General features: G+C 44.1%; 1 protein-coding gene across 1 annotated transcript; it reads right to left on the bottom strand.

Annotated features, from left to right (window-relative positions):
• Window positions 1-17,102: 17,102 nt before the first annotated feature.
• SLC15A5 (solute carrier family 15 member 5) lies at window positions 17,103-66,947 on the bottom strand. The gene is made up of 9 exons (XM_063134425.1): window positions 66,578-66,947; window positions 63,043-63,265; window positions 49,208-49,377; window positions 43,521-43,741; window positions 39,343-39,529; window positions 29,966-30,148; window positions 28,698-28,829; window positions 19,351-19,459; window positions 17,103-17,250 (listed from the first exon to the last, which is right to left on the bottom strand). Exons 1-9 carry the CDS (start codon window positions 66,945-66,947, stop codon window positions 17,103-17,105), a joined length of 1,743 nt encoding a protein of 580 aa, XP_062990495.1.
• Between the last annotated feature and the right edge of the window lie 5,142 nt (window positions 66,948-72,089).

The raw sequence follows: 72,089 nt of genomic DNA, 5'->3' as shown, positions 1-72,089 counted from the left end.
TCATCAGGTACTGCCATCATGAAATAGTACAGTAGAAATTCCATCATTTGGATGAGTTTATGGAGATAGATAGCCACACACACACACACACGTCTGTTTCAAAGCATTATGCTGTCCCTAGACAGGAACATGGGAAATGAATATTAAAATAACAAAGTATCTTCAAGCACTGAATTGCCAGTGCTCTCTCTCTCTCTCTCTCTCTCTCTCTCTCTCCCTCTCTCTCTCTCCCTCTGCGTGTAAAATAATACTTCCTTTCTTCAAACAGATGATTGTAGAGGGCGGCACTGACCATCGCTCCCTTATACAGAGCAAGAGGGGGCCTTCTCCCGCCCTGGAAACCGTTTCGCGTTCATTTGTGGAACACCATTCAAAAGGGCAATCCACAGGCTAGTAGCGTGTTTCCTCATCCAGAGATATTCACTTATTCATTCTCCATCACTCGCCACTTGATGTATGCCATCACTTGCCAACAATGCACTTTTGCTGTTTAAATAAGCCAAACAGGTCAGCCCGGAAGCAATAGAACAAAAGCCTCAGTTCCTTTCTCCCCGTATTATTTTGTTTCCAACCTGTGGCAAGTTGCCCTGGTTCCAGTAGGGCTGGCAATCCAAATTTTAACACTGGCCAGCGTGCTCATTGGCATTACAAATGCTTCTTTGCAACTTCCGCTTGCGCCTGGAGCACTCATTGGGTGGCCCTCCTGGGAAACAATGTGTGAACCAATAATTCACACAACGGCCGTGTTGGGTTATAAATTGGCCACAACCCTTTACTTTTCCTCCATAGAATTAGCCAAACCATTCCTCTGGTCTCAGCCCCTGCTAAAGGTTCTCTCCGCCCCAGTTGGAGAAACCACACGCGATAGTTTTCCCAGCGTACAAAAAGTACAAGTGCATTTTAAATAGATCTAAGTGATCCTGGCATCTCCAGCCCTTTTAAACTGTTGTTCGCTGCTACTCTTTTCTTCGCATTTCAACATTCATGAATACACCCAATCATCCTAAGCCACATAAACACATAAATTCATGAAACAGCCCCACGCTGCTCCTTTTATTTTTAGGAGAAGGTGTAAAATATTTATGATCTTCCTTGCCTATCCCGTCGCTTTCTTTTTTTTGTTCCAAAATATATATGAAAGGTGATTAAAAATTTACAGCGCTACAAAACAATACGGTTAACTTCTACATTGTCACCAACCTCTTTGTGCAGCACGATCCTAACCGCATTCACTCAGGCGTGCATCCAAGGAGTTCAGTGGGGCTTACTCTCGAGGAAGTGAATAGGATTGGAGGGCAGGGGACGCTGATTCGATTGGGGAAGCAGCAGAGGTGGGGGAAACCCTTTCCCCAATTTAAATTAAATTATTCCCCTGAAGTTGCTGTTGGCTCTGAGTGGGAATCCAGGCACGACACGGGCACAAAAAGCACAGCCATACACATTCATAGATAGATCCAGCCTGCCCAAGGGTCTCTACTTCCCTTGCTCAGCTTCGTCCATTTTCTTCTGCTGCCCCTTATGCCTGGAATGCTCTTCCAAAACATTTGAGAACTACAAGTTCAACCGCAGCTTTTAAAGCTCAGCTAAAAACTTTTCTTTTTCCTAAAGCTTTTAAAACTTGATTTTGTTCTGACTTTATACTGTTAGTTTTACCCTACCCTATGCCTGTTTACCCTACCCTGTGCCTGTTTGCTTTCTCTTCCCCTCCTTATTGTTTTATTATGGTTTTATTAGAATGTAAGCCTATGCAGCAGGGTCTTGCTATTTTATTGTTTTACTCTGTACAGCACCATGTACATTGATGGTGCTATATAAATTAATAATAATAATAATAATAATAATAATAATAATAATAATAATAATAACAACAACAACAGGATCTGCCTTGGTGCTTCTGCCCAATTGGGGGAGCCACCCCACCCTCTTCCGTACCACACCTCAGTCCTGCTGAAGGGCTAGAGAGACTGCAAGGGGGCAAGGAAGTCTGCTTCCACCAACCAAGCTGCACACACCTACATCTGGACCCCAGCATTCATATCCAGTGGTGGGTAGTGGCTCTGAAGTCAGTGGGGCAGAGAATCCGCTCTGGGTTTCAGTCAGAACCAGCCAGAATGCTAAAGGAGCTATCCAAGGTGCTTAAACTAGACTTAGGGTTCAGCATATAGGAGAGCTCATTTAGAGTTCTGGTTGATCTAATTGAAACCCAGAGCGAATTCACCACCCCAATGAAATCAGAGCCACCAGACTCAACTATTTATCGCCCTTAAAAAGCCAGAGGTGCAGTATCTCAGGCCTAGGGGCCAAATATGGCCCTCCAAGGGTTCCCCCAGAGGCTCCACTCCTTCCCCTGTCCCACCCCCTTTCCCGAAAACTCCCCTCGTTCTTTTGTGCCTTTCGTGCCATTTCCCCCTCATCCTAAAAGGTTGGAATTAGGGCTGTGCAAACCTTGGGCCTCAGATTTGAATCACGGAGGCTATTTCATGATGGATCCACCATTTTATTGCACAGCCCTATGCCTCCATAAGGAAGTAACAGCCTACGACTCCCAGCATGGGAGGGCTACACTTACTGGGGCCCAGGAACGGTGGGCACACGTGATCTCACTGCTGCCGCTGCCATGATTTGCCACTCCACGATCGTCCACTCCCTGGTGAGGTCGGCCGCTGCTGCCGCAATCCAGAATACTCCAGTGAGTAGTCATGAAATGGCCTCCGTGATTCAGATTTCCGGTGCCCGAGGCTTGAACAGCCCTAGTTGAAAAGTCTCACTTACAGCTTAGTTATTGGCAGTTCTAAGCTGAAATATTCTGGGTTGGTTTTGTTGTTGTTGTTTGCTATTTTTACTTTGGTCCCGCCCCTTTTGCCTTCTGCCCCATCCACCACTGGGATATACCTTCCTATGGAAAGGAGGTGCGGGCTTCTGTATCTTTAACACTTGTACAGAAAAGGGAATTTTAGCAGGTGTCCTTTGTATGCCTGCAGTGAAATTCCCTCTTCATCACAACAGTTAAAACTGCAGGTGCCCTGCCCACTTTTGTATCTGGTCACTCTAGTATAGCTCCTGCAGCTTTAACTGTTGTGATTAATTTCACCAGGTGCTGCATGCATACAAAGGACACCTGCTGAAATTCCCCTTTCAGTACAACTGTTAAGGACACAGGGGCCCTGTCCTCCTTTCCATACGGTCACCCTAGTACCTTCTCCACCCCCCAAGAGCTTTTCTGAAACAGAATCCGGGCCTTGAACTGAAAGAGGTCCAACGCCCTTGCAGCAGCGCCTCCACAGAGTTAGATCTGGGCCTCCAGAAATAGAACCGCACTTTGCAGGGACCATCGGAGCTAATGGTTGCTTTCAAGTAAATAATTGCACATTGCCACTTGAAATGATTTCACAAATATTTTCCCTCCAACCCATTTACAATTAAAATTCAAATAGGTTCAGGTATCATTAGCTATTTATAGAAAAGAATCTTAAATTAAATACTTTTTGTTGTTGTTGCTTTGTCAACAAGCCAGGTAACCGAAGGGTCCTTCAATCCCTTTTAATTGCTTCAAAAGAAAAACCATTTTTTAAAAAATAAAATAAAAATGTTATAATGCTCCAAGTGGATAAAATAACAAAAGTGATCGCTATTCATCTGGGCGCCATTATTGCACGCAAAAATAAGGTGCTCTCTCTGCTCCCCAAGATACTTCTTTCTAATCCCATAAAAGCATCTGTCTTTGATTTCAAGTGGAATTCCTGCTGTGCAGGTTGCAACGCAAATCCAATTTGTGTGTAACAAAACCAAATGGGTTGAAATGAACTCTGCATTCCAAGGATGTTTTTGTTTAATCATTGCCTTCCCTCGTCTTTATAATGAATGCATAATCAAGTTATACTTCAAGGGGGGAGGAATAAGGAAAGCAAAAGAAAAATGGAGTGGTGTGTGTGTTTGTGTGTGTGCAAGCCCCCCCCCTCGATATCTTAGCAGTATCTGCTACCCATAATTATTGTTGCCGTCTTCTGTTGGCAGGCAGGAAGGAAGAAACAGGAAGAAAATCAAATGCATGTGAGTTTTTTGTCATTTGGAAATATCTGATAAGAGTAGCTGCTTCTTTGAGAACGGAACACAGCATAATTACAGGAAGAGATGCCAGTGCAAGCAGCCGTATTATTGATGGTGCTATTGATGTATGATTGTGCCTCAGGCTAGGTTCTCCAGGTTTCCAGCACCCCGAGGCAGGGCATAGTGATGTCACATGACAGGGACGGATGATGATGTCATGTGCCAGGGCCTGGTGACGTCACAGCTTTCGACAAGTCTTGAAAGTAAAAAATCTGGTGAGTGAGCTGGATGTGGGACCGAGACCCAGTGTCAGAAAGGTGAAAATCTCTGCCCCCCCCTCAAATGGAAATCCGGGAGGTGTGAATAGGGTGGCCACCTCTGGATCAGCAAAAAAAGAGGAAATGCAACATCCCCAAAAAGGACGAAAGGGAACAATGATTTGGGTAAAATTCGCATAGGCTCATTTATATGTTTTTTTTTTAAAAAAAATTATTAAACTCTATTTAACAAAGCGGTTTAAAAAGTTAAAAATATATATAAAAACATACAAGTCAGACAGCGTTTCTAATAAATACACAAACACGATTTCTGTAGATGCCGAACCGAGCTTGTCTCCTTTTCTCGATTATATCAGTGGTGCAGATGTGGCATCCAACTCTGGTTTAACAAATCTTCCTCTGACCACAGTAAATTGAAGGCTCATTTATATGTACAGATGCAACTTTAGAAAGAATTACTGTAACTTAAATAGAAATACAATACATCTTATCATAGCCAGGAAGATTGTGACCAGGTAAATGATGTGCCTGCTCAGTAGGGCTGTGTGCACTGCTTCGGGCCAAACCCTGAACCTGAACCAAGGCACTCTGAAGTGCTTTGGGATGCCTCAGGGCCATGGTGAGCTGCTGCCCACCCCCCCACCAGAACTTTGGGCTGTCCTGCAGCTGCCTATCCTCAACGAAAGCCTCCATTTTAGATTAATACGGGGCCTCTGTTATTTCCTAGATCTAAGGTCTCAGACGATGGTGGCCATAAAGGGCCATTTCCAGAACACATAAAGGCCAACCCACTTTAGGTGTTCAGATCTCACTTCGGATTCAGATCCGAAGCGGATTGTCCCATGCCCAAAACACCCCGAGTCAGTGGAGCCGATTTGGGAGCTTCAAATAGGCCTCTGAAGCGAATTGGGGTGGGCGGATTCGTGCACAGCCCTACTGCTCAGGTTTTTGATGGGCAACTTCAAAGCGCTGATTTGCTCTTCCTTCTTATGGTTCTTTATCTTTAACCTGGATTCAGTGGAGGCTGGTGGCTCTGGTGTCGGTGGGGCAGTGAATGTGCCCTGGATATTAAGTCTGAATCAGTCAGCAGTCTAAAGGAGCTCTCCAAAGTGCTTCACAGAAAGTGTTTTGCAGCCTCAATCAAAGAGGACACCTGGCAACCCTTACAGTGTTTTTGGACCTAATTTCGGTTCTGCCTTCTAGACAGAAGTGGTTCTGCTATCTTCTCTTGCCTAATGCATCTATCACTGAGACTAATAAGGCACTAATCTTGCATCCCAAGAAAAAACACCCCTCCAGAGTCAACCAAAGAGGTCAGCTTCCAAAGGTGGCCTTATGATCAGAACAGATAATTTCATGTGCCAATGAGTACCAATTTGGAAGATGATGATGATGATGATGATGATGATGATGATTAAAAAGCAGTACAGACTCATTTTAATTAAGCTGTCACAGAGCCAGCAGGCAGTAACTTGTACCTACAAACTGTCCCTATATTTTTGTGAGTGTACGTATTTCACATGCCAGAAAGAAAGGGGGGAAGCTATTATTTTCTCCACTGTCTCCCTCTATATTTCTCCCAATTCCTTACCTTACGGTGGAGTTATAAATTGAAATGTGTGCCCTGCAATCTTGCCCAAAAGGTTCCATTTCGAGATTTCATGTGTAGGTGATCAAACAGGCACACTGAAAACCCAAAATAACAATGCGTGGAACTGATGATGACCTGGTGAAATGCGGAGTTCCATAATCCCGAAGAGCTCAGCTGCAATTACTTAAACCACGTGACCACTGGATGTCCTCACAGTTCTTCCAATGTAGCTTGGGTTGGATCCCAGAGATAATGGGTTGTATCCAGAATAGCGCTTATAGTTCTGCTCGTAATGGAGGATGGAGTTGGGAGGGTGCCAATTCTAGCTTTTTGAGGGCCCTTGGGCAAGACACCTCAAGGACTCCTCTCTGTTAGTGAGTCCGTCTTCTCCGCACCATTGTCACCAGCTGCTATTGCTCCTCCTTCTCTTTCTTATCAGTGGTCCCGTTTGCCTACTTGACGGGCAGAGAGCCAGGGAGCAAGTCGTTAGCGGCATCTACTGATCTTCCTTCTCACCACCACCGTGGTCTGGGCCAGAGTGACCCACTGCAGGTGAATCATTGTTCACCACTGCAGGTGAATAATCAGGCTGCAGGGGTGAAGAGGCAAGCATCTTCAAGGGCTCTTGTCAGTGAGCTCCTGTTGGGTATGGCTCCTTGGCGATGGGCGATGGTGGCCCTGGGTGGAGAGGCAATCTTTGTTATTCTTGCTTCCCCCTGCAGGTCCCTGTGCTTCCCGAAATGATCCTCCGAAGGGCTGTGAGGCGTCTGGACCAGCATGAAAATGGCTGCAGATGGGAGGGGGGCTCTATGAAGATCAGCTCCCCACCCCCTTCCTCCAGCACAGAGCCTCCACTGGATCCTGGTGCCTTTGATGAACAGAAGGGACCTTCCCATTCATGGAATGTCCAGTACTGATCCAAACCACGGTGTTTATCAAGACCTGTGAATAGTTGTCTGAATTGTGCTTGATCTACAGTGTCCTACAATGATCTGTAGATATTGGTGCTCCACGTGTTCCTTAAAGGCCCCGACTGGAGCAGAGGAAGGGAAATCATGCTTCCTCGATCCTCCACTGGGCCCCAATTGGAGCGGCTGGGGGTTGGGGTTGGGGCGAGAATTACACACTCCACCATGCTAACGGTAGCTGAGGCATTTCTTCTTTTTTTAGCCATTCATCAGTGGTACCCTAAGTACATACATATTCAAATACATATTGTTAATCTGGTCCTGTTTGAGTTCAGAACCTATATCAGTTGGGCTCTGGACACCCTGGTAGGTAGTCTAGATAAGTCCAAACAGACAAACATCACCACAGACTTAAATGTAATCTGAAATCTATCTATCTATCTATCTATCTATCTATCTATCTATCTATCTATCTATCAATCTATCTATCTACACACACACCCATATACACAAATGTATAAATACGTTTTCAATTTACAGATGTGTTCCTACTTTAAATATGTAGAGATAAGACCAAAAAAATCCCAGTATTTTCTCTGTTGAGTTACCTCTCATTATACATCATTCATATTCCATTGTTTCCGGACGAACTCTTGTGGGAGGCAAGGCTGGAAGAATGAAATCCAAAACAGATGCAGGAGGAATCTTTGGAAATCCCATGTCAAGCAACACTCTAATCTGCTTTGTGGCTACGACTTATTTTCCAGTACCATTGAAACAAAGTAATATAAAGTCAGGAAGCCAGGGGAGTCAGAAGGGAAGCGAGAAGCCATGAATGCATGCCTAGGAGCTTAATAGATGTGTCGGTCAATTTGCAAGTTCTAAAATAACTCATCCTTCTGAATCATTTTATTTGCGGACTTCCGAAATCAATCCGGCATTGGCTGTGTCTGCATTGTTATTTGATTCTCTGTCCTCCTTTCCATATGGTCACCCCAGCATTAGAGAGCCAGTGCGGTGTAGTGGCTAAGGTGTCAGACTGGGAGTCGGGAGATCCGGGTTCTAGTCCCCACTCGGCCATGGAAACCCACTGGGTGACTTTGGGCCAGTCAGAGACTCTCAGCCCAACCCACCTCACAGGGTTGTTGTTGTGAGATTAAAGTGGATAGGAGGAGGATTATGTACACCGCCTTGGGTTCCTTGGAGGAAAAAGGGTGGGATATAAATAAATAAATAAATAAATAAACAAGCACAAATGTGCATCTGCAAACAGGAACTAAATTCACATTTTGTTGTTGTTTATTTGTTCAGTCGCTTCCGACTCTTCGTGACTTCATGGACAAGCCCACGCCAGAGCTTTCTGTCGGCTGTTGCCACCCCTAGCTCCCCCAAGGTCAAGTCTGTCACCTCCAGAATATCATCCATCCATCTTGCCCTTGGTCAGCCCCTCTTCCTTTTGCCTTCCACTTTCCCTAGCATCAGCCTCTTCTCCAGGGTATCCTGTCTTCTCATTATGTGGCCAAAGTACTTCCGTTTTGCCTTTAATACCATTCCCTCAAGTGAGCAGACTGGCTTTATTTCCTGGAGTATGGACTGGTTTGATCTTCTTGCAGTCCAAGGCACTCTCAGCATTTTCCTCCAACACCACAGTTCAAAAGCATCTCTCTTCCTTCGCTCAGCTTTCCTTATGGTCCAGCTCTCGCAGTCATAGGTTACTACGAGGAATACCATTGCTTTAACTATGCAATAATACTAAAAAATGTGACCTGATCATATTTACAGGAAATTCCAGGAACTGAACCTTTGTCATGAAGAGCATGTACTGTGCCGCTGAGCTAGAGACCCGTATAGAGCACATTATTATTATTATTATTATTATTATTATTATTATTATTATTATTTACATACTTATCATTTTGTTTCATACTGAAAGCCAGTACAGAAAATGCAAGCTCTTTCCTGAATCATGCTCCCCCTCTCATCTCCTTTGTAAGCCGGATACCTTGCCCTTTCTATATGCCATGTGGATGAGAATGAAGCACAGTAATTCTGTTTCTCATGTTCTTCATCCCTTATGCAACCTCCATCCCTTATGCAAAGTGGTGAAATGCGAACTTATGGAAATAGTTCACATTTCATCACTACGGGGAATACAGTAGTGATTTTTTTTGTGATTGGATGAGAGAATTTCTGTTGTTTTATGAGCTGTGGAACATTTGAAAGGCACACCGCACAGACAGCAGAATAAGCAACTTGACAGAAATGGGTAATCATGCTAGAGCGTGGGTCTTGTATTTAGCTATTCTCTCTATTCTGTAGAATGCTGAACATGAAGTTTAATCTGGGTTCGATGAACTTTCTAAAGAAGCTGCTTCAAATCCAAGCCCTAGTCATCAAACATCCTTGACATTCTGACTCAGTACATAATTCACTTTGGTGGTGGTATTATTATTATTATTATTATTATTATTGTTGTTGTTGTTGTTGTTGTTGTTGTTGTGCATTTTAAATGCATAATCTTTCTGCCTAGTGAGCTTTGGGCATAAGTCCAGCATATAAATTAGTTAATGAAATAAGGAAATAGTGGATAAAGAGGCATACACACACATACAGCTTTGGAACAGTTAGGAGTATTCAATTGTGCTTATGAATGATCTCAGTCAGTTAGGATGACTGTATGAAAAGAAGGACAGGGCTCCTGTATCTTTAACAGTTGTATTGAAAAGTGAATTTCAGCAGGTGTCATTTGTATGCCTGCAGCACCTGGTGAAATTCCCTCTTCATCACAACAGTTAAAGCTGCAGGAGCCCTGCCCTCTTTGTGTCTGGTCATGCTAGGCAGGGCTCCTGCAGCTTTAACTGTTGTGATGAGGAGGGAATTTCACCAGGTGCTGCAGGCATACAAATGACACCTGCTGAAATCCCCTTTTCAATACAACTGTTAAAGATACAGGTGCCCTGTGTTCCTTTCCATATGGTCACCCTACAGTCAGTTAACATACTTGGGCACTATTGATATAGTATTTCACAAATTTCAGGAGGTCACAATGTTGTGAAAAAGGATGGGTTAGAGGTTAGAAGAGGAAGGGGTAAAAAGACCTCACATACTTAAGTTTGATGTCCAGATACTTGCAAGTCTTCAGGAGAGTAGGTTTTGTAGACACATTTCTAAAGCTGCAATCCTATACACACTTAACTGGACATAAGGTCCCAGTGAATTCAGTGGAACTTCTGAATAAACATGCTTAGGATCAATCTGAACATCAGTTAGTGTACCTGTTTCTATAAATTTCTCTACTCTTCACTAAATCATAGAGTTTGAAGTTTGCAGAAGTTGTTATTTAAAAGTATTTATTATCCTGAATTAGCCATTCTTTCTTCCGTGAGCAGGGAATCCACTACTAGCCCTGATAGTTGTGTACTATCTCCAGTATTCGAGGCAGTAAGCCTGTGTGCACCAGTCGTCGTCCCAATCAACGACGTGTAGATTCCCTCCAGAAAGTTCTGTGTTGGGTTGTTCAAATGCAAAGCTGTTTTCAGAGGGCGGAGAGGATTTGGAGGAAATAGGTAGAAGACTGATTCTAGCAATGCCCACACCCCATTTGTGTCATCTTTGTTTCAGTTTTATGCGTCCTGTCAAAATCTTTGCATTTCACCCCATTTTGAGAATCTCACAGGATTGAAAAATGTTCCAAAAGTAACCTAAATACTTTTCAGAGGCGCAAAGTGTAGTAAATGCATGGAGTAGCTGGGAAAAGAAAGTTGCTACTACACCTTACCCAGTTCTGTTTTTTGTTTGTTTGTTAAAGCAAAGTTTTTAAATTCACTGTTTCTTCTTTAGAACATTTAGAATAGACTTATCTTCCAGCCTCGTCCTCATTTCTTTTAATTTATCCCATCTGAATTCCATAATATTCATCCCAGTTAAACAGGTAGTGAATTTGGTCCAAAGTTTTTATAGGAGATTAGATGAAGTATTAGTGATCTACAGTAAATATATCTATCAAATTGCCCACTTTTTTTTTCGAGGGCAGCTCTATTATCCTGAAATGTATTGACAGAGCAATTTTTATCTAATAAACTCAAGGAAAGCTAGTCGGGCAGCGGAAAACATTTGGTTGCAAATTCATCTCAGCCTCCGTGTAAACAGATTGCTTCTTGGGTTGTGTTATTATTAGTGCAAGCTGGACAGATTGAGTGTGAGAATAATTTATTCCCTGTACACTTCTAATTACAGCAAAAGAGGTTCTATCAGTGACACACATGTCCATCTTGTTCTTTCTTGTCTTTCAGGCATGGCTGGTTGCAGTTAAGGAGATGGAACAGCACAAAGCATACGAGAAACACAACTCTTGTCAGAAAAGGACTGAAGTGTTACCGTTAATTATTCTGGACCATGTGCTCGTTTACAACCCATCTAACATGAGAAATTGTCTCCGAGGTGTCAAACAGCATCACTTACGTAAGTGCAGGGGAAGCAATAACAAAAACGTTTGAGTGACTGGATTTGGGTGACCTGCCAGAGACCCTTACCAGAAGCTTTGAGATTTAGCTCCCAATTTATGTCTTCAAGTTTGATGCAGAATTTAAATTGGGACGTTCTCTTGAAGCGTTTGGGGTTTTTTTAAGGGGGGAAAAATCCCCACGAGCCCGATTCATTGTGAAGAGTTGTGAGTTTTGCCTTTGCAATCATTTGCTTAAATAAAACCAAGGGACATTGCTATCCTTTCCCCTTGATTCCTCACGAAACAAAACGAACAGAAAGAACAATTATCCTTTTGTAGCAAACCACTTCCATGAACATTAAGTAAGCATATGAATGAAAAGGATGCTGAGGAGGAAACTGCAGGTGAAAATATCAACTCCGTGGAACAGCTTGCCTTCTTCAGAATGATGCATGCTTACATTTTTTAAAAGCTGTGCTACCTGTTACACTCCCCTCATGAAAAGCTTTCCAGTTCGGCCTGCTGAAACTGCTCCTTTGCTATAAGCAAGAATAGATAGATACATAGATAGATAGATAGATAGATACTACACTTCTAATAGTTACACACCACTCAGTGGGGCTTACAACTATTAAAATCATTGTTAAATATAATAACCTTTCCTTAAAAACAACAATATGAAAGAGTGCTGAAACGAAGGCCTGCTGAAATAGAAAAGTTTTTGCCACTTCAGCAGGTGTCATTTAAAGCTGCAGGAGCCCTGCCTAGCGTGACTAGATACTAAAGAGGGCAGGGCTCCTGCAGCTTTAACTGTTGCGATGAAGAGGGAATTTCACCAGGTGCTGCAGGCGTACAAATGACACCTGCTGGGGGCAGGTGGGAGGTGTTCCCTTATCCTGGAAACAAATCACTTAGGGCTTTAATGGTAACACTTTGACCCTGTTCAGATGACACGCTAAGCCACAGTGGTTAAGCATTTTGAGCTAAGCATTATATCTTAGCTTGTCATGTGAACCATTCCTAACCATGGTGGCTACATAACCATGGTTTAAACACGTTCATTAACCATTTGCTGCAAAATGGCTTAGCGTGTTGTTTGAACAGGCCTTTAAGTTGTGTCCAGAAACAGATCATTAACTAGTGCAACTGTTCCAGAGCAGTTGTGATATGATCCCGGAAGGTTCACTAACTTCCTCACTGCCACATTCTGGACCAATTGAGGTTTCTAAAGTTTAGCTGAGAGAGAGACAACCTTCCCTGTTGGCCAGGGGGAACACAAAGAAGATAAGTCATGTGAGGCATTTTCCTGTTGTGGTTATCACTGACTCTCTCACTATTTATCTTCTGTGCTCGTTCCCCTATCAACAGGGGAGATTAGCTGGGGGTCTTCTGCTGAATCCTATGGCTTTTGAGAGTTCCATCTGAGCTTTTCAACATCTATATGAAACCTTTGGGTAACGTCTACCTGTGGATTTGGAGCGAGGCGTCATCATATCCAGCTCTATTTCTTGGTAATATCTGAATTAGGTGAGACTGTGCAGATGTTGAACTATTATCTAGATGAGAGTGATAAAGAGTTCAACCTATACTCAAGGAAGTTGAACTCCCCCTGAATGACCAGGTGTGCAGTTTGGACATACTCCATGACTCAACTTTGTCGCCAAAGGCCCTAAAGGCCACAGGACCAACTTTTACCAACTTTGGTACCAAAGTGGAGGCCTTTCATGAGTAAGAAACCTCCCAGTTGGATTACTGTAATGTGTTATATGAGGGGCTGCCCTTGAAAATGATTTGGAAGCTTAAACTGGTTCAGAATGTATGTGCTGTGCTAGGATTCTAACTAGTTTATCATGATGCAGCCACATTACACCAATTCTAATTCACGTTGACTCCCCATTTGCTTTCGTACCCAATCCAAGGTGTTGGTGATCACCTTTAAAGTTCTAAATGGTGTGTGGGCCAAAAATCTGAAGGAATGCCTCCTCCCACACCATCCTGACCATGGATTGAGATCTTCAGGGAAGGTGTTTTTCTTTGCACCATCCTTAGGATAAGTGCATCTGTAAATGGGAGGGACTTCTTAGTGGTGGCGCCTCAACTATGGAAAGTCCTTCCAAGCAACATAAGATTGGCACCAATTCAGTACTGGTTTTGGCACCAGATAAGAATATGCCTGTTTGCTCAGGAATTTTAAAAAGTGTAAATTTAATAAATCTATTTTAGATTCATGGAATGATTTTTGTTTGCTGGTTTGATGTTTTTATGCCTCGGTCTAATTTTTATTGTTGTATTATATTGCTTTTATAATTTTATGTACATCACCTTGGGATCACTTTGGGGGATGAAGGATCAATATAGAAAAACTTGAAATAAATAAATAAAGAGACCCCATCTATCCTCTCCAAAAACAGCAGGCATCAGTAAAGAAAGTGTTCCTTTCAGCTAATTGGTATGACGATAAGACTACCCTGTTCTTATTTACAAAACTACAGATTTATGTCAAGCAAAGCCAATTATGCGTAATGTTTAAACTATTGCAGGTGCTGAATGACTTTGTTGCTAGGCACTGGAAATGAAAAATGCTCTTTTAACGCATCTCATTGCAATGAAGAGCATGTGCTCCATTCTCAGTGCAAACGCCACAGATGGATAGCTTAATCCCTGCCACTGAGCTTTCTCTACACTCCTTCTTTCTCCTCCTTCCCCAGTGTTCTACCTGAAACAATGCCCACGTTTTGTTCTCCCCTGTAGTACCTGGGAAATGGTTTGATTTTTAAAACCAAAATTAAAGCCACATCTTATGTCTTTCATCAGGTACGCTTAACTTGTTCAGAACATGCTTGGCCATTTGCTGTGATATAAAAGGAAGTTCGCTTTGTTTGTTGCTGTGCTGTGCAGATCGAAGAGGTTTAACATCTAGTTACTGGGTTGCAATAGTTTGATGGTGGATAATATATCTACCCTTTGGGGGAGTTTAATCACCTTGCTTTTTCTCCAGGGAACTTTAGAAACCAGACCCTATGATGGTAGCTAGAGCAGCGTAAAACAGAATTATTGGTACCTTCACCAAAGCTAAAATTGCCAGGATTCTTTGGGGAATCTGATGACGTTTTGTGATTTTTAGTAAATTCTTATCAAAACCGAACAGAAATGAAATTCTCATCCATCTCTAAGGGGGAAGGGGTTCTTCCTCCCCCCCCCCACGTGGGGTTCTGAGAAATATTTAGCAGGCAATCATGTAAAAGTCAAAGGATAAGTTAGAAATAGTGGGTGAAGTGTCAACTCACCTCTTTTTTCCTAGTGCTTCCTCTTACAGCTGTTCTCTTGCCCTCTGCTGCTTGGCAAATCATCAGAAAATTACAGGATTGGGTGCTTGGTGCCAAACCTGTAGTTCTACACTAAAGTAACTAATGTATTATTATATGCTCCATGCTGCTGCCTGGTCAGTTTCTCTGGACTTCATCAGCAGAGACTGGTGTTTCCGATATTATTGGGCGATGAATCCGCTTAGGGGTTAGATCTACACTATCGCTTTATAGCGGTATTGAAGTGCAATGATAACTGTTGGGCCACATTATGCATCCCATATACTGCTTTCATAGTGTTATTTCCGGCTTTTTCTTCCACATTATCCAAAATGCTGCAATAAATGTCACTGTGTGACCTACGAGGTAAAAATGTGCAAGAGGGACATAGCATTACCGTGATGGGATTGTAAAGATTTGATACAAGGTGTAGATCTGGTCTAGGGCTAGATTTACACTTTGTGTCAAATCATTACAAATGTGGAATAAAAACCAGAAAATAAGACTACGAAAGCGGAATGTGTCATGGGCCCCAACAGTTAGTTATCAGTGCCTGTCAATACTGCTACAAAGCAGTAGTGTAGATCTAACCTAGGTTTCAGTCAAAACTAGTTAGAACACTAAAAGGGCTATCCATGTTGCTGAATTCTAGTCCCAAAATAGGTCCAGCACCTTAGATAGCTCCTTTTGAGTTCTGAGTGAAACCCAGCGTGGATTCAATGCCCCACTGGCTTTGGAGTCAACAATCTCCACTGGTGCCAGAGCCCCTGACCCGGTGGCCTCAGCAATATTTACCTCAGTCAGGGGAAGAAGCCACCCTCCACTCCCTCCGTCTCTCTGTGGGGGTCTCCTATATCATCGAATCTTGTTCTCTCGTTGTTAGAGGGAACAATAATAATAACTTTTGTAAACCGCACAGAGAGCTTTGGCTATTGGGTGGTATAAAAATGCAATAAATAACTAAATAACATCCCTTGGTTCACAGTCTGCTGGAACAGAAGACTTGGGGGCTGTCTTGATGATGGCGCATTGGTGGTGGCGCAAGCCCTCAAAACCCAGCGGTTTCGCTCCTGCGGGGATGCGTCATGTTATCTCCACGCACAGGAGCGAGCGCGTGGTTCATATGGATCATCATGAGGGGGAGCTGCCTCCACCGCTGCCTGCTCCTCCCTGGCTGTGTCGGAGAACTTTCCCCCCAGTAAAAGGGAGACTTTTCTCCCCACTCCAGGGGCAGTGCAGGAGCATTCTGGCGGGCATTCAGCCCACCACCCTGCCCCCTGCTCCCTCCCCCTGCCTGGGCAGACCAATTGGGTGGCTATTCACCTGGCCACACCTCCACCGCAACTCCGGAGCACGGCAAGAGACAGCAATGTAAGTCTCCAACATTTTTGCTTTGGGAGCTTTGGAGGTAAGCCCTGTCATGCCTGCACGATGGCTTCTGCGTCATATAATCAACGCCACGCCACTGCGCCCACCTGGGGCTTTTATCTAGGGGTGTGCACGGACCCCCCACTCCGCTTCACTTTAAGATCCGCCATTTTCGGATCGGCCTGCTCTGCCCCACCCCCACTCCGCCTGTGCCCACTCCGCTCCGCTCGGAGCTCCGGATCCGGATCGGAGCTCCGGTCCCCCCCCATAGGGGGGGTTACCGGGCCCTGCCGCCATCGCCGCCCATGCGGCGACGGCGGCAGAGCCCGGTAAGGAGGAGGGGGGCCTTACCTGCCTCCGTCCGTGGTCCGTCGCCGTCTTCAATTGAGCCCGCGGTTCCACCAGGAAGTCTGGGCCGCAAGTGCGGCCCAGACTTCCTGCTGGAACCACGGGCTCAATTGGAGACGCTGACGGACCACGGATGGAGGCAGGTAAGGGAGAGGAGGGCGGGGGGCGTTACCGGGCCCTGCTGCCGTCGCCGCATGGGCGACAGCGACAGCAGCAGGGCCCGGTAAACCCCACTTACCTTTCCGGCGGAGCTCCGGATCGAGGCGAAGGATCCGCCTTCACCTCGATCCTCTTCGCCACGCTCCGCCGGCCCCCCAATCCTCTTCGCCTCCGCCTTAAGGGCAGGCGAAGCCCCCCGCTCTGCTACTGCTTCTCCGGTCCGATTAGAAGCGGAGCACATCCCTACTTTCATCATGTATAGGCAGCCCCCAGTACAGCAGAATTCAGGATTGTGTTTTATGATGACTTTATTAAATTCAAAATCCCTCTTTTAGAATGAGCTCACACATACATATGGTGTTATAAGCATTCCTCTTGCCCAATTAAAAGGCTCTGTCACTCATGGGGGTCTCATTAACAGTAAAGGGAGTTGAGACATATGGAACAGCTAAGGATCAGGGCCTAAGTCTGAAGAATCTTGCAGAGATTTTTTTAAAAAATATATATATCAAGGCATGAAAAAGATAAACAACAATCCATTATTGTTAAGTCAGTTCATAAACACAGAAAGGAACGTATCGTTAAAATCTGACAGACAATACTCCGATGACTGACTACACCGAGTGCTCAACCAGTCCTTTTCAGAGCAAGATTTCACAGGAGAGTCTCCACGGGGGACAAAGGGGACGGACAATCCAGGATACTGTCATAAAATTTAAGCGATTTCTCATGCTGTAAAAGCTGCTCTTGAAGAAGACTCCCCCGGAATCCTTCATCGTCGTCTTGCGGCAGATTATTGAATCTGCAAAAGAAAAATAAATTAAGCCACCTTTGCGATATAGTACAATATAATATTCAGGCTATCACCTATGTTTAATGTCATCAATGTCAATTAAAAAAAAAAAACCAGAGGAAGAGAGAAGAGGGATATATTGAACGGCCTTATAAAAAATCAAAGTAATGGACCATACAACCCAGTATTGCACATGACCCTGGAGATCAGACTCCTCCACCCCACGCCCATCTTGGGGGATGAGTCTATGGACTCAGAGGCGGATGTCGTCTCCCTCAATGTCAACTCAGGAAAATGTCATTTCCCTGGAAACAACTCTGCATCAGGAGCCTGTCTTGATACCATCTCCCCACACTGAGGCGGTTATGCTGCCATCCCAAGAATATAAGGATATAAGAAGAGCCCTGCTGGATCAGACCAAGGGTCCATCTAGTCCAGCACTCTGTTCACCAGTTGTCGACCAAGAACCCACAAGCTGGACATGGGTTCCGAAGATTCTAGCCCCAAAGCCCAATCAAATCCATGGTCTCCCCTGCATCATTGAAGTCGACAGCTCCTTAAGCAAGCCAATTCCCCTTTAAATGGAAGTGCTTCCTTTCATTGATGTGCCCACTAATATCCAAATCTCAGCAGATTAGAGGCCGGGGACTCCCCCCCCCCCCCGCACTTTTAGGGCTACCTGAACTTAGCTTTGCCTTGCTAGAACCTGAACGTTTCCTTCCTTTGCCATGGTGGAAGCCAAACTCGTGCATAGAATCCCACCCACCCACCCACTTGGGTTGGGACACCATTAGGCTGGACCAACTCCTGGGACAAAGCAGGTGTCTTCCAAGGTTTCAGGCTGAGGATTTTCCCAGACCTGCTACATAAGACGGGGATTCTACAGCCGAAACCTTTCATATATGCAAAACGTGTCCTCATTTTTGCTTATTTAAGTTTCAGTTGTTGGATTCTGAAGGGCTCTGCTCTGTACTCTCTTCCTAGCGCTGTGGCTCTCGGCCTAATTTCCGAATCCTTCTGCAAGCCATCAGTGGAGCCCTCTGGCAAGAATGATCTCTCCGTTCCCTGGCAGCCTGATCGGGAGAGAGGAAGAGGGAGCGAGGGGGAGAGAGAAAAGAGTGGATCTAACCCTAGCTGGGACTGGGTTTATTTATTTAAACATTTGTGTCTCACCCTATATCACTGCAGCATATAGACAAAATCAGAACAATGTAAACATAAATAATATACATAGCTAAAAACGCATCAAATCGCTAACAAATTAAAACCTGTAGATTATTTTTTTAAAAGCAATAAAAACAATTAAAAACGGTGCCCCTGATAAGTTGACCATGGGGGAATATGGCCCTAAAGGGAGGAAAAAAGTCCCCCACCTCTAATCTGCTTGTATTTGGATATTAGTGGGCATATCAGTGAAAGGAAGCACTCCTGCAAAGGAACATAGGAAGCTAGCCCAGTATTGCTGACACTGACTGGCAGCAGCAGCTCTTCAGGGTTTCAGGCAGGATTTTTTCCAGACCTACCTGGAGAAGCCGGGGATTGAACCTGGGACCTTCTGCATGCAAAGCAGATGCTCTACCCTGGAGCCATGGCCCCTCCATGCACGTAGAACTTGTCCCCCCACTGACACGAAAAGGAAAGCCATTGCAAGCAGAGGATCCTTGCATCTACACAAACACTGCGGCTGGAATGCATTGGTGATCTGGGAGTGGGAAAGGTCTCTGCTTTATTCAGTCTCTCCTCCCTTACCTTTGAGAGGGAAGACCTAAGGCAGAGTTTCTCTGGGTTGTAGCGCAATAGTAGAGGCCATCGTTTGCATGCAGAAGGTACCAGGTTCAAACCCTGGTCTTTTGAGGTAGGACTGGGGAAGAGCCCCATCTGAAGCCGTGGAGAGATGTTGCCAATTCGTATAAACTGCAGTGGGCAAACGGTGGCCTTCAGCCTAGTTTCAAAAGCCCCTCTGCATGCGATCAATTCAGGCCTCTGGCAAGTGCAGCGTGTCCCTTCCCTGGCTCCCCACTGGACAGGAAAGAATAGGGAAAGAGAAAAAAGAGGGTTGCAGAAAGAGGAAACACTAAGTTGTCAGGTGCCGAATATCCAAGGACTTACCTGTGTGAAATAGTCCAGAAGCCCAAAGTATTAATCATCATCAATGAGGCCAAGAAGAAGTAAAATCTCTCCAATTTGCCCTCATTTAGCATATTTGGAAACCAGTCACCTATGTGGAAAATATTGAGAAGAATTCCAAGAAGTCAACCAGTGGGTATATAGGTGGGTAGTTCATGTGGTATTTCAACTTCCCTCAGGCATTCCTTAAACAAGTTAGACTGCACAATGGTCAGAAAGCGTGCTGCACAGGCACAAGGAAAAAGAAGAGCAGAATGCTAGTATGGATGATGCCGTGGGGCCGATTCACATCGAATATGTACACCAACCTTTGTAGTTTAGAATGCCAACCTGTTGACTTCCCCAACCTGGTGCCCTTTAGATGTTTTGGACAACAGCCCCCATCATCCCTGACTGTTGGTCATGCTGGCTGAGAATGATGGGAGTTGGGGTCCAAAACATCCAGAGGGCACCAGGTTGTGAAAGACCTGCTGTAAAGATATGAAGGAGAAATTCAGCATCCATTCCAGGACATGTAGTGGAGACATTGAGCATCCCTGTCTGTTTGCAGCCACTTGTCTCATAAGAAACTAAGAAGTGTCATGCTGAATCAGACCAAGGATCCATCTAATCCAGCACTCTGTTCACAGTGGCCAACCAGCCATCGGTCAGGGACCAACAAGGCAGTACATGGTGCAACAGCCCCCTCCCACCCATGTTCCCCAGTAACTGGTGCACACAGGCTTACTGCCTCGAATACTGGAGATAGCTCACAACCATCAGGGCTAGTAGCCACTTATAGTCTTCGCCTCCAGGAATTTATCCAACGCCCTTTTTAAGCCATCCAAATTGGTGGCCATCACTACATCTTGAGGTAGTGAGTTCCATAATTTAACTATGCACTGTGTGAAGAAGTCCTTCCTTTTATTTGTCCTGGATCTCCCACCAATCAGCTTCATGGGATGACCCCGGGTTCTAGTATTTTGAGAGAGGGAGAAAAATGTCTTCCTGTCCACATTCTCCACACCATGCTTAATTTTGTACACCTCTATCATGTCTCCCCTTAGCCTCCTTTTTCCAAGCTAAACAATCCCAGTTAATGTCACCTTCCCTCATAGGGGAGATGCTCCAGCCCCTTCATCATTTCAGTTGCCCTTTTCTGCACTTTTTCCATAATATCCTTTTTTAGGTGTGGTGACCAGAACTGTACACAGTATTCTAAGTGTGGTTGCACCATAGATTTGTATTATTTATTTATTACATTTTTATACCACCCAATAGCTGAAGCTCTCTGGCAGTATGATACTGGCCGTTTTATTCTCAATTCCTTTTCTTATAATGCGTAACATGGAGTTTTCCTTCTTTACAGCAGCTGCACACAGGTTGTACATTTTCTCCTCGGGCTCATCTACATCAAGCAGGATATTCCACTATGAAAGTGGTATATAAAAGGCAGGAGCCACACTACTGCTTTATAGCAGTATTAAAGTGCACTGACAACTGTTGGGGCCCAGCCACATATCATATACTGCTTTCATACCACTTTCATAGTGTTATATCCTACTTGGTGTAGAGGTGTCCTGGGCCCCAACAGTTGTCAGTGCTCTTCAGTACCACTATAAAGCAGGGGTGTAGATCCTGCAGTGCACTTCAATACCACTCTAAAGCAGTAGTGTGGCTCCTGCCTTTTATATACTGCTTTCATAGCGCTATTTATTTATTTATTTATTTCATTTCTATGCCGCCCAATAGCCGAAGCTCTCTTGGCGGTTCAAAAAAAATGATGATTTTTGTCCTGCTTGGCGGTAGATGAGCCCGAGGAGAAAATGTCCACCCAGTGTGCGGCCGCTGTAAAGAAGGCAAACTCTATGTTAGGCATTATAAGAAAAGGAATTGAGAATAAAACTGCCAGTATCATACTGCCATTATACAAATCACAGTGTAACTGTGCTTAGCACTTTTGTGCACCTAAGAGCACATTTGCCACATAAGGCGTGAATTGGCCTTCTAAGTCAAGAGAGATTCTAAGGGTTTCCCCCGGGGCTGGAAAATGTAAGCAAACTAATTCCACGCAGCAGCTTACGATGAAGGCGAAACTCAAATGATCCAGTAAAAGTAGGAGAGGAAAAAGAGGAAACGCTTCTACCCCGTCTTGTAGGAGATTGCAAACATGCTTTTGTTAAGCAAATGTCTTCCTCTGGATCCACAAGAATAAGTCCCTGTTTCTAGCCAGCTGCCTGCCAGTACAATTTTCTCTCACCCATGAATTGCTTCCTCAGACAAAACCCGCCTTCGTTTGTCAGAAAGTAGCAGGGCACTAACCCCCCCGCCCGCCTCCCTCAGCCGTCACTCCTGTCGTCCCATTTCCCCCACTTCTCGAGTAGGGTTCAAGTCTCTGTGGCATATTCCCAGAGCTGGGTTTAAAACATATCATTTAACACTGTCAGCTGACTGAGCTCTTAGGTACTATAAACCTCCATTTTAGTAGCTTATAAACTTTTAGAGCCATCATTCACAATCAAGCAGTCTTTCATTTTACACATCCCAGCGGCTGCAAGGACTCAAGGAGAGCAAAAGCATTATATATGGGCCCGTGTGCTACAGCTCTTCCCATCAGGATTCAACAGAAAACAGTTTAGACATTAAGAACAGAAGCCAGAACTGTATGTGTAGAACCAAAAAGACGACCCGGTACTATTTCACACCTAGTTGTGAAGCCTGTTCCTATTTCAGTTCCACTTTTGTTTGGCAGGAAGGGTGTATTTCCAATTCAGGCTCCGTTTCAGCCCAAACACGCAACATTACTCCCAGCCCTGTTAAAATGTTACCTGCATTTAAGAATAGACAAACTTTATAGCTAGAAGCGATTTTATAATGACTATTAAATATATCTCCTGCCTTATCATTGAAACAAAATCAAAACAACCAATCAGTGTGCACCTTGCTGCTCCCTCAGATTGGCAGTTCAGGCTTTCCTCCATGTTCTCTCATTTACTGAGGTAAAAATGGTGAGGGTGTAGACACCCACTCTGTTGAATTTATTACCCTGAAATATATGCTAGGCCTTTGACAATTTGTTCACAGCACTGTCAGGTCACAGCATTGATATTTAGGACAGCCATTTAAAAGAAGGATGTAGTTTAAATTGCTGATTGTATTACTTAGCATCATCATCATCATCATCATCTACCTGCTGGTGAAATTTCTCTTAGATGTTTCATGATTTGTACATCACTATGGGGTTTTTTGGTTATTTTTTTAAGATTGAGAAATAACTCATGAATCTTCTAAATAAAACCAAGTTTAAGAAAACATAACTAGCTGAAGCTCACAATAAAAACAACGACCGATCAATACCGAAAGCAATAATTAGAAACAATTTTTTTTAATGAACTGAACCTGCCCCCTCCATTAAAATCAGCCACCCTGAATGCAAAAGACTCATTTATCCGTATGCCGCCCTGCGATACTAGTGATATAGGGAGGGATATAAATAACAACAACTACATTATTTCTTAAAGGTAGAGAGTTGAACATTGATAATTCTCAACAGGAAGAATGCTGTAGAGCCCTAGAGCTAAAGTGGCTGTGAAGACCCTGTCCAGCATCTCAGCAACTTCATGTCCCTTCGAAGAGCAAACTTTGAGCAAAGCTCCAGTAGATAAAGGGAGGTCATCAGAGGGGAATCCGCACATCGTTCTCAGGGCGCTTCCATCCGCCCCCAGTGCACCCCGAAAACGATCGTGTAATTTGCCTGTAAAACAGACGAGGAAGAAGCGTCCTTGCCGCCGCCGCCGCCACCCACAGACCTCCTCGCCGGCCGGCGAGGAGAGCTCGGCTGAAGAAGACGGAGTGGAGAGCGGAAGAAGCTGTCCACCCTGCCTTCTTCCCCCGAGCTCTCCGAGCCGGCTGGCGAGGAGGGAGTTGGGTGGCGGCGGCGGCAAGGACGCTTCTTCCGTGTCTCTTTTACAGGCAAATTACACGATCGTTTTCGGGGTGCACTGGGGGCGGATGGAAGCGCCCTGAGAACGACATGCGGATTCCCCCCTGGAGTCCATTTCTGAGGGGTGCATGACTTAAGTTCCGTAGAGCTTTAAAATGCCAACTCAGGGCCTAAGCCCATAGTTAGAGTCCATCTATGGTCCTTTCTACACCTAAGGATTATCCCAGGGAAATGGAGGGATTGTCCCTGCTTGCTCCCGGGATCCCCTGTGTGTCATTTGCATGCACAGGGATGATCCTGGAACGATCCCTGGAAAAAAGGCAGGTGTAGAAACGGCCTATATATAGGCTAGAGCAGAAGTGGGGATTTGTTTTTTCTGTTGAGTGGCACATTCCTTTTGGGGGAAGGAGACTCTGTCAGGGGCCCAAAGTGTGCAGTTCCCTTGGTCTTTCTGACATCCCTTTCTATCACTCCCTTCCTCTCTGCCTAGCAGGGTGCCAGAGAGGGGCAGGTCACTTTTGCCAGTGACAGTGGAGGCTGGTGTCTCCGACATCAGTGTGTGGGTGTGAATCTGCTCCAGGTTTCAGTCACAACCAGCCAGAACTCTAAAGAAGCTATCCAAGGCTTCTACACCTTGATTTTATTGATTATATAAGTGTCCACAGATCCCACCCACATCCTGGAGTGAGGTGGCGGGGATGGACATCCAGCTACTTGTTGCTGCTTTAAGGTTTGGTATTCATTCTCAGGGGGCTTTAAGCTGAAGAGACCTTGCGCATGAATTACTCAATGGAGGACAGAATTTAAACATTCTGCCAAATTTAACTTGATGAGAACATAAGAACTAACAATGGCCAGCTGGTGCCTCTGTGAAGCTCATACACAGAGCACAGAAAGAATTACTTCTCTCTATATTTTTAAGTCCAGCATTTGGTATTTAGAGGTACACTGCTCCTGTACATGGTGATTCCATTTTGATGTCAGTGTAAATAGCTGTCAATGAACCCATCCTCCATGAATTTGTCAAATTCCACACAAATCAACGGACAACCACCTCACTTTTCTTTCCCTTCCTATTCTTCCTTCTCTTTTCCCTCCTCTACCAGCATTACCTCCCCACCTTTCCAGTGTCTCTCCCTCCCCTTAAGAATCCCATACGAATCAGATGGTAAAGGTATGTGCACCAAGTGAAACACAAAACTGTGTACCAGAGCTGGGGGTGGGGCGTGAGTTGTGGGTGGGAAGGGAGAGAAATTAGGGGATTTTAGTTAAACTTGTTAAAAACCTAAAATATCATAAATAAACTTTTAATAACAAAACCAAACACACACAAAAAGATATATAAGCTGGAAGTTACCGATCGGCACATATTGTAGAGATGTAGTAGTCATGGAGTAAATAGTGCTGGATTCACTACATACACCAAAATTCCGGTTAGATTTCTTTCCTCAGCAGCTGCCCACCATCACTGCACACTGGAAAAGAGCTAGTAGACAGGATCCAACCCATGATGACTGAGAACACCACGTCTACCACCACCAAGACGGAGTCAAAAGAAAATGGGTTCAGGCCAGTCTCTTTCCCTCTTAGCCAAGCACCCAAACCTTGCTGTACATATTTCCATTGCAACTTTTCGAGAAACCTATTCCCATAACAAGTACCATAGGGGGATAGGTTTTGTCATGTGTCTCATTAAAATGTCAAGGGAGGTATAAAGAGCCTTAAGAAATCCGTTTCCTCCGCTTGTACTGAAAATATCACTGTCACCCGTCATCTGTTTGCACTCATCAACTTTCCAAGAAGTCTTATTTTATCATTTTCACACCATCCTTCATCGATGCATTAAAAAAAGAAAAAGATTAACGCCACTTAAGGCTCTGGGTGACTATCTTATCCGTTTTGCCAGCAAAACACAACTCTAGATGAACAAGATACTTCAGGATGCAAATAAGGCTTAAATAGTTGAAACTTCTTCAAAATCTTGTTCCACTGTGGATCTGGAAATCTGGGTTCCAATCCCCAAATCATTCTCAGATCCGATGGATGGACTTGGAGATATTGGGAAGCATCCAACAGTGTCCATGTCCCAGTGCTATTGAAGTTATGCTACAAGAAACCAAGGTTTGCACAAAAATAGCACTTGCTAACGCAATGCGTTTCCTTGTGCCAAGCAAAGAATTTTTCATTTCCCCAAGCTTTTACTGCTAAACTTTTAAAGTTTTTAATTCTTTTAAACTGCTGGCAGGATATACATGCTCAAAAATAAAATAAAGAAGTATTTTTAGTGCTGATATTTAGCATGTTTTGGGTAGTTTTTGGAGTTGCCTCCTCGCTTGACTTTAAGAAGAAGAAAAAGAACAGAGTCAGGCTTTGTGCTAGATAATGGGCAACTTTATATTTACATATATTTAAGCAAATCTATGTACATTTATTTATTGTATTATTATTTTTATCCCCACTTTTTCCAAGGGATGCTTCCCCATCACACACACACACACACGTTATCCTCATAACAACCCTATGAGCGGGCTAAGAAATGGTGACTGGCCCAAAGTCACTCAGTGAGCTTCATGGGTGAATGGGGATCCATTTCTCTCCAGTTGTAGCCTGTCATTCTAACCCAGTTTCCCCAGTGTGAAGTTCTTCAAATGTACTAGACTGGAACTCGAAATGAGTTGGACTGCCAGCAGGAAATGATGGGAATTCCAATCTGACACATCTGGATAATACCAAATTGGGGAAGGCTGTTCTAACCACTACACCACGGTGACATGTGTGTACACACTGCAACAACAGCCCAACACACAAATGAGTGCCCTCTCAAGTGCGTCATAATCCCAACACCTAATGAACGGAGAAAATAATCGTACGACTCGACACATTTTTAGTGCAGTAAAATGATACCACGATACCTCGCATTTAAAATTTGCAACACACTCACTCTTACGCCCACATCTACTGGCATTACAATTTCTTGGCACCCTGGGGAGATTTTTGACCTTAACATTTAGCAAAGAGGAGAGCAGTAAAAATGATAAATTAATTTACAAAAAAGAGAGTCAAGAACAGTCAGGAGCGATATATATATATATATATATATATATATATATATATATATAGTGAAGAGCAAATGAGGAGCTTGACATAAATTCTCAAATATTTAAAAAGGCTGCCAGAAAACAGATTCAAAAACTACCCTTCCCCATAGTTACCAACCCTTCACGTCCTAGCAAGCACATATTCCCCTTCTGGCTTCCCAGGAATGATCCATACACTCTAGGGCTCCTCACGCCAATACTTCTATACAAATCTATGGTGCAGCCACTTATCAAGCAGAGTTCTGTTATCACAGCTGAAATAGCCGGAAAAGGCAGAGAAAAGAGGCAATCAAAATGATCAGAGAAGATTGAGGGGAGACATGATAGCACTCTTCAAATACTTAAAAGGGTGTCACACAGAGGAGGGCCAGGATCTCTTCTCGATCCTCCCAGAGTGCAGGACACGGAATAACAGGCTGAAGTTACAGGAAGCCAGATTCCGGCTGGACATGAGGAAAAACTTCCTGACTGTTAGAGCAGTACGACAACTCTACTATTCTATGATTCTATGCAGTGACCAGAACTGTACTCTGTGAGGCTTACTTTTGAGAAGACACTTATAGGGTTGCACTGTGATGTGCCTCCTGAGTGCAACCACTAACCATGTTATAGGATTGCTACTTGTTCCCTGTCACCACCACCATAGCAACAACGTTTGGAGAAATGTGAGATCTGATGGTTAACCAAGTTCTGATCCTCACATTAATTGAAGATGTGCAGATCTGGTCATTTTGCCTAGGAATTTTGAGGACTTTCAGACCGGGGGGTGGGGGGAAATCGCTTTTCCTTACCGTTGCTCTCTTTCTGGTTCTCTTGTGCATTTGAAATGAGCACAATTACATGGAGAAGAGAGCAGTGACCTTGTGACCTGTACACTTCAATGGGGCAGCGCCCTCTAGTGGCCATTTTATAGTGCAATCACAGAAGTGTCGGGTTTTCTGAGGTTTATTTTGTGACGCTAAAACTGAGAAAAGGAGTGGGAGATGTGCAGGAGGCTGATCAAAAGGAACTGTGAACATCCATGAGGGGCCAGTAATCACTCATTTAAAGAAGCTCTTTATCGAGATGGAACTCTTCAAGCAGTCCTACCTTTTCATCTAAATTCTCAGCGTTTGTATACCTTGTCACAACAAACTAGTTGGAATGTGTTCGTGAAATATATTCAGTATGAAAATCTGCTGTAATTTTATTAACGGAATCTCAAGTTAATTTGGATTTTGATATAACTGAATCCAAAATAATTTGGGACGCTATGAGTAAAATTAAAGCACTTCGTACTGACTATACATTCAGAATGGCTCTGGAATTTACAGGAAGTGCAGAGAAAAATGTTTCTTCTTGCCTATTTACTTCCAAGCCCAATCTAACGTGCTGGAATATTGAAGTTTAAAGCCATAAATGGTCTAAGCTGCACCCAAACAAATCTGCCCAGGCCTTATGTTTGGCCAAAGAAGCCCTGCTCACAGACCTGCCACTGAGTTAAATCAGATTACTGAGTACACAAGACAGGGCTTTTTCAGTTGTGGCCCCATATTTCTTAAACTCTCGCCCTTGGGGAGTATGTTTGGCTCTCTCTCTCTATTTCCTTTAACTCAAGCCTGAAAGAGTTGTTAAATGTCAATCTGCTTTTGGATGAAGTTTTTTTTTTTAATTGTAATACACTGATCTTGATTTAATTTCGTTTAAAACTGTAATACTTATGAATCTGTGTAGATTCTTTGATGTGTTTTATGCTGCTCTTTTGGTCTTTTGTATTTTTATTTTTTAAATATTTTACATACAGATGTAATAACTGTATTATTTTCATTTACAATTTGCTTACTGTAAGCCACCTTGGGGGAATATTTTGCTTCGCAAGGTGGCATAAAAGTTCCTAAAAATAAATAAAATATTTTTCCTGGGTTTTGCCCACTCCTAGCTCAAGCCTGTTTAAGTCACCCCATGGCAAATAAATATTCCCTCTTTAACGCCACCTCCCTTAAAAAAGCAAAACACCTCTGTGGTCTTGGAGGATTCCTATCCCATTTCCGAGAAGGATGCCCTGCAAAGACACCAGAAACTAATTATTCCATCTTTCAAAATAGGAATGATTCATTACATTTTGATGAATCCCGCTGCAACATAGTGACCTATCTTAATCATGTAAGAGAGATCAATAAACTCCTGGCACCTAGACTTAGTTATATGCTTCTAATGGAAGTCAATAGGAAGAGGGCAAAAATCCCTAGTGAGAGAAACACACACACACACACACACACACACACACACACACACACACATATCTTCACTATGCATAAGGACTGCTTTACCTTGTGAGCCAATGTAGGCCACTTGAACAAGAAATGCCCCCATAATACAGCCAGCGCCACTGAAGAATGTCAAGACTTGCATGGCAATCCCACGAATTCTGCCGGGTACAAACTTGAATATAGTGAAGGAACCTTTGCAAAGCAAGAAAGAAATAGACATGAAGGGAAAGAATAGCGGGGCATTTCCTGCTGCTCCATATAATGTTTCACAATGCAACATTCACAGGGTACGTGAAACTACATTATTTATTGTATTTTTAGTCCGGCAATAACATTTAGGCAATAACAAAAATGTCTCTGCATGATACTGGTGGGAGTGGGGAAGAGTGGAGGTAAGAAGATGTCGCAGGGAAGCCATTTGGGGTGCGAGTCCCTTGTTTGCCAGAACTTGTAACCCGGCCCACAACTGGGTTCATTAGAAGGGTTAATTTTAGATTAAGTTCAATCTTAAAGCCTGTTGAGATATTATGCCCAAAGAGGGTAGGTAAATGCATGAAAGGGACATGTGTTTTGGGTGCATCCCCCAACATCCCCGTGTGCGCTGTCCTCACCTTCTCAAGACCTGATAGGGGGCTTCTACTGGGAGTAGACACTCCCACACACAATGGGGAACTCTGATAAAGCTGGGTCTCTGTTCATGTGGAGAGTTTTGCTCTTGTTCGAGAAAATGCAAGTTGAACTTCCCTTCAGACTTTGCCACTTAACCTGGCAAGGCCAGGAACAAGATGGTCAGAGCTGCGGATGTTGGAAGCAGGGCAAGCGTGTGCAGTCCCAAGCTCCTTAGATACATTGACGTACCCTATTTGGGCATAACATCTGAACTGTCTCTGTACCGTTTGATATGGGTGAGCTGCCCCTGTGTAGGCTTCCAGGCTTAAAATTGCCACTGAATGACCCTAGAAAGGAACATCTGGTTGACCCTGAGTATTGGGTCTTGGCACCTGTATTGCCCTCTAGCACAGAGGTCCTGTATTGAGAGTCTTTGTGAGATGTAATGGATAGAAAGCCCCACCAGGGGTGGCAAATTAGACATTTCTCCTAACCACAAAGAACATTATTGTTCCGTGAGCAGTAACCACAAGAATGACAAATGAAGCTCTTTCCGTGCAAATGATGAATGAGCCTGCTCAGAAAAGCAATGGAAGAGCACCAGGGGTGAAGAGACTGATGAAAGCTATGCCAACCGTCCCCTGTTCAAACAGATGTCATTGCATGCTCAACACAGTTGATTTTTAAGACTAGAAAATGAAATAAAACAGTCTTCTTACAGGTGGGAGTCACCAGAGCTTCTGCCACACCAAGCAAGATGTATTGTGGGGCCAGATGGACGCACGGCATGGAGGAAACAAGGAGAACTTTGCCTGAAAGAGTCTGTTCCACCACAGGGAAATGTTTCCTGTGTACCTCAAAAAACCCAGCAACCATCACTGAGAGGGTGGCAGATGTGTAACCTACAACTGGGCACAAAAGGCACAAAACAATTAAAAAATGTTGATAAATTATACATTGGTTTCTGAATAGCACTTGGTATGCTGGAGGAAAAATACAAAGCCACTCAGTTGATACCCTTTGACTCGACCGAATTTTCACATTGTATGACTTTTAGCCTGTGAAAGGTCGTTTTTCACCAAACACGCTGTCCCCTCTTTTCAAGGAGTTGGTTTTTGTCCAAATATTTTTGCTGCCTTTTTAGTATATTTTCCAGAATTCACTGAGGCTGTCCTCAGTGATATCTGAGGAAAAGTGATATTTCCTCAGATATCACTTTTCAAAGCCTTTTAAACTCTTCTTCTGCCATAACCAGGGCTTCTCTAAACAAGCTATTTATAGCACGCGCATGTCTGGACACTCACAGATGTTTCTGGGTCAATTACATGATGCTATAAATATCCAGTGCCTCTCTTGTTCTTTAGAAGGATTTCCTCGCCTTAATTTGAAACAGGAAAAAACACACCATTAACACAAAAATCCCCTTTCTGTTTCAGTATGTAAAGAAGAAACTGCGCTATAAGAAGAGGCAGACCAGCACCATCTTGTGGCTGTATAAATGAAACATATAGAACTCCTGGTTAAAGGGGGAAAGGGGAGGGAGAAGGTGTGTGTGTGTGTAAAGGGGGATGAAAATGGAAGCAGAAAGCTGTGTAAGTTGTGGGGGGTTTCCTGGTGTAGAAATGTTCCCAGTTCCTTATTTTCTCCCACAAATGGGGTCTACTGAGCCAATAAAGTAACACACAGGAAATGGTGAGACATCACATGGTGGCATTGCTATACCAATGAGTGTCAGGACAGTAACCGCACGGGTCAAAACAAGTTGCATGCAGCTCTTATGCGGCCTTCCCATAAGGCAGTGGTTCTCAACCTTCCTAATGCTGCGACCCTTTAATACAGTTCCTCATGTTGTGGTGACCCCCAACCATACAATTATTTTTGTTCTTCTCTACACGATCCATTGTCATGGGATGGTTTGCTAATGAAAATAATACATAACAATAGCTTTAATAATACAAAAGATGATACATGACATAGTTCAGTCAATACAGTTTCCTAAGACCATCTGAAATATGTGTTTTCCGATGGTCTTAGGCGACCCCTGTGAAAGGGTCGTTCGACCCCCAAAGGGGTCCTGACCCACAGGTTGAGAACCGCTGCCATAAGGTAACTATGTAATGACTACAGGAACGGGCATACCATTCAAAACACCAATTTGAATAAAATCCTAGAAACCTGAGTCAATTTTCAGCAGGGCTGAATTAAAAATCAGTCAATTAGTTGCATCCTGCTAAGGATGGATATTATTAATTAAAAGATTCCTTTGCGTTATTGCTTTGATGGGAGCACCTACGTTATAAAGTCAAACTGGTTTAACTATTAAGTTCTTTTTCCTCTACCATGCATAGGATGGGAGAGATGCAAGCCCTGACTGTAAGAGATTCAAGGGCTGATAGTAAGAATGAAACAAGAATGTAAATAATACCCCATTTGACTGTGAATTAACATGGTTTAGGGGTCAAGTTTTCAGAGTTTCAGAAGTACATGAAAAAGTATCCACGGGAAATTACTTAAAACAATTATTTGAAATCAGCATTTTTTTTCCTTGCAAATTTAAACTAATCTACCCTGTTCTTCAATGCTATGCCAGGTGCGTGCAGCATAGAATTGAGAACCTTCCCCAGTCATAAAAATGACTAATATCAGCAATTAGTTTGTCTCTCAAGCATTGAGAGTTGGGTTCAAGGATTTCTCTCTGATGCTAGGCCACCATTTGATGAACACTGCCTCAGTAACAAGACTGGTCACCGAGATAATTGCAGCAAGAAAAAGGAACAGGGTACTGCTAGCAGGGCATATTACATTAGTTTAGCATTGCATGCGCCAGCATGCGCCATGCCAGCAAACGTGGCTTCAAAGAACCAAGGAGTCAGTCATGAAACACCCACCGCGTGACACCAAGTGAAACATTTAACCTTTCGAACTTTTTCAGCATCATTAGACTTCAAGATGTAACCTGAAAAACTACCAGCATCATTGCTGAACGTTCTTTCCTGTAGCTCAATCGAGACGTTATTTTATTTTAAATCCTGAGTAATTGCCACCTGCTGTTTCATACGCTTCTACTTTGCACAAAGCTTAACAACAAACTTAATTAGGCTAATTCTACTCAGATTAATACTTCCTGTCTTTCAGCACTGACTGTGCCACATGCGACGGGGTGTCGAATTAGGCTAGGAGTACAGGAAATGTTGATTTCTAAGTGTGCCGTGTGTTTTAAGCTGCGCCGCAGGATGGGAGAGAGTTTAAAATCGGAAGAGCACTCGAGTTGTTAAATTCATGCAAATGGGAATTGATTTCCAAATAGAAAAATAGTAGATTGTTCTTTATTCTAGAAATACGCACTAGATAGAAATGAGGTTCTCATGTCTTCCCTGTGCCAGATATCTCAATCTACTATAGCGACAAGTCAGACAACACAAATATTAGTCAAGCGCTTCGAATGTATTCTGAGTAATCCCTATAAGAACTCTGTAAAGTACGCCAATATTAACCCCATAGTTCAGATCATAGAATAGTTGAGTTGGAAGAGGCCTACAAGGCCATCGAGTCCAACCTCCTGCTCAATGCAGGAATCCACCCTAAAGCATACCTGACAGATGGTTATCCAGCTGCCTCTTGAAGGCCTCTAGTGTGGGAGAGCCCACAACCTCTCTAGGTAACTGATTCCATTGCCATACTGCTCTAACAGTCAGGAAGTTCTTCCTGATGTCCAGCCGGAATCTGGCTTCCTGTAACCTGAGCCCATTATTCCGTGTCCTGCACCCTGGGATGATCGAGAAGAGATCCTGGCACTCCTCTATGCGACATACTTTCAAGTACTTGAAGAGTGCTATCATGTCTCCTCTCAGTCTTCTCTTCTCAACGCTGAACATGTCCAGTTCTTTCGGTCTCTCCTCATAGGACTTTGTTTCCAGACCCCAGGTCATCCTTGATGGGGAGCTAAGGCCACCTACTGACTTTCTGGTATAGGCAAGATTTGAACGAGGGTCTCTAATGTCTTTGCCTTTATGCAACTGCATTGGAGGCCATTTGTTTTTCAGTTTGGCAGACCACTGTCCGGTTTGCCAAACCACTGAATCAAATTTCTGTCCTTGCTAATGCTTCTCCAAAATGTAGCCAAAGGGGAGGTGGGAATCCCTTTGTGTAACTACACTGAATAACAATAGAGCTTTCAGCTCAAAACCAGGACACTGGTCACAGGTATGTTCTATCTGACCGCACTCCCAAAACAAACAGCTGTCCCTATATATTAACAGACTTCCAAATTATGGCAAATACATCCAGCGTTTTTTTTACCACACAAGGAGTAAGAGCATCTCTACAGTTACGGAAATTGCGTTGTTTACCTGTAGCTTTTGTGCTTCCTGGTTCTTTGGCATGATTGCTATGGAGTGCACTACATGGGAGGAAAGGGCGACCACATGCTTTGAATTGAATACTTCTTCTTCACTTCTATTGAGACAGTGTCAGCTAGTGGGGGAAGATCCTGCCTTTTCCTGGCTATTACTACTTTAAAAGTGGTTCTTTTCATACCAGGATTTCCAGAGGATACTGCGGGAGATGTCCTAGTCATTGATGATGTCATGTAATTAACCTGAAAACCTCCATGAGTGGCCAATCATGAGTGTGCAATAAATCACGCATTTAGAAGAACCCCTACTTCTGAAAAAGACTTTCAAAAGACTGGTATGCTCTATGAAGTTGAATTATTGTCTTACGATGGATGAAACTGTCATGTTGGAAAGATAACCAAAGCGATTTTTTTTTTAAAAAAAGAATTGAACCTTCCCATACCCACACTTTTTACAGCACAATCCTATAAGTATCTACTCAGAAGTAAATCCCATTGAATTCAATGGGGCTTACTCTCAGGCAAGCAAGTTTAGGATTGCAGCCTCATACTCACTTTGCTCCCTCTTGGGAGCTATTTCTAGCTACAGTTCACTACTGTGAGAACAGTTGAAATAGCAGTTTGAAAGGGAAAGGAATTTGGGAGACGTTCAGTTTCCCCTCACTTGACCAAACTTTTATTTTTTAAAAAAAAAAAATCACCCCATCCTGACACTTTACAGGCATTCTGTAGCAGACCCAGTTCTGTATATGACTTAGACCTCACATCTGGTTTCACTGTAAGTGGGGATTTGAACTCACATCATCCAAGTCATAGAATCATAAAACAGTAGAGTTGGAAGAGGTCTATTAGGCCATTGAGTCCAACCCCCTGCTCATTGCATCCAACACTACCTCACAACAATAGCTAGCAGCCTGGCATGTTGGGCAAGGGAATGGTGTTCTCAACATTGCCCCACTGAACTTGCTTCTGTGCAAAGCATTGCTGTCCAGATGCTATTTGTAAAAGTACACTCTTACTTGTTCTGGATCAACATGCTAGGGCATACGGTAGGGGGAAGAGACAATGGAACCAATGACCTAGGGAGGTCATGGGCTCTCCCACACTAGAGGCCTTCAAGAGACAGCTGGACAGCCATCTGTCAGGGATGCTTTAAGGTGGATTCCTGCATTGAGCAGGGGGTTGGACTCGATGGCCTTATAGGCCCCTTCCAACTCTACTATTCTATGATTCTATGAGTTGCCTAGGACCCAAATTGCCTAGGTCAAAAGACACAAAGAATTTAAGACCTCTGGGGGAGGGATCTGTCCTCGCACACTGCGTAAAGCACCGTGAACAGTAGTGGTACGATATATATATATATACATACATATATATATATATATATATATATATATATATATATGCAAATTCTGGAATAATCATCCCAAACCTGGTGCCCTCCAGATGCATTGGACAATAACTTCTATCATCCCCAGTCATCGTGATCCTTGCTGGTTGGGATTGATGGGGGTTGCAGTCCAATGGATTGTGAAGACACCAAGTTGCGGAAGCCAGTTCTAGAACCTCTGCTTTTGGGAATCGTGCCCTAAGTTTGCGTCTTGTTCAACAACAGAGGACTGTGTTACTCCTCTCCTGTGTTAGATATATGCGTATCTTATCATACCAGTGTAACATGTCTTTGAATTTTAAAACCAATATGGGAAAAGGTGAAAACTTTTAATAGAGTTAAGTAATTTTCATTCTGACACTGTGACTGCCTCTATATCTGCACAATACCTCTGGCTTACAGCTGAAACTGCTGCAGTGCTCATAATTCAGGTGTGATGCCTGGCTGTTGAGTCTGTGTTCGTTTCTATGGGCTCGATCGTTCAGCACCATGAAGGATTCCCACAGAATTAACATTTAAGGATAAGGCAGACTCTTGCGAGATTCATAGCAATTTCTCTTATACCCCATTCATCTCCCCCACCAAAACAGAAATGAATGTGAAGAGAGAGTTATGGCCAAGAGGCATTTTGCAATTAAATCCACTTACTTGGACCTGAAGCACAAATTCCCATGGAAAAATGTGGGTCGTGTGTCAGAATCCATCCCTTCCATTAGTTACCTTGCTTCCTACACTAGGAGTGATCTCCTTTTTGTTTGCTCATAAGCCATAACAAAGGCTTCATATACCGAACACCATACAGGCCCCAGATATCTTTGTACATACATAAGTCACTTACTTTCACATGTATTATAAAGCATTATTGTCTATCCCTGCTGCACATACGGATGGTAGCTGTCATGCATGCATTAAGACTATAAGAACTTAAGAAAAGCTCTCTGCTGGATCAGATCAAAGCTCCATCTAACCCGGCACTTTGTTCACAGTGGCCAACCAGCTGTTGGCCAGGGAACCACAAGCAGGATACAGTGCAACAGCACCCTCTCACGCATGTTCCCCATACTGCCTCTGATACTGGAAGTAGCATATAGCCATCAGAACTAGTAGACATTGATAGCCTTCTCCTCCAGAAATGTATCCAACCCCCTTTTAAAGCCATCCAAATTTGTGGCCACCACCACATCCTGTGGTAGTGAATTCCATAGTTTAACTATGTGTTGTGTGAAGAAGTACTATAGAAGTATAATAGTAGGACGGAGTACGCTAACATATAAGTATAACTGAATGAGTCTCTCTATATAGTCCTAGGCCATCGTTGAGCCCTCCAAGACCCAGGGTGATAAATCGGGAGGGTGTTCTCCAAGTCATACAAGAAGCCAAAAGGTAGCCTTGGGCATAAGTAAAATTCGAAAGTTGATATTAATGTAGGACATTTATTAGGCCAATGAAAAGATCACAAAAATGTGCAAACTTTCAGGATCTCCAGATCTCTTCAATCTGGCAAGATGTTACAAAAAAGCAGGTTGGGGACAGGGGTAATCCCCCCTTGTGTTTTGTAACACCTTGCCCAGTGAAGATATCTACAGATCTCAAAAACTTACACATTTTAATGATCTTTTGGTTGACCTAATAACAGTATTACATTAATATGGATTTTGGAATTGTGAAGCTCAGTCATCCAGAAAGCCTGGAAATTAATTTTGACTGGGTCCAGTCACACACCAGGAGTGTATTAATTAACAAATATATTTTGAAAGACAAAAAAAGAGAGAGAGAGAGAGAGAAAATACAAGTCCTTCCATTCCCCAAGATGTCACAGATTGCTATGTTTCTTACAAGTCAACAGCTGCTGCAATCCAGGTTGTAACTTGGTAGCCTGGCTACTGTTAGTAGGACAGTTTGGGAAATGCTTGAAAGCACAGCCTGAGGTTGCATCTGGAGCTGGTACAGCTGCAGCAGATCCAGGATTTCAGTTCTCTCTTCTGTTGCAGAAACAGAGCTTCATTGGAGTTGTCCTGCTGTCCTCCTCTCTGCAGGTTGTTTGCCCAGCTTCTGTTACTGATCCTTTCCTCAAGAGCCCACATTTAGCCTAGTGATTCTGTTCGTCTTCTTCCATTGGTAGGAATGTGATTTTAGTCAGGAGGAAGCCCTCTCCCCACACCAAACTTTTCAACAACTTCCTTGTGCTCCCAACATTGTTTGAGTTGTGGAGGAGGTAGTTCAAGTCTTCCTCGGGCAAATCACTCTCTAGAAAGCTGAGAACTCCTCTACAAAGTGATTTATCGCACAGCTATGATTGGTTGCTCACGGAAGTTTGTGGGTCCTTTTCATGACATCATCAACCTCCCTTGACTCTCTCACCATTTTCAAGTGGGAATTTCGCCATTTTATAACCCCCCGAAAATGCTGTAATAAATCAAAATCATGCACTAAAGCAGCACCATCTGCTGGTGGTATAAATAAAACACATGGGAAGGAATGGGCAAAAACAAGGCCGTTGGGAGCACATGTACTGTGCCAATCATTAAAACTGGTTAGACTCCAGAAGACAAAGATTTCAGGGTGATCTAGACAGGCAAGGATTTTTGACACCCACCCACCCCACTAGTTTAACAATAGCAGAAACACACTGACCCGGTTCACATGATTGCAGCATGGTTAATAAGCAGTTCCACCTCAGTGGATGTGTTTGGGGTTTACTGGTCATACTCAAAGACTTACATCTAAGTAAGGGGGTCCTTTTCAAATCACGTATTATCACTACTTTCTAATTCAGTGCAAGTCAAGCAAAGAGCATCTCTACGTTAGGGGAAATCATACTATCTTACTGGGGCTGCTCCTTTGCACGATTGCGATGGGCTCCATTACACAGACAGACAGGGATGACCATGTTGTTTGAATTGCTGACCATGTGGTTTGCAATGGAAAACTTCCCCTCCTTTCGGTGCTCATAGCCTTGAATGGGACTGCACCCTCCAGTGGGTGGTTGGGAGTGCAACTCCGGCTGCATATGTTAGGAAATCCCACGATATTTCAGAAGAATCGGGATATCCAAGGTTTCTTTTAGTATGGGGGGGTGGGAGGCTCAAAAGACATGCAGGAGGTTGACAACATCATCTGAAGGATTCGCAAACTTCTGTGAGTGGCAAATCACAAACGTGCCCTAAATCACTGTCGTAGAGACACAAAGCCGGTGTGAGTTAATTGTAGACCCTGGACACAATGGACTTAATCACTCCCCCTTTTTGACGGTCATGTTGCACTACTTCAATTGTGACGCACATCACTAGTACTTCTCTTCTTCAAACCCCACCCCTGCTATACCATGCCTTACAACTTCTTCTCCAAGACTGATATGTTAGAGCAAACAAAGCAAACACGGCTTGCTAACCCTGATTAAAAAAATAAAGACTCTGAGCACGTGCACTTTCGCATTTTAAACTCATTTAAATCATAGCACCATCATTAGAGCAGTACAACAATGGAACCAGTTACCTAGGGAGGTCGTGGGCTTTCCCACACTAGAGGCATTCAAGAGGCAGCTGGACAGCCATCTGTCAGGGATGCTTTAAGGCAGATTCCTGCATTGAGCAGGGGGTTGGACTTGATGGTCTTATAGGTACTTTCCAACTCTACTATTCTATGACTCTATGACGACAGGAATAAATTGGAGTTTGCTTCTGCTGCCCTGATGCTAAACACATTTACTTGGGAAGAAGCTGCATTTTGCTGTAGAAAAACATAACAACATATTTAAAAGGAAAAAATAATAAAATGAACATCTGTAACCTGCTGCCCATGTACCTGCTGCTCTCATATATATGAGAAAAGGAAAAGATCTTGTGGCAAGCAGCATCAGCTCCAGTGGGTCCCTCCAGTAGGACCTAGGCTGCACAGGCACCTGTTAGCCCCTGTCTTTATGACCTGCTGCTCCCTGGGTTTTCATGGCAGAGGGTTCCAGCCCTAGAGATATTGCTGGTTATCTGACAGCTTAACCTACATCCCAGGGTTATGAAGCTAAAAATGCACCTCTGAGCTCCTTAGAGGCAGATAAAATACAAATGCAATATATAAAATAAGCGTAACATTTTCTCAACTGAAAATATACATGGTTCAGATGCTGGAAGAAGTACTTAACGAGGCTGGTCTCCAACAAGCGTACAGTCAAGTTTAGGTAAGTATCGATGAGGCCACACCATCAATTACGGCCAGTCAATTTAGGTAACAGATTCTCAACATCAATCCAAAACCATTCATTCATTTACAAATAGTATTTGGGTGCCAATAAACACAAAGCAATATCCCTTCTCTAGAGAAATTAGCATATATCTATATCTATATATTGTACTCACCAATACAGGCTGTCGGGGACCATCCACTTGATTTGGTGTTGAAGAGACAAGTGTTGAGGCACTCTAGAACCGGAGCCAGAATTAAGAATGGCAGGATGCTGATCAAATTCATGGCTGCTATTGGCAAGAGGAATCCATTCAAATTCAAATTGGAATTCATGGTCTGCAGATAAAATCCTGAAGGTATCTATATTGAAAGGGGAATACTTCATTTTGCTTGTTGACCCGTCATGCTCCAGTTTATGCGAGGGAAGGTTTCTCTCATGAGGGAGGAAGGGGAGTACTACACAGAGGAAGCCCTGTTCTTTGTGGAGTTCCTCTAGGGGGGATTCCCCATTCTGCCTCTGGAGGAACTGGATATATAACCTCCACAGGCCGGAGGTTCTGCACCCCTGGTTTATATCCATTCTATAGGCGCAGGCTTTATTCTAGGCGAGTGGGAAAGTGCTATAAAGGGACAATCCTATGCATGTTTAGACAGGGGGAAAAGGCTGGGAGTTGGCGTCCTATTTTCTGTCTAAACATGCATAGGGTTGTGGCCTTGCTTTGTAAAAGTCAGGATCCCTTCTACACCATACTGGAAAAACATACTAATATAAGAACTCAAGTGCTGAATTTAATTTAATGAATCCAATTTTGTTTATTTCAAGGCTGCAATTCTATACACACTAAGGTGTCCATACGGAACTCTACCAGTTGTACTGAATAGGGGATTTCAGCAAATGTCATTTGTATACATGCACCAACCTGATGAAATTCCTTCTTCATCACAACAGTTAAAGCTGCAGGAGCCCTGCCCTCTTTTGTATCTGGTCACTCTAGCTATAGTCCAGTATTAACTGTTGTGATGAAAAGGGAATTTCACCAGGTGCTGAACAAACACAAGCATATGGTTATGGTAGGCACGAGATGCCTAAAGTCGCAGCACAAAATGCCGTTTCAAAGAGGGTTCCCTGATAATATAAGATGTGGGGTTGCCCTCATTTTACATCCTTTTGGTCTGAGATTTGTCTTCACCTTCATCTTGTTTTAGAAGTGTTGTTTAATGGGGTTTTTGAAAACAAAATTATGTTATTTAAAGTATTACAGAAAAGAAAACGAGTACAAACAATCCCCTAACACTTAATATCAAACCAACAATTATATGGATATGTATAATATACAAAGAAAAAAGAAAAGAAAAGAAAATATTGATTGATATAATTACTAGGGGAACAAAGCTTAATCGAATTAGAAAGAAACATTAAAAGGAAAAAGAAGGAAAAGGAAAATTAAAAGGGAAAAATAAAATAAAAAATATACATGTCCTGTAATCCTTCATTTGTTGTTACAATGTCCATATACTCAAAGCTGAAGCAGGCATACATTGTTGCACATCCAGTTTAATGATGTACGTGTTTTATTGAATTATATTCCTACACTGTGGGTGTTATCTGATGGCCATTGGAAGTGGCTCCTTTGTATCCTTTTTAAGGAGCAATCCTATGGCCCGTAGACATTGTTTGATGGGCCACAGGATAGTGGGAATTTCCCCCTCTGAGATTGGAGACATTCCTCTAACCTCAAAAGTGGGAGCCAGTGATCTGCCTTCTTCTATCTCCCCCTTTGAAGCTGGCACAGAAAGAACAGAACCAGCTAGCCTCCAAGGACAGAAAATCAACTTCGGAGTGGGGAAGGGGGCGTTCCAGTGGGCACAGAGGGGAGCAGACCAGAGAGGCCAGGATATGAGCCATCAAGAGCCTCTTCCAGCCTCCTTCGCTCCATCTAGCAAAAAACGAGATGATCAGAGGATGGAGAGCCAAAGATAAGCTCCTCTGCTTCTCCTGCCCTGCCAACATTGGGTACACGAAAGCCTCCGGGTTTGGAAGCTTCCATCTCGTGAGGGTGCAAACGATTGGACTGCGCCCTCAAATAACTGCATTACAGTATTGGAAAGATCAATGTCCACTATCTACAAAAGCCTTCCCAAACAAGGAGCCTTCTACAACTCCCAGCAATGCTGACCATTGGTTATACTGGCTGGGCCTGACGGGAGTTGTTCCAAAACATTTAGAAGGCACCAGGTTAGGGAAGGATGATCTACACCAGTGGTTCCCAAAGTGGGTGGTACTGCCCCCTTGGGGGCGGTGGGATTGCATTGGGGGGCGTTAAGAGGCAAAGGGGCGGCAGGGGGGCGCTCAAGGTGGTCTCTCCAGAAGGTCCTAAAACCCAGGGACCGAGCAGGAAAGAGCGGCAAATTCAGCTGCTCTTCCCACACCGCTCCTGCTATCTCAAGCCCACAGCGGCCCCACCAGAAGTAGGTGGTGGGGGAAGCGCTCACAGGAGGCAGCAGAGCAGGAAACAGCAGCGAATTCAGCTGCTTTGCCCACTCTTCTCCTGCCTAGGAGGGCCCAGGGCTTCTTTCCTGCTGGAGCCACTGCTGTCTGCTCGCTGGCTCCCTCCCTCGGCCAGAGCTGCTCCCTCCTCCAAGCTGCCCTGGCAGACCTCTCGCGATAGTTGCTGCACAAGGCGGGAGCAGCAGCCATGTGGCGGAGAGGATCTCTTCTCGATCCTCCCAGAGTGCAGGACATGGAATAACGGGCTCAAGTTAAAGGAAGCCAGATTCCGGCTGGACATCAGGAAAAACTTCCTGACTGTTAGAGCAGTGTGACAATGGAATCAGTTACCTAGGGAGGTGGTGGGCTCTCCCACACTAGAGGCCTTCAAGAGGCAGCTGGACAACCATCTGTCAGGGATGCTTTAGGGTGGATTCCTGTATTGAGCAGGGGGTTGGACTCGATGGCCTTGTAGGCCCCTTCCAACTCTGCTATTCTATGATTCTATGATTCTATAAGGAGCATGTGGAGGACAGCGGGTGGCAGAGCAGCTGCCAAGAACAGCAGTCAGCCGGCAGGCTGGGTGGGGAGCAAGACTGCTTGTGCTGCTGCAAGGTATCACCAGGCTCCCTTCCCGTCAGGAATTGCAGAGTGGGGCCATCTCCCCTCTGAGCTGCTGCCCTCCTGTCCTAATCAGCCCAGCAGCTATTGTGAGGCTTGGGGGGAGGGGGGTTGGAGAGAGGGGGGTTGGAGGGAGGGGGGGTTGGAGAGAGAGAGAGAGAGAGAGATGCTGTGTGTCTGTGTGTGTGCTCCCACCCCCCAAAAAATCTGGACTACAACAGGATTGGGAGAGAAAAGAAAAGGGGGAGGGAGAGAGAATTGCAATTTCCCAGGTCCTTCCTGGCTAAAGAAGATTCAGCAGCATCTTTTTCCAGAATGCTTGCTGAAACCATTCCTATCTGCCTTTGCTTATTTCAGGGTGTCCAACCCCCTTTTTTCAAGCGTTCTTTTGGTAAACATGGTATGTGTGTATCTTGTGTCACCATAAAAACAGAGCTGCAACACAATCCTAAGTATGTCTACTCAGAAGTAAGCCCCACTGAGATCAATAGAACTTACTCTGAGGTAAATGTGCATAGGATTCAGCCTGAAAACGAAGAGTGTGTGAAGAAAAGTCAGGAGAAAACGAATTGTAGAAATAGAATAGCAAGGTAACTGTGGGATATTTAACCATATTGAAAGACAATAAGTACAGTAAAATTAGTGCCCCTCTACTTCAGTCCCAGCAAGATTTTCCATAGAAAACTCTGTACTAGGTGGCAGATAATTATTTTAAAATTTTAATTAAAATACATTATCCTTTCCTATAACAAAATGGTGCTTACTCCTAAGTAAGTGTGTTCCACTGAAGAAGGAAATCCTATTTGATTCCTGTATTCATGCTAGTGTGACATAAGTTAAAGGCACAATTTTATGCATGTTTAGACAGAAAAAGTCCTTCAACTCCTAGAATCCCCTCTAAATGGGAAGCACCTGCCCCAGGCTTGCCGAGGGAGGGAGGAGAAAGAGAGCGAACACCTCTGTTTGCAGCCAGCATGGCGGGGCACACCAATTGGATTTTGAATAAAGTATTCAATTAATTGTTACTGTTTTGAATTTTATTATTATTATCTTCCTTGGTGGGTCGTTGAAAACCACTATTCTGAATAATGATTTTTATAGTGTAGGGTAGGGGGGCGCTGGGCATGAATTTGCGGAACCAAGGGGGTGGTGACCTGAAAAAGTTTGGGAACCACTGATCTACACCAAGGGATGGAATGTACCCCCAAAATGCATGTAAGACCAGTAGCGTCACTCACTCACCTGTATAACACACAATCTGTAGAAGATTTGGAAGAAAAAGAGGGGAAAGAGGCGGACAAGCGATTTTGTGCTTTCCACTTGACTTTCGCTGTACTTGCCGCCATAGTTTTCCTTGGCATGGTCTAGCCAGTTTGTGACATTCCCACTGAAGTATCGACATTTTACAAAACACACTTTCAGCGCATTAGCAACTACGCCACAGACTGTCAACAGGCAACTCCCTGTGGAAAAGCAAGAGAGATCAATACATCACAGAAGAGCTGTGGCATGTGCGAAAATTATTGCCATATCATAAGGCAATGCATACCACGAATAATAATAATAATAATAATAATAATAATAATAATAATGATGATGATGATGATGATGATGATGATGATGTTTATTTCTTACCTGCCTCTCTCTCTGGATCGAAACAAGGAACAACATTAAATACAAATACCATAAAATACATAAAACTGATTAAAACATATAAAACTAATACAATATTAAAATAACAGTCAAATATCTTAAAATTCGACTGGATAGGCCTGCCGGAAGATATCAGTCTTTCTAGCCTTCCTGAATTCAGAAAGACTGTTAAACTGGCTAATCTCTCCCAGGAGGCTGTTCCACAGTCTGGGAGTGGCAGAAGAGAAGGTGCTCTGGGTAATACCTGTCACCCTAGTTTTGGCTGACTGTAGTAAATTCTTCCCAGAGGACCTAAGTGTGCTGGGCAGATTGTACCAGAGAAGGTGATCCCCCAGGTAACCTGGACCCAAACTATATAGGGCTTTAAAAGTAATAACCAACACTTTACACTTCACCTGGACACTAATTGGCAGCCAATGAAGTGATTTTAGAGTTGATGTAAGATGGTCACCCCTAGCCGTACCGGTGACCAACCTGGCTGCCATATTTTGAACTAGTTGAAGTTTCTGGATTAGGCACAAAGGCAGCCCCATGTAAAGCGCATTGCAGAAGTCGAGCCTCAAAGTTACCAGTGCGTGTCTTCCAACTCTAGGAAGGTGATAGTAGGCACTCCTGGCCATCGCATCTATCTGAGCTGTTATTTGGAGAGACGGATCCAGGAGCACCCCCAAGCTGCGAACACAGTCTTTCAGGGGGAATGTAACCCCATCCAGAACTGGATGACACTAGGGCTGTGCACGGACCGCCTTGATCTACAAATTCCGGATCGGGTCCGCTCCGCCCCGCGTTGATCCGCCTATGGTCTGCTCCACTCCGCTGTGGAACTCCGCATCCGAATCGGAGCTCCGCAGCGGCGGTAGCAGGTAAGGCCTCCTCCCTCCTCCCCCCCTTACCTGCGTCCGTCATGTTCCGGCAGTGGCTTCACCTGAGCCCAAGGACTCAAACCGGAAGACCAGGCTGCCGCCCCCTTACCTGGCTCCGTTGCCATCGCCGCACGGACTGCGGTGGCGGCACCAGCGCCAGGTAAGGCCCCCTCCCTCCTCCCCCCTTACCGTTGCAGCCTGGTCTTCCAGTTTGAGTCCTCGGGCTCAGGTGAAGCTGTTGCCGGAACACGACAGACTCAGGTAAGACCCTTCCCCCTGCCCCCTTACCTGGCTCTGCCACCGTCACAACACGGACTGCAGCAGTGCCAGGTAAGCCCCCACTTACTTTTTTTTCAGAGCTCTGGATCGAGGTGAAGGATCCGCTTGGTCTCGATCCTCTTCGCCTCGATCCACAGCCCCCCGACCCGCTTCGTCTCCGCCTTTGTCGGAAGCGAATCAAGCCGTCTCGCTACTGCTTCTACGCTCCGAAGCAAAGTGGAGCAGAGCCCTAGTTGACACACCTTCAAACCCAGATTAGGGCCTTTGACAGTAAGCACTTCTGTCAGTTTCTGACAGTTGGAGAGGCTGCAGAGGAGATGGGCCAGAATAGACAGGCAGCCAATGTCGCCACTTCTAGGTTAGAGGATGTAGCAACGGAATTGAACAGGAAGGGTTGTAGCTCAGTGGTAGCATGCATGCTTTGCGTGCCAAAGGTTTCCCAACTGTCACTTGTATTTTAGAATTTTATATGCAGACACTAACAATGGGCCTGTTCAGATGACACTTCAGGCTTCGTGGTTCGTGAAACTGGGGTTCTCTGGGGTTCGCACTAACCATAAGCCATGCTGTTGCACACAACACTTTAAGCCTGGTTAGAGCTGCTAACCCTGGTGCGGACAGTCCGACTGTTGTTAGCGAGTGAGCAGGGTTGAGCAAACCGCATCGCACAAGACACCTTAAACCCGGCTGCTTAACCAAAAGCCTTAACCAGCAGGGCTTAAGGTGTCTTCTGAACAGGCCCTTTGCGTTCAACAAAAGGCTCAAGTATTTAACACCTTATGTATCTATACTCAGGTGGCAAAATGAGAATCAGGCCTCAGACATCTTGTTCACATCGCGCTTTAATCGAGGGAGGAAATAAAGGCATCTCTCCCAAAGCAAGGCGGATGTGCAAATCAGAACAATGAAATTACTGAAGAAGAAAATCCTAGATATATAGACTGTGTAACTCATAGCCATTCAGAGATGATGTGTTTGCTTGTTGAAGTTAAGACACAGTGGTGGGGCATGGTGCAGTTGTAAATTCATTGCTTCTGGGCAGAAATGTATACCTTTGCATGATGTAATGGCAATGCAACATGGAAGGGTTTTTTGTTTTTGTTTTCCAAATTCCTGGCTGGGAGATTTGGAATTATATTCAGAGCACATTTCTAGACTCAGCTCTCTCTCCCTTATATGTAGGGTTTCCATACGTCCCAGAAAACCAAGAATGTCCCAATTTCCAGGAGATTCTGATATGTCCCGACCAGCTGGGCAAGAATCCCAGATTCCTGGTCCAGCTGGCCAGAAAAATTCTGACCTCCAAAATGGTGCCTTGAGCCTGTTCAGCAAAGCGGCAGCAGCAGAGAAAAAGACGCATCAATACGGCGCTTTTTCCAGAGCATCACCGCTCCTCCAAAGGCTCATCTGAGTCACTCACCATGACTCACCTTATTTATTTATTATTTATTTATTTAAAATATTTATATCCCGCCCTATATCACTAAGATTTCAGGGCAGCGTACAGGTAAAAACATACATTATAAAACAATAAATATACACAGTTAAAAACAAATTAAACCATGATCCAAGTTAAAACAATATATAATTTAAAAGCTATAGATACAGTTAAAACAGTTAAAATAATGTGCTAGTGAGTTTAACCATCAAAGGCTTTGTTAAAAAGCCATGTTTTTACTTGGCGTCGAAATGAAATCAATGTTGGCGCCAATTGGGCCTCCAGGGGGAGGGCATTCCACAGTCGGGGTGCCATCACAGAGAAAGCCCTCTCCCTTGTCCCTTCAGAACATATATGTTGCATTGGTCGGATGCGTAGAAGAAGAACAACAGCGAAGAAAGGCGCACATGCTCTCCTCAGGCTACCTGAGTCCCATGCAATGCAAAGGAGTTTGGTGAGCTTGGCTGGTTGTGGTCAGACCTTTAGGGTAAGCGCGGGGCGGCGCTACTGGGTTATTTGTGGGGGAAGAAAGAGAGTTTTGTGGGGGATAGGAGGAAGCGAGCGAGTGGGGGACGAGGGGGTGAAGGAGAGGAAAGGAGAGAGGGGAGAAAGGAAAGAAAAGTCACTCCCCCCAAAATCGCCCTTCAAAAATCCACCTCCTTGGATATGGGTTGCAAGCCTCAAATCTGTTACTTGGAAGTAAGTTGCAGTGAATTTAAGATGTCTGGTAGATTATGTTTTAATTGAAAAATTGAGCTTTGCAAAAATTGGGCTTTCCCTAGACATTTACATATTGCTCATTTTTTAAAAAAATCCTAGCCCCCCCCCCCCCCCCGGCAAAAAAAAATTTTCATGGTTTTGTGGATTCAGAATATGGCAACCCTACTTATATGGAATAATGTCAAGAGTTTAGAGTTTCACTCCGGTCTAGAGAAACCTTTCAGGTGCAGGAGCTCCAGTGGACACATAGGAGGTCTTCACATACACACTATCCCCTCCACTGAAATGAACGGGAAATCCCATTTCATTGGACCTCCATGTATATACTGGAGTTTGCAGAGGGCTCCAAATTAGGGTATACATAGTTCATATGTATTCATGCATATACATAGTTACACGCACATGTTGGAATTTGGTGGCAAATCTACAGGAACAGATTAAATATATTTTACAAGCAACATTCCTCTCCAACTCCCTATCTGTTTCCCTTAAAATCTTGGCTCCAATCATCTTCTCCTCTGACCTTGAGCTAATCTATGCTACTTAATTATGGTTCTGAAAAAGTCTATATGGCTCTCTAGATGACTCCCCCCCCCCCCGCCCTCACATTCTTTGGTCAACTGCCAATTGTCGAAATTATAGCTGGATGAAGAAATGCAAATGATATCCCTGCTTCATATATGCATGGCCCACATTTTCAAAAAAGAAAAAGAAAAAAAGAGAGCTAAGATAAAATGCAATCATTTCTTTAAGGTCACCTGCGGACTTGAATTATTGACTTGGGGGAGAATTCTAGACGACTCATCTTATTAGAAGAAGCCAAAACAAGGTTATAAACTTGGTTATTAAGAAGTGGGGGGAAAGAGTCCTGTTGGAATAGTACTCAAGATGGGTCCAAAAAAAAGAAACTTTGAGAAGAAGAAATCAGGGAACAAAAATAGCGTATACCAAATCTGCTGTGACATGAAAACCAATGCAATCCAGATAATTTATTGGATTTCAACTGGGAAACTTTGGCCCAAATCCCACTACTTCCAGAAACTCACAGGGGTAATTCTATAGCAATATTTTTCATTTATTAAGTGCCTAACCTGCGTAGGCATGGTGTGACAATAAATTGTAGTCTCAATTCACGGTCTGTAAAATGGGAACAACAGCATCCTATTTCACAGGTTCAGTGGGGAATGCATGTACAATAAACATTGCAAAGGACTTTGCACCCATATAACTGAGAAGCTGGATGGAGGCAGTAAAGAGGACTGAGGCTACCATCAAATTCAGAGGATAGCTGACAAATAATTGTATTGAACTAAAAATTCAACCGAATAATACATTCAGGCAGAGAGAAAGTAGGAGCGTCATCAGACTCGGGTGGAGTGGGGGATCGTGTTTTCCTGCTTTCGCTATGGCTTCCTGCTGCCGCCCGGCAATAGCAACAAATAGCTTCCTCTTTCTTCACACGGTGAAGAAAGAGGATGCAGTGAAGACCCCATGGCCAGTTCAGTGGGCATTTTTATCACACTGCTTTTCCTGCACACAGTGGGGGCTTATTTTGTCACGGAAAGAAGACCAGAAGGAACGGGAGACGCGTCGAAAGCAGACGGCGGCGTCAAAAGGCCCTGTGAAAAACCGCTTGTCTGATGATGCTCTAGGAGAAGTTATTATTGTAACTGCAATATTCCGAAATCTTAAATTTTGTTCAAATCATGTGTAAACATGGCATTGGCATAGGACCTACTCGTTCTGAAGAACCTGATTAGAGTAAGTGTGTGCAGAGAGGGAGTGTTCTACTCTCATCCCCCTCCATCATTGTATTTGTTGCTGTCAACTCATGGACAGTCTGAAGAGGAGAACCTCTTGTATTCATGGCAGCTCTCTGCACAAGCCCGGATGCTGGCAAATTCAAGACTGCATTTTTACAGCTAGGGTGCTTCCCCCTTGATATAAAAACAACAACACATAATTTCACTGCTTACCTTTTGGAGGGTGGTAAATCATTTCACTGCGCGCCATGTGAATTGTGATCAGAGCCATCAGGACAGACACAAAGGGAATAAGGAAGCCAAGGTTTTTGGCCACCGATTGCTGGATGTACGAAATGCTGATGAAGACAATGGCTGAACTTAAGTTTACCAGCCAATAAAACCTACAGGGCAAAATGCAGAGAATAGTCATTTCAGGAGGGATATGAGGGCCAACAATTATTCATCAGAACCGGCCAGTTCATTTTAAAATAGAATTCATAGGGCAGATTTGGATGAGCCAATCCCAGGCAGGCAGCCAGCCGAATGCTTGGTCACTTCTGAATTTGGCTGGTGGTGCTTCTGTTTCTTGACCAAAAGGGGGACAGTCTGTATGCACTTCTGGGGATGTATGTAACTAAGATAGGTATCACTAAGGTGACAGATGTGGTCATTTTCTCTCCATCGCTTCCTTCCCACCCTTTGGAGCCAACATGGGGCGTAAGAACATAAGAAGTGTCATGCTGGATCAGACCCAGGGTCCATCCAGTCCAGCACTCTGTTCACACAGTGGCCAACCAGCCATCGGCCAAGTACCAAAAAGGCAGGACATGGTGCAACAGCACCCTCCCACCCATGTTCCCCAGCAATTGGTGCACGCAGGCTTACTGCCTCGAATACTGGAGATAGCACACAACCATCAGGGCTAGCAGCCATTGATAGCCTTCGCCTCCAGGAATTTATCCAACCCCCTTTTAAAGCCACTCAAATTGGTGGCCATCCCTACATCCTGTGGTAGTGAGTTCCATAATTTAACTGTGCGCTGTGTGAAGAAGTACTTCCTTTTATTTGTCCTGCATCTCCTACCAATCAGCTTCCTGGGATGACCCCATAGGGTTCTAGTATTATGAGAGAGGGAGAAAAATGTCTCCCTATCCACATTCTCTGCGTAGAACTACAGGGTGAATGCAAAAGTGTCACCGTCCCACCTGCAGTTCCAGCAGAGTTCAGATATCTGCCCAGCCTGCTTGCTCATGTACCATGCCACTTGAGAAAATGTTTCTGCAAGGAGTTCCTCAAGGAGATAGAAGCCTCTACTTTATTTTGGGGAAGGGGGGTTGTTTCAGTTCCAAACTGATCGGTCCTCAACCAACCAAGTTCGATGACGATCAGGGAACTGTATCAATCAACTAAAAAAGTGCCCCAGGTTTAAATCCAGGGAGTACATTTCGTTTTAATATTTATACAGATAAGAATTGCAAGTGGCAATCGCCACCTTTAGAAGAGTTATTCAATTCCACTTCTTCCACAAATAAAAGCCAATGTCTCTAGCTTGGTACTTCCTGTGACATGTCAACGCATCATCCAAGTACGAAAAAAAAGGCATGCTTATTTCCCTTTAGAACTATTCTTTTATTGATATAGAAGTGTATTTGGATTTAATCAGTTTAAATCCATATGATTCATCAACTAAGGGTAAAATCCTGAAGTCCCCAGGGGGGCATCAGAGAGGGGTCATAGTGTTTTGCAAACATCCCTCTTTGGCTAAATGTATGTTGCAAACCCAATTCAAGGTGTTAGTCATGACCTGGAAAGCCTGACACAGCTTGGGAGTGCAATACCTGATGCATGCCTCTCTCGGTATGAACCTACTTATACACTGTGGTCAACATCTGAGACTCTCCTCTGAGTGCCTCCTCCAAGGGAGGTTCAGAGGGCAGCAACAAGGGAGAAGGGCGGTTTTAGTGGTGGCCACCCAATTATGGCCCACTCTCCCCAGTGAGGTCCGCCTGGCACCCACATTGTCCTCTTTTCAGTGCAAGCTAAAGACTTTCTTTAAAGTTTGACTGCATATGATGGGGTGTTTTAGTCTCTTATCAGGTCCTGGTAATTTTAGTGTCAAGTGTTTCCAATTTGTTTTCAAACTGCTTTAAATTTCAGAATGTTAAAGTTTGTTTGTTTTTAGTTACGTTTGATCATGCTGTGAACGGCCCAGAAAACTTTGGCTATGGGGTGGTACAGAAATGTAATAAATGAAATGAATGACCGAATGAAGGTGGAGAAGGAGGCGCTCAGAGGGAAAGTTGTGCCACTAGAGGCCGCCTTGTTGCAAGAGCCATCAACCCTCCTCTGGAGCTTCGGCTTTGGTAGGGACAAATAGCTTCATCACACCGGGGTTATACTCTTCAATCACTGCGAATTGCGTGCAAAGGACTCTGAAGTTTTCCGGTTTATAATCTGCTTTGACTGTGAAGTACTCCCATGCATCCTGCTTTAATTGTACTTTAAAGCCAAAAGAATCAACCTATTTTGCTACCTGTTTAGGAGCGAATCATTTGTTGTTCTCCGAAGTACAAATTAAACAAATGCTTACATCTGCGTAAGTTTTAAAGATAAAGACATCAAAATTGGCAGAGTAATAGATATTAAGGAGAGCTTTAAGCATACCGAATTTGAATCGGATTGGGTCACCCGTTGATTTTTTTAATGATTTTTTACATTTCCCCCCTTAAACCCTTTTCCTGGTATGCAAAGGATCTTAGGAGTGCTGCCGCCCGGGGTATGATTTAGCTAGCAACAGCAACGATGACAGCTTTATGCTGTAGGGGATAATTCGAGGGAAACAGGGATGAATCCAGGGAGGCTTTAGATATGCAGCATTCAAAGCCCCAACATGCTCACCAAACAGGGAAAAACCTATAGCAGGCTTGGAGCTGGAGCAATGAAAAGAACACGCCCTTCCAACAACAACACCCTTCTGCCCTGGCTGGCACAAGCCCCGTCGGGCCTGGATACGGCAGAGAACCTCCTTCGCTAAGGTGGTCACTTATAGGGTGACCCTATGAAAAGGAGGACAGGGCTCCTGTGTCTTTAACAGTTGTATTGAAAAGGGAATTTCAGCAGGTGTCATTTGGATATATGGAATTCCCTCTTCATCACACCAGTTAAAGCTGCAGGTGCCCTGCCCTCTTTTAAATCTGGTCACTCTAGGGGAGTCTACACACCGTTCCGAAGGTGCCCCGAAGCCACTTGAGGGCGCCCCGAAAACACTCGTGTACTATGTACCTTAATCGTCCCCAGAAAAGGAGGAGGAGGAGGCGTGCTTCGGCATTCCGAAGGGCGAGGAAAGGGGGGGCGGAGGCCCCTGCGCGGTCCCGGGGGCGTGGGAGGCGCCCTCCCCTTTCCTCACTCGTCCACTCTCTTCCCTCCCACGACCCAGCCCCGCTGCTGGTAGCTCTCGCAGGGCCTGCTGGCTAAAGGAAAACGGAGCCAGGAGCAGCCCGCCCGCAGTCTGTGCTGCCAAAACACACCTCCTCCTCCGCCTCTTCTGGGGACGATTAAGGTACATACTACACAAGCTTTTTCGGGGCGCCCTCAAGTGGCTTCGGGGTGCCTTCGGAACGGTGTGTAGACTCCCCCTCTTATAGCTCCTGCAGCTTTAACTGCTGTGATGAAGAGGGAATTTCACCAGGTTCTCCATATATACAAATGACACCTGCTGAAATTCCCTTTTCTATGCAACTATTAAAGATACAGGAGTCCTGTCCTCCTTTTCATATGGCCACCCTAGTCACTTATGCATTGCCAAAAAAAGAGGAAATCCATCCCCAAAACTAAGAAAAGAGGACATCCATTTTCCTGCCCGAGATTTGAGGTCTGTTGGAGGAGCCCTCCTCCGCGTCCCGCCAACACGAGACATACGCTATGGTGGGATGTGGGAGAGGGCTTTCTCTGTGGTGTCTCCCCAGCTGTGGAATGCCCTCCCCTTGGAGGCCTGACTGGCGGCAACGCTGTTTTTATTCCAGCACCAAGTTAAGACACGGCTTTTTAACAAAGCCTTTGGTGGCTAATATTCACCAAGCCTATACACAGTTTTAATATGTTTTAATTGGTTTTACTGTTTTTAAATTTTGTACTGGTTTTAGCTTATGAATGGTTTAATTTGTTTTCAGCTACGCATATTTATTGTTTTATATTGGTTGTATGATTTTATCTGTATGCTGCCCTGAGAACCTTGTGATATGGGCGGGATACAAATGTCTTAATAAATAAATAAATACATGGTAATTTATATGCATTGATGCAAATTTAGAAATAATATTTGCAATTTTAATAGAAAATACATCTCACCATAGCACAACCAGGTGATCTGTGTGCCTGCTCAGTTTGCTGCCCCAGTGCTAACTGATGAGGGGCAAATGCAAGGCCCCAGCCTGCTTGCTCTTCTTCTGACTCTTTAATTTTAAATTGGACTAGGGCTGGACAGCCCTTCAATTGGAGGACCGTCCTCGGTAGAGTAGGACACCTGGCCACCCCACCTCCATAGAACTGCTCTACCTGATTTCTTCAATCAGGCTGACAGCCATAATTCTGAAGTGTTTTTAAAAGCCAGTAATTTAAGATCAAGAGCATTTAAGGACTCGAAAGGTCAGGGCGGTACCTTTATATGTTGGAGGCCCAGAGAGTGCGAGAATCCCCCAGCTGGTTTTAAACGCTGTACAAAATCATCTTTCATCTTGTTAGAGCAAAGAATGACAGCGGCAGAGTTGGAGCGGTACATCGGCACAGCACGCCGAGCAGAATACGGACAGCAGCCAAAGGAAAGAACAATGACAGATCCAATTTGAGTGAATTTAGTGCTGCTGAGAACCCTTTGGTGTCTGTCAAGGGTGCCAGCAAAATGTCTGAATGCCACGAAACCAAGGTCCCCATCCACCAAGGTCATCCTTGAAAGCCACGAGAATTTCAACATTTTTTCTTTTTTAGCCTGTTTCGTCTTTCCTTTAAAACATTTGTATCGCAAGAAGCTGTGTGAGTTATCTAGCAATGCTCAGCCTTAGAGATTAGTAAGTTTGTCACACACACACAAAAAAAAAAACAAGAGGGAAGAAATATTTCTCTCTCACTTTCAGAAACGAAGAGAACAAAGCATAGTATGTAAACAGCTAAGATTTAGGGCAGAATAAGACACCGCAAGGAACGCAGGTTGGCTGCCAAAATCAGACTAGGGGCTTCTCTAAATGAACAATTTATAGCACATTTGTGATTGGCCACTCCCGGAAGTTTATGGGTTCATTACATAATGTTGTCAACAGCCAGGATGTCTCCTGTGGTTTCCCCCAGTAATCCCGTTTTTAAAAAAACACAGAGATAATCAAATATCTAATTTATGTTGGGATTCATTCCACCACTAGATGGCAGTGTTTCGTTTAAAAGAATAGGCTTCCTTTGAATTTCCTTTTCAGTTCAAAATCATGTGGTCTCCATTGGTAGCTGTCTAAAAGAACCCGTAGTGAATGTGAAAAGACCTGAAGAAAAGAAAGCCAGGTTTTCTTGCAGGTTATTTCCCCCTTAATGTAGAGAGGCTCTAGTTCCCTCTCCTGTCCCCTGTAATGTGAAATCAAGAAATGCAGGATCTGGTTTTATCATGCCATGTGCTCCTCTTCCTGCCATAGCAGCCAGGGATGAGGAACAGTGAGACAGGAAAAAGACAAGAGCTTTAGCTATTGAGTGAAATAGAACGGTAATAAACTGCTTCTCCAGGCTAAACATGCCCAGTTGTTTCAAAGCCCTATGAAGAGAGACTGAAAGAACTGGGCATGTTTAGCCTGGAGAAGAGAAGATTGAGGGGAGAAATGATAGCAGTCTTCAAATACTTAAAAGGTTGTCACACAGAGGAGGGCCAGGATCTCTTCTCGATCATCGCAGAGAGCAGGACACAGAATAACGGGCTCAAGTTACAGGAAGTCAGATTCCGGCTGGACATGAGGAAAAACTTCCTGGCTGTTAGAGCAGTACGACAATGGAACCAGTTACCTAGGGAGGTTGTAGGCTCTCCCACGCTAGAGGCCTTCAAGAGGCAGCTGGACAGCCATCTGTCAGGGATGCTTTAGGGTAGATTCCTGCATTGAGCAGGGGGTTGGACTCGATGGCCTTGTAGGCCCCTTCCAACTCTACTATTCTATGATTCTATGATTCTAAATAAATAAAATATGGATGCAATCCTAAACTGGGAGCTGTAGGACTTCCCCCCTGCCTAAACATGCATAGGATAAGCACCCTAAACGTAATAATGTCGCAGATGATCTGAGCGACTACCTTCACCTGTTCAGGCTGCCCTGGTCTCTACGTTCTTGTCCATGCTGTGGGCCTACTAAGGTTTGTTTGCCCCTAGTGTGGAGGGCCTTCTCAACTGTGGTGTCCGCCATGATGGAATAATCTCCCCGCTGAGATCAGGCAGGTTCCTAGTGAGGGATGCTTCCACTGACAACTAAAGACGCACTTATTTGGCCAGGCATTTCCCTGACAGCTAGCAATGTCAGCCGCTGCCACCACCTCCACCCCCCCCGACTATTTTAGCAAAATTGTATTGTTTTTAGCGTTGTTTCTTGTTTTAACTATTGGTTTTTATTGTGTTTTATCATGCTTTTATTTTGTAAACAGCTTTGGGATTTATTTATTTTTTAAAAAAGAAAGAAAAGCGGTATAGAAATTCTCTGAAATGAATAAATAAATAAATTAGAACAGGCCTGCTGGATCAGACCAAAGGCCTAACAAAACATTAGAGCATCTTATTTATTTATTTATTTATTTATTTATTTATTACATTTCTATACCGCCCAATAGCCGGAGCTCTCTGGGCGGTTCACACTTGTTTCCCCCCGCACCCAACCAGAGACCTATGGCAAAGCCACAAGCAGATCCCAAAGTCAATGTCTTAACTCCTGAATGCTTTTTTTCTATGGAACTGAGTTGAACAACAGACAGGTTAAGTAGCCTGCCTTTTCTGGGCAACTAAAGTTGCTAAGTATTTCACTGAAGACAGAAACATCCTGCCCCCTCAAGTCTATGAGTGTCTCTACATTAAGGGGAAATCACATTGCTTACCCAGGACGCTGTGTTTCTTGCTTCTTTGGCGCGATTGTTATGGGTTGCATTACATGGGCGGAGGAATGACCACGTGCTTTGAATTCAATACTTCTCCTCTGTTCACTTCCATTGAGACAATGGTACCTAGTGGCAGAAGATCAGCTCTTTTCTGGATATTACCACATTAAAATTGGTTCTGTTAATAGTGGGATTTCCAGGGCATAGTGTAGGAGACGTCCTGGTCACTGGCGATATCGTGTAGTGGACCTGCAAACTTCCATGAGTGTGAAATAAATCATGAGTGTGAAATAAACCACTTGTTCAGAAGAGCCTAATATCTATGATGGGAATGCTACTTAAAAACACTGTAGTTCAATTATACAAAAGATCATTCTTTTTCTATAGCAACACTTCCAGCAGTTAAAAGTTAATATGAAGATAATGACATAGAGGTCAAAACCTGGAGTTTGCTTAGAGTGGTTGGAATCCACAGTTCTCATTCCAGCAACAGTGACTCAGCTCTTCTTAAAAGGAGAGGGGGGAACAGACAATTTAGCATGGTAGGAACAGAATGGTGGGTTCCCGTACTCCATGAGAAAATGGGAGTCAAATTCTTCAAGATGGGAGCTAGAATGTTGGGCTCACTGAATACAGGACCTCTGTTTTAAATTGGGCTGCAGCCCAATTAAATACATTTTAAAACCCTCGATCATACAAATTTCAGTTGAGTAATCTATCAACTGAATTTGCATAAGGATAAAAGGTAATATTCCTGATGTTTATTTCTTAGATGTTGCACATACAGATTGCAGCAGGCTTCATTTTACAAGAGGCATTTCTCAATCTGTGTATGTGAGAGTGAGTGAGAGAGGGATTACATGGTGTCATCAACCTCTAGGGCCTCTCCCATGGTTGATGACTTTTATCCCACTTTCAAAAACATTGGAGATATCGCAATAAGGTGCATTATTCCAATTGAACGGTGGTATGAAATGCTGCCGGAGTGCTATAATTCAGCCACTGGAAGGCTCATTGTAACGGAAAGGATAGAAAAGGGAAGTTTTCAATTCAATTCAATTCACGTGTCCACTATGTAAAGGAGCCCATCGTAATCCCGGAAAGAAAACAGAAGCAGAAAGCCCTGGTCAAGATGTGGGATTTCAACCTCGTGTAATGAACCCTCCAATCTCCTCCTCCTGGACTCTCCCAGCCATCATGGAGGTTGTCTGTATGACAGGTAACTGTGGGAGGTCTGGGGTCCCTTTCACCCATAGATTCCCCCCACTTGCACCATGGGCCACACTGGGAAAGGAAACAAAAATTAATGCTGGCTCATTGTATAGCACTCAACAATGCTAAAGAGGCTAAAATTAGCTTGTTATCAAGCAAACTGTGACCCTTTTAGCAACACCATCTTGTTCCTAAAAAAATAATAATCAAGGTAGGGCAGGGGCTGCATGTAGCCTGCAGTTGCCCACCTATGCTCTAGAAGGTCAGAACTCCAACCTCTTAAAAGGGGGGCAGGGAAGAGGCATATTCAGGATGTGGTGGTAAATGGGAAGGGAGAGGATGTGGATCCACTAGATCCATGATCCCCCCCTCCCCAGCTACCAACACAGAGGGAATTTAGATCAGCTCTGAGGCTGATCAAAAAAAATTTTTTTTTTGTAAAGGCAAAAAAGAAAAGAAAAAAGCCCTCTGCAGGCCGATTTTTCCTTCACAAAACACACCTCCACAATTTCTTCCACCCTGCCAGCAAGAGGCCAGCAGGACTTTGCGTAGATTGGAAGCTCTTAGGACTGGGCTTCCGTAGAATAAATAAAGTTAAATATTGAATACCTCTAAACCACAAACGTATTCAAGTACCTGTTTTGCCACCTCACCACAAAAGATCTGGCTATGGGCCATTACGTGGGTGGACCAACAGTTACCTCAATACCTCCCTTCGCCTTGGTGTTGTCAGTGTTAAGACAGCTAAATTTCTGGAATTGATGGCCAGCTTTAAGGCCTGCTTTGCCGGTGAATTCTCTTTTCAAAGCATATACCGTATTTCTTCGATTCCAAGACGCACTTTTTTCCCTAAATAAACAGCTCTAAAAATGGAGTGCGTCTTAGAATCAATGGCGTCTTAGAATCGAAGCAATACGGCAAGAGGAAAAGAGGAAGCTCCTGCAACAGCCTCGAGCCATGCGAACGAGGAGGAGCTGGTTGGGTAAGCGCCTGGTTTTTTGTTAGTCAAATTTATTCGTAAGTCCCATCGATTTCCATGGGACTTACTCGCGTGTCGTCGTCCCCTGGTACACAGACAAGTAAAGAGCGGGACTGAAGAGTTAAGTTTACTCTTTGTTTCAACGCCCCCCCTTCTTCCCGCGCAAACGGCAGTTTCTTCTCTCACAGAGGGAAAAAAGAAAAGGACATAACCATTAGAAGAAAGCGCGGGGCGGGGGGGGGGAGGAGGTTGGCTGGGCGGTGAGGGAAGTATTTCTTTGATTCTAAGATGCCCTTTTCCCCCCAAATAAACATCTCTAAAAATGGGGTGCGTCTTAGAATAAAAAAAAATACGGTAGATTATACACAATTGTATTAGGGGTGTGCTTCGCCTCATTCCCGAACCCCGAATCTGAGTGGAATGCTTCGTCATGGCCCGAATCTGGTTCAGGACCAGATTGGGATATATCGACCCGAAGCAGACTTACCTGAAGATTCCATGCGCACCACCGAACCACCCTTCCTCTGTGAGGGTCACTCTGACCTGTTGTAGTAAATTACTGTGGCCAGAAATGGCCATTTCCAGCTGTTATAGATCTAATGCAATGGACCTCCGGTCAGCCTCACACTGGGCTTCCTGCGTGCTTCGGAAACCACAACACCCACCCTACTTCAGATTCAGAAACCTACCCAGGGTGGGCTGTGACAGTGCCAGGCGCCCTAAGTCAAATCGGGGCTGATTTGGAAGCTCCAAATTGGCCTCTGAGTCAAATTGAGTGGGGGGGGGGGAATGGAGGCAGTGTTCAGCCCTAATTATTATGGCCAACTTTCAAGTAAAGAGGCATTGCCTATAATTACATTTTACAGAGACACAGCCAAAGGCTAAGTTTCATTTTGATAGATTTAGAATCATATTCATGCATTCTTTTTTCAGACCAAATACTGCTATAGAAATTGGGGTGTGGGGTTATGACCTGCCTTTCTTATCCTAGCAAAAGCCCCAAGCAATGCCCTGCTTGGATTACCCCAAGGATACATTTTATACCCATTAATCTTCCCCTTTGTAATCAACACCAGAAAAAGTGTCACTTTGATTAAACAAAAAACTCTGAATTACTAGGACTGCAGTACAATAAATTCTCCTGAGCAACGGTTCAGATTGGTCTTCAGCCTTAATTCTCTGGAGTCTTATTTAATCAAAATGATGTTGCTAATTAAGGATTAAAACCCAGAATTGAATTTTTAAAAAGGAAGATTTCTCTCTCTCATTCACTCCTTTGGGTAGGTCAAGGAGGAAGAATTTGCTTCAAGGAACTAAACCATCTTTTCACCTTCAGTAAAGCTGCAATATTTGGAAACATTCGGATTTAATCCAAAATGCAGATGTATCAGCATAATTTTTTTCAGAGGGTGGGTGAAGAAAGTCAAGAAAATATATTGAGAAAATTATCCCCATAGGAACACAGCTAATACATTTCCATTGATACTTTAATTATCAATATTAAAATATACTGAACTCCCATAAAGCATTTTGTTCTATCAAGCCTTCTCCTCCTACACAAACCCAGAATTAACATCTTGCTTTCCAATGCTTTGGACCAGACCACATGACCAATCCTGAGGTAGGAAGAAAACAACCTCAGAATTAGCCTTTTCCTTTGCTTTCACATTGCAAGGAGGTCTTTCTGAAAACATTCCTACATGAGAAGCTTGCAAATTGGTTACCACATGTACAGTTTTACAGTGTTTTTCAGGATGTGTTTAAACCGAATGACTTCCTCACAACTGTAGACATTAAAAAATGGTACACAGATGGGTACACACTGAACCAGCAATACCCCTGTACATGCTGGGTACACACTGAACCAGTCCTTCAAATCTATCACTTACCCAGATCTTCACTGAGCATGAAATAAATCACAGATAACTTACTTTTAATCAGACTTACTTAAAATCATATGGGCAGACATTTACAATGGCTTCCCAAGGAAAAATTAAATGGAATTTATAAGGCATTGTAGCTACACACCCTTTACTGTCCAGGGACCCAGAAAGAAGCTAGAGTTAGACAATGTGATCATTTATGTATATTTATTACATTTATATCCTGCCTTTCCTCCAAGGACCTCAGGGTGAAGTTTTTAGTTCTCACCTTCCCCTTTTGTCCTCACAACAACCCCGTGAAGTAGGTTAGCCTGAGAGCCGTTGACTGGCTCAAAGTCACCCAGTAAGCTTCATGGCTGACTGGGGATTTCAACCTGGGTCTACAGAGCCTTAGTTCAACACTCTAACTATTACAACATACTGGCTCTTTTCTATTCATATATCCCCCCCCCCATCCAAGATCTCCTTGTCTAAAGATCCAAATTAGTGGTATTAGCTCTTTTGCTAACATATTCTCCTGTGACTTTCAGTAAAGCTTGCCTGGTACACGAGGGTAAACCGTCTGCCTGGAAGAAGCTAGAAAGCCACTTAGGGCGTCTCTACATTAAGGAAAAAACATTTCCACGTTAACTATGGGCTCCTTAGATGGCAAGCAACAGCGACCACATGATTTGTAATTGAAAACTTCTTCTCTGAGCAATGTTCCATAAAGTTCAATGAAAGACTGCCATCTAGTGGCAGAATTAATCCCACGATTATTTTAAATACTGCATTATCTCGCTCTATTTTTTAAAGCGAGATCAGAGGAGGAAGGCATGGAAGACATCCTGGAGGTTAACAACAACATGTAAATGACCTGCAAACTTCCATAAGTGGCCCATCATGGGAGACATCCTGGAGGTTAACAACAACATGTAAATGACCTGCAAACTTCCATAAGTGGCCCATCATGAGCGTGCAATAAATCACTCATGCAGGGAAGCTCTAAGTGTACTCTAGATTCCCCAGAATGGCTAGTCATAAATAACCACTCCGAGGAAAGCAGTAGCAATAACTTGGTGCATGCTGGGTTTACACTGAACCAATCCTTCAAAACCATCACCGTTCATCCAGATCTTCACTTGCATTGAATGGCCCATGTCTGCACACTAATTGCTTCTTAACAAACAAAGTGCTAAAGGAATCAGCTGACGAGAATCATAGAATAGAGTTGGAATCATTTCTTAGGGTTCAATCCTATGCATGTTTAGACAGAAAAAAAGCATACAACTCCCAGTATTCCCCAGCCGGAATACTGGGAATTGTAGGCCTTTTGTTCCTGTCTAAACATGCATAGGATTGCATCCTTAGGAACAAAGAAAGCTGCTTTCTATGGAACAAGACTAACTGGCCCATTAAGCTCAGGATTGATACATAGGGAACACAGGTGTCTTTCCTAGCCCTGCCTGGAATTACCGAGGATTGAACCAGCAATTTTCTGTATCCACGGTATGTGCTCTACCACTGAGCTACAACAGCCCTCTTGGCAAGTTAGTCCAGGTAGTCCAGTTAGTCCAGTAGCCAAGACAGACTCCCAGGTTGTTCACTTGCTTGATGTTTTCTCTCTCTTAAAAGGTGCTTTACATACATCACCTGGACTTCATACAGACAGAAAATGCCTACGTGCAACTGGATTTGCTTCCAACTGCAATGTCTGTGTCTCTGAGCTCATTATTGGTCATGAAGTCTTGTTCTGGCCCAGCTTCAGTTCTGGTGGCTTCGGAGGGAAACCCACTTCGCCTCAGGAAGCCCCAGAAATAGTTGGGGGGGTGGTTCTGCTTGGGCTTCTTCCTAAACCCATGCCCTTGCCTAATAAAAATCAAACACAGCTGCAAGTCCTTTGAGAAAAAACACACCCCTCAACAGTTAGAGCAGCACCCATGGGTGTCATAGTACCTACAGCCAGTTCAAAGGGCACCCATGATACTTGCCACTTCCTGCCACTTCCTATATTATATATACATACCTTGGAATATGTTAGAGCTCGCTTGCTCTCCCTTTCTAGCCTATTTCTATCGCCCCACCATAAGAACGTAAGAAGAGCCCTGCTGGATCAGACCGAGGGTCCATCTAGTCCAGCACTCTGTTCACACAGTGGCCAACCAGCTGTCGACCAGGGACCAACAAAGCAGGACATGGTGCAACAGCACCCTCCCACCCATGTTCCCCAGCAACTGGTGCACATAGGCTTACTGCCTCGGAAACTGGAAGTAGCACATAGCCATCAGAACTAGTAGCCATTGATAGCCTTCTCCTCCAGGAATTCCTCCAACCCCCTTTTAAGCCATCCAAATGGGTGGCCATCACCACATCTTGTGGTAGTGAATTCCATGGTTTAACTATGTGCTGGGTGAAGAAGTCCTTACTTTTGTTTGTCTGAGTGTTTCTCTGCCTTTGCCTCTAGCCCTGCTCTTTCTCTATACCTTTGCCTTCCTGTTTCCCCTTCCCTCCCAGCCTCTAGCTTTGTTATTTCTCCGTCCACCTCTTCACCTTGCTGTTTCTCACGCCTCCCACCCCCTCGCCTTGCTCTGTCTCTCCCTCCTACACCTTTGCCTTCCTATTTCCTCCTCCCCCAGCCTCTAGCCTCAATATTTCTCTCCCCCAACCCCATTTTAGCTCGCTTTTGACTAGCCAGGCCCCCATGGCAGCCATTATACGACTAGCCACATCCTCTGTGGGAGCCATTTTGTGGTGACGTACACAGTACTTCTTAAACTCCTAAATGTGCCCACAGCTCCAGAGGTCGGGGACCTCTGAGTTCCTTTAGGTGAAATATTGGGTTTTCAACTGTTGAGACCGCCCCCAACCAGACTTGCTCTCCCACTGCAACACAGCGAAGCAAGACTAACCAGTTGAAAAAGGACAGAAGCTCCTTTTGTCCATGTTCATCAAGGTTGTATACACTTAAGGGGCACACTATGGCTCTTATTCCTCCTGAGCCCAAGCAAGTGGCAAACAGCCCTATGTAAAAGAGGGCCTCCTGCTCCCGTTTAGCCAAGGTGTGAAGGACGTAGCGCTTATCGATGAAAAAGTCTTCAAAGGGGAAGGCGACGACAGGTAACAAGGCGGTACCTGCAACAGGAAATAATAATAATAATAATAATAATAATAATAATAATAATAATAATATATTTCTTACCCGCCTCTCCGATTGGATCGAGGCGAGGAACAACAATAAGCATAAAATACCTAAAATACTGATTAAAAACATGGTACATACTGTTTAAAAACATCTTAAAAGTAGGGTGACCATATTTTGGAAACCAAAAAGGAGGACAACATGGCCGACACACAAGGAGGCGTGCTCACTGCAACATGCCTAGCCCCCAAGGGGGCATGGCCTTGGTCACAAGTCTAGTTCCACAGCTCACAATTAAGACAACCTTGTTCTAAATAATATCTTAATGTTAAAATCACTGAAATAAAGTACAAGTGAGACATTCAGTGTATCTGAAATTAACATTTGATGGACTGGTTTTGGATTACAACTCCCATTAGCCCCAGCCAACATGGCCAATGGCCAGAAATTATGGGAGCTGTACTTCAAAACATGTGGAGGGCACCAGGTTGCCTATCCCTGGTCAAAAATATTACAGATTAAGGCATCATCTCCATGTGCTCCCATGTCTCAGAATCTCTCTCTCTCTCTCTCTCTCTCTCTCTCTCTCTCTCTCTCTCTCTCTCTCACACACACACACACACACACACACACACCACATCGTAGAGAGAACTGTTTTCAGTCAGTATTTTAAACGAGCCTGCCAAGTACCATCTTTAGAATTCTGACTGGTTTCTACTGAAGTCAGCAGCAGATTTATTGCCTCACTGACATCAGAGTCACCAGCCTCCACTGAAAAGCTAGTTTTTAGTGGAGACAGGCCAAACAGGTGAATGTGAGTGGTGAACCAAAGGCACCACAACCATCCTTAAAACGTTTACCCAATTTGAGGCCAAAGGCTTGCACGTAATGAGTGCTGATTGGATTATTAATATAAACCCCCACTCCATGTGCTCCAGCGGCTTGGAAGCAATTGCTGGATCAAGGGCTATGTGATCAAAGGCAGGAGTTGTCTTCTCCTTTGCTTCCTATCTAGGCAAGCTGGGGAGTAGAGACAGTTCCAGGGCTGGCCCAAGACATTTTGCTGCTTGAAGCAATCCAGAAAATGCCACCCAGCAATCAGTGCCTGGTCCAGTTATTCTTCCTTCTCTAATTCAGCCTTCCCCAACCTGGTGCCCTCCAAATAGCCAATTAAACATGTTAGGATTTACTTCTAAGTAAACACACATTGGATTGTGTGATAAATAGTAGAAAATGCCACAAACCAACTCCCAGCAAAGCTCTATGGGCATTTCAGTACAAAATACTTGATAAAATAAGATTTTTTTAAAATGCAATTAGGAAGTGAGGAAGGAATCTTGCTGCTAAGGGCTACCAATCCCAGGCAGTCCTCTAAATCAGCCTTCCCCAACCTGGGGCCAGTTAAACATGTTGCAACTTGCTTCGAAGTAAATGTGGATAGGATTGCAATGAACTATAGAAAATGCCACTAACCAATTCCCAACCAATTCTCGGGGCAGTTGCAATATAAAATAAAATCACATATATTTAAAAAAATGCAATTAGGAAGCGAGGAAGGGATCTTGCTGGCAAGGGGTGTTCAAACCTATATGTACCAGTGCCAGCCACTCTTCCCCTAAAACAGCCTCCCCAACCTAGCGCCCTCCCAATTGCCAGTTGTGGGACTTACTTCTAAGTAAACACACATAGGATTGTGTGATAAATCCTAGAAAATGCCACACATTAACTCCCAGCAAAGCTCTCTGGGCAATTCAGTATAATTAAAACAAAATGCATTACACAAACAAATATAATATTAAAAATACAACTGGGAAACAAGGAACCTATGGCTCTTTAAACCTATGGCTAAGAGTCCAGGCCAGTCTTCCCCAACCTGGAGCCTTCCCAATAGCCTTGTCCATTACTTGAATTTTTATTTTTGCCATTTGCAAAAGGAGGGATGAAGATTCTTGATAACTCCAGAAGAAAGGTTTCATCTTGTTGGAAACTGGCTTTAAGTCTCTCCCTAATGTTTGGTCTACCTCGCTCCCAAGCTGCAAGTCGACCTGTAGGGCTTCGATTGGAGCGTCCCCGTGGAGGAGACGCTCCAATAGAAGCCCATGGGGGCGGCGCATTTCCCAATCAAACAAACAACCCCCCTCCCGGCTTAAGACCTGCCTTCCTACCTGATCCAATCGCGTCTGGATCAGGTAGGAAGGCGGGTCTTAAGCCAGGAGGGGGGTTGTTTCCTTGTTTGGGAAACGCGCTGCTCTAATGGGCTTCTATTGGAGCGTCCCCGTGGAGGAGACGCTCCAATAGAAGCCCACGGGGGCGGCGCGTTTCCCAATCAAACAAACAACCCCCCTCCCGGCTTAAGACCCGCCTTCCTACCTGATCCAATCGCGTCTGGATCAGGTAGGAAGGTGGGTCTTAAGCCGGGAGGGGGGTTGTTTGTTTGATTGGGAAACGCGCCGGCCGCCTGGGCTTCTCTATTGGAGCGTCTCCTCCAAGGAGATGCCCTAATAGAAGCCCCGAGAGCCGCGTGTTTCCCAAACACAGAAACACCCATCTTGGCTCCCCTGGCTTCTATTGAGGCCTCTCCTTGGTCGCCATGGTGACGACGACCAAGGAGAGGCCCCGATTTCCTGGGCAAAAGGCGGAGGGAGGCCATTTCCGGCCGGACGGGGATTTACCCCCCGATTTCCTGGCATGTCCGGGCTAATCCGGACGTTTGGTCACCGTACTAAAAGCATCCTAAAAACATACTAAAATATCCTAAAATTCTACTGGATAGGCCTGCCGGAAGAGATCAGTCTTGACAGCCTTCTTGAAGGTAGGCACGAGTCAGCTAGAAAAGCAAGATAAAAATGTAATAAATGAAATGTATCCTGGAAGTGCCTGAGAATCTGTCAATTTTTTTGCCTGTTCCCATGAGCATCACTTGCAAGACCACCCATTACAGGCCATGTCACTTCCATGGCAGGAGATGCAAAAGTGGCATCTTTTGTATTCAGAGTAGATCCGGTGTATTCAATTCCCACACCTCCATTTTCATACAGAATCTCCAAGCCGAGTTTGAAAAGCTCTTGGAGCATTTTAAATGTCTGTCAAAGAAAACAGCCATCCCAAACACGTACCCTATTTCTTCAATTCTAAGACACACTTTTTTTCCCATATAAACATCTCTAAAAATGGGGTGCATCTTAGAACCGCGGGTGTATCTTAGGATTTTTTTTCTGTTGGTGGTACTGAAATTAGTGTGCGTCTTACAATCGATGGCGTCTTACAATCGAAGAAATACGGTAATACTAGTACAAGATACCTACCTATAAAATGCAGCAATGCGCAAATATACACCAATCTGATCCGCCCAACTGGGCATTCGGCCAGCCAGCCCATCAAAACGGGTGTCACCATGCAGGCTCCCACAAAGCAGAGATTGATCACGGCTGCCTGGTAATTGTGATAGCCGAGCTTGACAGTGCAGAAAAGGATCATGTTGCAGACAATGCCATAGAAAGTGAACTTTTCACAAAGGTCCACCAGCATTAAGCAAATCATCACCTGGAATTCTTTCAGAAATGTTGAGCCGGTGACACCACCAACCTGGTTGGGTGTGGATTTTCTTCCCTCTTCTTTGGAGATCTGGTCTAGTAGCTGTTCGTCTTGCATGAGTCTTACGTCTAAGAGAGGCATCGCTTAGGGTTGCTGGATAATTCTAGCTTGGAGCAACACAAGTTTTGTGTGTGTGCACTTCAGTACCCCCTTCTGTAATTAACACACAAGTAAGATCTTTGTGTTAAATTCCACACCTTGCCACAACCACTCTCAGAACGTCTCTTATTTTCATGTTTTAGAATCCAAGACATCGATATTAACTTATTTGAGTGCACAACTTTTGCGGAAACCAATCTGTTTAATTAGCTTGTTATGTGGCAAAACAATCTTCCACCACCTCTGCCCACCCTCAAACAATTGCCTATTAAAAATATGTGAATCCAATACAACGTGCAGCAAACTTTATCTGCCTGTTACAGATAAAGGTTTAAATACTGAGGGAGGCTAAAGCACCTCAGCAAAATTCAAGTATTAGGATCGAGAAAATAATGCGGGGCTAATATTCCAATGCTTTAATTAAGCAACCACGAATGAAACTGGAAGCAAAGAGATAAAGACACGAAGGATGCACGTTAGCAGATGAACAATAGCTTATCGTTATTACATTTCTTGCTATTTTTTTTTAGTTAAATTCAGATAAGAAAGTTAATTAGAAAAAAAGAGTATATGCCACTAGATTTAAGTGTAATAAGCAGTATCTCCATCAACAACACTCCCACCAAATAATTGCGATGTGCTAATGAAAAGTAGTGGTGGTGGTGGTTTTGACGGAAATCATCAGAGAGGTCTCCTCCAAGCAAAAGAAATATTTCTCTGTTGCAAATGTGCTGTAGTCTCAACCATTTGCTGGGATTCAGAAGAGAAAAACACACATTTGTGTGTGTGGGTGGCTGGGTGGATGGGTTTAACTGGAAGCAATATGGCCCTTAGTCACATCTGAGTGTGTGTGTGTGTGGGGGGAATAGGATCATTCAGATTCCTGGATCCGAGGTCAGAGGCAACCCCACCTCCTACCCCTCCCCTTCACAGCCTGTACAGAGAAAACCACGCAGGCTGCCTCCTTGAACTCACAACAACAACCTCAGAGTGCAGGGAACGGGGGTGGTGGTTCTGTGCGTGGGGAGAGGAGGGGGCTGAGGAAGGCAAAAACGCCCATCTAGTAAAAATAGCTTTAAAAAAGAAGACGCTAATAATAGCTCTGCATAGGACGCCCATCAGCCTCCAGGTTCGGAGACTGATGGACATCTGAAAAGAATTGCACCCTTCGTGTGAGACAACGGTACAAGGGTGGGGGAAATCTTTCAAGTTAAATTGGTATTGACGTTATTAGATCAACTACATCAAGACTTATTTAGCACCACCTCTTCCCTTCTTGGCCATGCCTCTTCTTTAAAGGAACTGATATGAAGGAGTGCGGGGCAGGATCTACACTACTGTTTTAAAACAGTTTATAACAGTAGTGATAACTGTTGAGGCCCAGGACACACTCCATATACAGTTTTCAAACCGTTTTCAAAGTGTCATATCCCGCTTGGCGTAGATCTGTGTACGTGCTTTGTACTTTGCCTCTGAACTTGTAGAAATTATTTTCCTCTTCACCGAGCAGCTGTTGCTTGTCCCAACGTATTTAGAATAAAGTAGCAAGGCCTCCTTTCAGGCCTCAACCACCACAGCACTTCTTATTTTAGAAATTAAGCACAACGTCCATCGTACCTTGACAGAATATTGGCCTGGGTGTAATGTAGAGAAGCCTATTCCATGTTTTTCTAGTAGTTCTAACATATGAGAATAAGGTTTTATGTAGGACTAAGTCTCTCCTCCTCTCTTCACAAGCTAGACCTGCTTGGAGAGAGCGGGTGGGAAGGCAAGAGAAATATTGGTAGGCCTCACTCTAAAACCTTGTTCATACTAAATTCTTTTTAAAAATAACTTTTGACATCATCACTTGTCTGCGTTTTCCTTGGTCCCTGAAAACACACACAGTGAAACCAACACTGCGAAGTATACGTTTTTTCTAGAGTCCCAGTAAAACTAGCTGGGGCTATTCAAAAAATTCTGAAGATGTTATCATTTCAGTCTGCATTGTCTAATCTGCTTAGTGCCACTTCTGGTTTTAACTTAATGATTTTAAACCCCATTCATTTATTACATTTCTATACTGCCTCATAGCCAAATCTCTCTGGATGGCTCACAGCATGATAAAACAGAATAAAAAAACTTTTAACATTCCAAAATTTAAAACAGTTTTAAGACAAGTTAGATTTGATAAGAAACTAAATCACCCCATGATTTTCTGCCAAATGCCTGGGAGTAGATTAAAGTCCTTACCTGCCATCAAAAAGATGACAATGTTGGCGCCGTGCGGACCTCAGTGGGAAGAGTGTTGCACAATTGGGGAGCCACCACTGAGAAGGCCCTCGCCCTTGTTGCTACCCTCCAAACCTCCTTTAGAGGAGGCACTGTGTAAGGCTTTATAGGTCAAGACCAGCTCCTTCAATTGGGTTTGAAACATACAGGCAGCCAGTGCAATCGGGTCAGAATTGGTATTAAATGCTCAGACCTTCTGGTGCCCATTATCTACACAAGCAGGATATAACTCTTTGAAAACAGCTTGAAAACTGTGCATGGATTGTGTCCTGGGCCCCAACAGTTGTCACTACTGTTATAAACTGTTTTAAAGCAGCAGTGTAGATCCTGCCCCACATTTTGCACAGCTTCTGAACCCATCTTCAAGGGGAGCCTCAGATAATGTGGATTGCAGTAATCTAACTTGGACATTACCAGAGCATAGACAACTTCATGGTTGGCATTATCATTGTGAGGGTAGTGTGCCATGAATGGCAGCATAGAAATTTTTTAACTACACAAAACTAAACAAATAAAAATACCTTTGCTTAAAAACAAAGAAAAGAGCTTGCATGGATAATTCAAGTAGTCGTATAGCCTTGACTGGCTTTGCCAGTCATTGGAATTTCCAACAATACCCTCAAGATCGCTCTAGGAGTCTAGGGGATTGTGGGAAAATAAATAGGGGCTCCAAACCACAGTTATTACCCAGTGCCAGGTAAACTCGGGGCCTATCAAAAAGTACTTGGCCAAATCCTCACCCAGTACATAAGAAGAACCGTGCTGGATCAGTCCAAGGGTCCATCTAGTCCAGCACTCTGTTCACCCAGTGGCCCACCTGCTGTCGACCAAGGACCCACAAGCCAGAGAAGGTGTAACAGCACCCTCCCACCCATGTTCCCCAGAAACTGGTGAACATAGGCTTATTGCCTCTGATACTGGAGGTAGAACATTGCTATCAAGACTAATAGCCATTGATCGTGTAGGATGGCTGCAATTGCTACCTTGTGAGTAAAAAAAAAAAGCCTTCCTTGCTACAGCGCAACCTTGTTCAGAAGTCCTTCCCACAGATTCCAGGTTAGAGCATTGGTATTTAAAACACATCCCGGAAAAGAATACTGGCTCAAAATAAACCCTGGCCTACTCTGTCATTACTCTGACTTTAAGGGGCTGCTTTCATTTGGCAAACCCTGCTCTCTAAGAGTGAATTAATTGGAGAGGCAAGGGCTTTGCAAAGCCAAGACAGCCATCTTGAAATAGGAGTAGACAATGCAAGATTAGGGTGACCATATGAAAAGGAGATCAGGGCTCCTGTATCTTTAACAGTTCCATAGAAAAGGGAATTTCAGCAGGGGACATTTGTATATATGGAGAACCTGGTGAAATTCCCTCTTCATTACAACAGTTAAAGTGCAGGAGCTATACTAGAATATAGTAGTATAGCTCTACTACTATACTAAAGAGGGCAGGGCACCTGCAGCTTTAACTGGTGTGATGAAGAGGAAATTTCACCAGGTTCTCCATATATACAAATGACACCTGCTGAAATCCCCTTTTCAATACAACTGTTAAAGATACAGGAGCCCTGTCCTCCTTTTCATATGGTCACCCTATGCAAGATGCCCCTTCACTCTCCACTGCTCAGTTTATAGAAGGAAAGGTGAGGGAGCCCTTAAGAAAACCCACAAGGCCCATTCCCTGGTTTTGTCCTGTAGCTGTCCAAAAGCAACAGCTAAGGAGACTCAACAAAAAAAGATCATGCCCCCAACCAAAAACTGCTGTTTACCTCTTATCTCAGGCAAGGTCCTTGCTTCTAGAAATTTTTAGGACTGGATACTCTAACAGTAGGAGCAGGCCGCAAATATGGTCTTTCCTGTCTTCCGTTGTCAGCTTCTGACAACTGAAGGCTTCAAAGCTGAAATGCTTCCTGCGAGAGAGGGAGAGAAGCCTGCAATGACTTATGTCCCAACAGAGGGATCATTTAGTGGGAAATCCTTTGCACATTTATTTGAGAGTGAACCCCATTGCACACAGCGGGACTTACTTCCAAGTAAACATGCAAAGGTCAGATCACTGTGACCAAACACAAAGCATGAGACCTGAGCGCCGGAAAGCCGTTCCGAACAACCTCCAGAATTTGCATCCCACATTCACAGCCCCATTTCCTATGGGGTTTACTTTACTCGGAAGCAAATCCCACATAATTCAGATTGGGTTTACTCCTAGGTAGTGCACATAGGATTACAGCCTAATGCTGTGATAGCATGCTCATTTACACGGAAGCAAAACCATTCGAAAAAGGGAGGACTTAACTTTTAAATAAAAATGGAATAGGATTAAGCACTCTGCATATATTTGCATGATTTATTGTGTTTGCAAGAAGAAGGATTTCAGCTGTTTTGCAATGTTCTTAGAAGATCTGGGCAGACTGAAAGGGGGGCAAGTGTGGAAGTTAGGTATACACAGGCTGGAAGGACAGAAGATAGGAACCAGGAGGAGAGAGAGAAGTGCACTGAAGACTTTCCTCTTTGATTTCAGAAGGTCTCGGTCGGTTTGGCAACTTTGATCTTACTAACTGAAAGGGCAGCCCCTATGCTTTTAAGCTTTTCTTTGCAGCCAAACTTGAAGAGAAAGAAAGAAAGGCTGAGAATGTCCTACAGCGGGCAGCTTCATGCCATGTATTTACTGATGGGCAAATGCCTATTGGCGTGACTTGCTTTTTATTATTTATTTTATTATTACATTTATATCCTGTCTTTCCTTCCTCTTGCAAGAAACACATACGTGGTTCTCCTCTATTTTATCCTCACAATAACCCTGTGAGGTAGGTTAGGCTGAGAGTCAACAACTGGCCTAAAGTCACCCCATGAGCTT

The sequence above is a fragment of the Elgaria multicarinata genome, chromosome 9 (assembly GCF_023053635.1).
Source record: "Elgaria multicarinata webbii isolate HBS135686 ecotype San Diego chromosome 9, rElgMul1.1.pri, whole genome shotgun sequence".
In the NCBI taxonomy this organism is placed as follows: domain Eukaryota; kingdom Metazoa; phylum Chordata; class Lepidosauria; order Squamata; family Anguidae; genus Elgaria; species Elgaria multicarinata.
The sequence above is the reverse complement of the archived record's forward strand: the minus strand, read 5'-3'. Positions and strand labels throughout refer to the sequence as shown.

Excerpts from the sequence above, each read along its gene's own strand:
- SLC15A5 (XM_063134425.1), bottom strand. The coding sequence starts at position 66,947 with ATGCCTCTCTTAGACGTAAGACTCATGCAAGACGAACAGCTACTAGAC. Across the intron at positions 49,378-63,042 it reads CTTCTGTCCTTTTTCAACTG|GTTTTATTGGCTGGTAAACT; the intron begins GTTAGTCTTGCT and ends TTTGCCCTGTAG. Across the intron at positions 19,460-28,697 it reads GGCCTACATTGGCTCACAAG|GTGACTGGTTTCCAAATATG; the intron begins GTAAAGCAGTCC and ends TTTTCCACATAG.